Below are 72089 nucleotides of genomic sequence, written 5' to 3'. Positions count from 1 at the left end.
GGCGAGGTACGTGACGTGTGCAGGTCTGAACGGTCAGCTCATAATATAGGCTCGCTAACAAAACAGCAGATGGTGGGTTTCCTGTGATGTCGGCTTCAGAGTTGTTCATAGCAAAACAGAAAGTGATAGACTAGCGCGCCCCCGCACACACACACACACACACACACACACACACACACGCACACCAAATCACAAACAAAACCACAAGGGCTGAAAACACTTAAGCATTTTTACAGAGCAGCTTTAAACGTTCCCCAACTGTGAAAAAGAACCTTTTAGCCTTCACAGCAATAAATTGCATTTTTGGCCCCATTTCATATGAGTGGTGGTGGGCCCATGCTCTCTCTGGGGGACTGTTGGCTGCCTTCAGTGATGCGTATCATGGGGTCACTGAAGTGGCATCAGTCAGTCAGTAGCACGGATTTAAACATCTGCGCACTCGTCCAGCAGCATCCGGTCGTGAGGCCCCGCACAGGACAAGGCGTGTGCGGCCGAGATTCCCGTGGCCCCTGGGGGACTTGGTGGAAGCACGGGGGGAATTCCCAGCGGGGGAAGGAGACGCACTCACGCACACGCCTCTCTCTCTCTCTCTCTGAGCGCAACAAAGCACTTATTTTGGACCAATGTTATTTGTAGTGACTCAGTAAAAGGGCGTTGCAATACAAGGCTATGTCTGAATTACAGGCCGTCTAGGGCCACTAAAAAAAAAGGACCGCTCGACAGATGTTTACAACCGCTTAGAGCGCTTTTCAAGTGGGGCTCACCTCTCTGCCGGAGTGCCGCTCAATGGCCTTCTTGACTTTGCCATAGGTCCCTCTCCCGAGCGTCTCCAGCAGCTCGTAGCGGTGTTTCAGGTTGTGTTTGTGGTGGTGTTTCTTCACGCCCGAGTTTCTCCTTCCATCACTGCTTGTCTCTGCCGGTGGTGAGCCGCCGGCAGGTAAGGGTGGAGGAGGCGTGGAGGAGAGGTCACCCCCCATCGGTCTGCCCGCTGAGGTTTGGCCCGGCTGCAGGGCCTGGGGGCGGGATGGCCCCCGGTGGGGTGATGATAGACAAGCGGTTTCCATCCTCACTATAGGGAAGTATTCAAACTAACTTCCCACTGTTAAATATTTCAAAACTAGCTACTTATAACAAATTGATAATATAATACTTAATATGCCTAATAATAGTGTTAATAAATAAATAAATTACAAGGAATAACGCGTACTAGTTATATTATTACATGTGGAAATTAACATTTCCAGATTGTCTTGGTTGATCACTTTGCTTTGATCATGTTTAAGTGACCAGAGATCCCTCCCTCCCTCCTCCTACCTATTCATGTTATTATCGCTGTTATAATTAGTCTGCCAGATTAAACACGCAACAAAGCCTACCAAAAGGACATCATCGGTGTATCAGATACATAATCCTATATCACTGGATATCTATTCATTCTAGGGTTATAATGTAGACTAATATGTAGGCTATTCAGATTTCGACTGCGGGCTGCATGTCGGAAGCTGAATCCACTTTCGATTTAAAGAGGATTATAGAGACAATATGCGCGATCTCTGTCCCAATAAAAGAAAATTGCCAAAAAAAATAAAAGCCTGAGAAATCAAATGCATCGGACCGATCTTCTCCTCACTCCTTAGCGGACTGGCATGATCTGGCGTAGTCTGCGGCTGAATCTGGGTCGTTCACATTATCTGTCGTCCTAAATGCTGCCAACATCACCGACTCACATCTAAAAGGCGAGAAAGCAGCGACGAAACCGGCGTTTTGGATGAAGATGACCCTCATTTTGTCCGCACACGGCCCAGGTATCTCCTCCTCATTCATCTGGACTCTGTCTATTGTGCGACTGGCCGCATGGCTTGGTCGACGGTAGTAGAGGTGCGCATAGATCGGACACTATCTCAAGCTGAGACGTTTTGGATGTTGCCATGGTCGTTTTGCTGCTCCCCTTCTTCTTCTTCGTCTTCGTCTTTATTCTGCTTCTTCTTCTTGCGCTGCTTGTTTCTCTCTCTCTGCTCCAGCAGCGTGAGGGGCTGTGAAGAAGGAATGTGAGATGATCCGAATCCGGAGGCGGAGTTTCACACAGACCTCCTTCCTTCCCTGTCCTTCTCTTCCCCTCTCTCTCTCTTTTGTTCCTCTGTTCTCATCTCTCTCTGTCTGCAGGGGCGTAGCTAGCAAAAGTATGGGCTCAATGTGCACTGGAGACGACGCTTTAAAGCCCCCTTCACTTTCCTCTCATCCCCACCACAGCCCATCATTGTCCCCCACCAAAGGCATACATATAACATTGGGCTGTGAAAAAGAGGGAGATTTTGTCGAATGACCTACCCTCAACGCCCCCCCCCCCTCCCCATATAAAAACCCTAGACCACAAATTAATAGAATAAATACAAGGATGTAAAGTAAATCACTTCTAAATCAGTCTTCTTAAATTCATAGCTCACATTAAAATTATACAATTAAATTAAACAAACATAATGTACAAAGACGTGATCAAATGTCAGCATGTAAAATTTACATCACAAAAAAAATGAAATTTTGAAATGTCCATAAATTAGAAACTCTCCCCTATATACTGTATATAACTTCTTGAATGACTGCGATAGCTTTCTCAGATCAAAAGTTATGAGCATTATGTGTCTAAAAGTAAAACGTGATAAAACATTCCACAACATTGTATTTTCTACAGTGGCATTCCACCAAAACCATAAAAATAAATATTTTCTAATTTGTTTTATGGAAATAACTATTCACCGTGATTATGGAGATGAAAGCAACCAAATCACTCAAAATAGCTGCAAAACTAAACCTTCTTTGGCTCATTGCCAACAATGTGCAGCAGCAACATGGGTTTCTGCAGGTCACCACACACACGCGCACGCCTGCCGGTGAGTTTCACCGGCAGGACCTAGAGCGTGGGAGGATCACGTTGTTCCCCCCAGTTCCCCTCCCCCTGAACAGGCACGACCAGAGGAGGCGCTAGTGCAGCGACCATGACACATACCCCACCAGCTTCCCATCCGCAGACACGGCCAATTGTGTCTGTAGGAAGGTTGGCCAAGCCAGAAGTACCGCTGCCAGGACTTGAACCCAGGTCTTTGCGGTGGTAGCACTGACCTAAATAATATGGACAGAGCTATCTCACGATCTTGGTCTCCCATTTGGAGTTGAAACGTTGGCCGTCGCCATCTTGATTTTTCTTCAGCAGAGTGGGAGGGAATGGGTTGAGTCCTTGCGCTGCTCACGTGAGTATGGGGTCCCAGAGCCGCAGCTCCGCCCGCTATTGGCCCAGTGATCGGCAAGCTGCGCGATCACTGGACAGGCGATCTGTCAATCACCCCCTTTTCTATCATCTATTTTACTCCAAAGGGGCGAGTTATATAAAAAATGACCCTCCTACAGTTGTTATGAAAAGGTGAAATTAGCTATATAGACCAAAACCGTGTTTTGCCCCTGCTTGGAAAGATGTTTAATCCTGTTACAAAGTCGAGCATTTTAACATGGGGGGGAATGCCTACTGCCTCCGACGCCTAGTGGCCATTCGAGAAACTACAGCTTTTCAATTCACTTCCGCCTCATCAGAGGGAAGCCGGGGGGGGTTGGGTGGTAGGCGAGTGCTTCTATACCTCTACACTACCCATACGCCCCCTGGTGGTAGGCGAGTGCCTCTACCTCTACATCTACACTACCCATACGCCCCCTGGTGGTAGGCGAGTGCTTCTACCTCTACACTACCCATACGCCCCCACTAACTCACTACTGAGCAACACAGACACATTATAAGTGCCCATAACAATATTATCGTTATTTTTTCGGCTCCCTCTCTCTCCTCTCTCTTATTACGGACTGCTGACTATATGCTTTAGCCCTACAAATAGCACTGGCAAGCTCCAGTCACTCGCAAGGGCAAGCCCTCTTCAAACAAGAGAATATGATTCACAATATTGCACTAGTAGGCTTTTCATTGTAGAAAATGTCCAGTCACACAAAAGCATTGTTATGAATACCAGTCTGAGGCAAAGATGAATCATTTCCAGATTCCCGGCGGCTGTGTTTCTCAGTTGTGTGTGGAAACAAAAGGAATTGCTCAACATACGATATTGTCGATGAGGAAAATCAATGTATGAAGCTTGTGAAAAAACACGAGAGAAAAACATGCGATGCAAAGCAATATACAGTGTATTGTGAAACCGTTCTGATGTGATGGATAACAGATACCGGGTCCACCAAAAACATTGCAAATGTTCCTAGACTTCCCCAGGGTAACCTCAGTGTTTCATATGCATTCATCACACCAGACTTCCCCCAGGGTAACCTCCGTGTTTCATATACATTCATCACGCCAAATCAATTCATATTTGCATCTGGTTCCCATAATAAAAAGGAATGCAGAGGAATCTCAGAAGGGATAATGTAATTAATCCCATTTTTGCTATGGGCTGCAGTGTATACACTACCGGCCATTGTTAGCTAATGCCTGACGTTACTCCTCTCTGGTTTTCACTGTTTAGGTGGAATGATCCTTTATGGATGATATTGTTTTCACCTTGTGAGTCTGTGTGTGTGTGTGTGTGTGTGTGTCATCATGGCAAAATCCTGGAGACTATTATAGTGGGAACTAGCGTCACAACCATGCAAGATGCAGTCACGATTGAAACCTTACAGGTGTGCAGTTGAGATCACAGTGAAGGCGAGAAGCTGAGTTTGAAGATGGGTGTGGTTTGAGCCATGGGTCCGGAGGTAGAGGGGTTAGGAAGCAGGGTAGGAGCCGCTGGCACCCACTTAGCGACCCTGCCCATAGAGACACTGCGTAACGCGTCATCATTCAGAAACCACGCCCAAGACGGGGGAAAACAGAAATCCCCCCTCCAATCCTGGCGTTCTCCTATGTCACGTGCATGGTTGCATGTTGCACAAAAAGATCGTATATACAGAAGATGAACACTCCAACTTACTTCCTTGACAGCTAGATCCACATTTTTCTTCTCGCCAATTCTCAATGGCTTCCTTGTTTTGCTCAGGAGTACAAAAAAACGTTAACTGGCGATTGTTTACATTTGTTGTCTGCGCAGCACACCACACAACAGCTTTTAGCTATGTTTAATTCAAGGAAAATGACGCTGGTGTGTGGAAATGAACGGAGCTTTTCCCCCGTGATGGGCGTGGCCTATTTCGTGCAGTGTCTCTATATTGGTTTGAAGTTGTGGATCACTGTAAATCTGGTACAGTTCACCACCTGTTTCACCAAACTATCTTCCCTCGTGTGATGTGTTCCATTAACCCGACTCTGCCAGACGGGGGCGCTATTGTCTGGCAGACAGTGGCGGACTGCATAATCGGGCACGTCGGGCAAATGCCCGGTGGCCTGGCCTGGCCTGGCCTGCCAAAAAAAAAAAAAATTTTTTTTTTTTTTGCAGGCCAGGCCAGGCCACTCACTGAACAGCAGGCCAGGCGCCGCCTACTGGTTTACTAGTGTTTTTATTACTTTATTCAGGTTTAAAGTGGGTGCATCTCATTGTAAAATTGGACTTGGCCCAAATTGGGCTTCAAACGGCCCAAATTGGGCTTCAAACGGCCCAAATCTGGCTTTAAACGACCCAAATCTGGCTTCAAACGGCCCAAATTGGGCTTCAAACGGCCCAAATTGAGCTTCAAACGCCCCAAATTTTTCCGCCACGCGCGTCGGCCCGTATCGGCCTGGCCTGCTTGGTATCTAATGCCCGGCACTGAATTATGATCCCAGTCCACCCCTGCTGGCAGAGTCAGCAGGTTAGTGTTCCATTGCACCATACATAATGACTTGGCGTTGTGTGATCCCATCGCAAGATGCTCTCTAGTTGTTTATTCTTTATTATAAGGATCACGCTAGCTAATGCAATAGCAATCAGCTTGTCTTCCTGGGGTTCAAAATAAAATCTGAAGTCTAATTCACATTAAAATATGTTCATAATGAACAATCATACGTAAATAATCAATAATAATATCATTATGGAAAGCAACAAAAACATGAACACACATACCAACAACTGGTCAGTGGATAGACGATCATCTGCATCTCAAAATCCCCTTAGGGTCCATGAACCTACTGTCTATGGTCCTCATAGTGAGTAAAAGTGGCCATAATGGTATTTCATCTTTTATGGTATGAATATAGCATGCCTGTAGGGACTTTTTATATTATTATTATTATTATTATTATTATTATTATTATTATTATTACTACTACGACTATTATTATTACTACCATTATTATTATAAGGAATACATCAAAATACAATATATGTAAGTGATATTCTTTAAAGAAGATTTTTGAAACTGACTAGAAATACATTTTCTTACTGTTGTACTCTTTTGGGTACTCAAAGCATGCATTTTGAATAGATATCATACATGTGCAAAGACATTTTTTGGGCCAGATTTTGCACATTTGTAAAAAACACATTTGAAACATATTCTGAATTATGTGAGATTCATAGCCTCCTTACGCATCTCAACATTCCAATATCTGAACTTCTTTCCAGTAGGGGCTGGGAAACCTCTGTCAGTCACCTCTTCTTTAAATGCTTCCAGGCCCACTGAAAAGATGACCTAGTGCAGCCCAACTCCGGGTTCTACAATCAGATTGTCTTGGCTGTACTGTTGCTTGTTGCCTGTGTAGCGTAGCCTAGCCGCTAATTACAGAGAGGAAGTTTAGGGCCATGTCAAACAGTATGTGATTAAGGTTGGGGTCTGTTTTTCCCTATGGTCCGCACAATAACTGGCATGAATTCTGACCATCTGTGGCATTTGTTTTCATTAAACAAGGTCAGTAGAGTCTCCAGTTATAGCAACACAGTCTCTGAGATGAATATCTGATCTGATCCCTAACTTGGCCTTATTTGCACTCCCTTGCAAATACTGTGGCTGTCCTGTGTAGAAATAATGCCTCCACCGCCCCCTTGTGGGGACAGGAGAGTCAACCAGGACAAAGTATTTACACAACCAACCCAAAAGGTCATCATAGTCTTGACAGAGAGGCAATCCATAGGCAAAAATTACAAGCCTCCTTAAAAAACACATAACAGGGTCAACCAGCTCTCAGTTTGATTTACGATTGACTGGATCAACTGTTCTCATCCAGAACTCAAAGAGCAAACCATGACTGCCAGATTTGTTCACGAAACTGTGAGTCTGGGCAGCACCTGTGGAAACAAATTGAATGCCTCATATAGAAAATAGCGATGTTAATGTATTTCCATTTACCATAATCTCCTAAAGGCACACACTTATAAAGTGACTGGATGAGGATATGCTCTGGTTGTAAATCAACACAATGGAACAGAAACTTAACATATAGTTTGAAATGACAGTGACAGATGTCAGTGTGGGTCAATGTCCTAACACCACAGCCTAGGCATGACAGGAGTCTATATGTTTATATAATTGCATATCACTGCGTTCAATTATAGCAAGGCTATGAAACTCAATACAGGCGCACTTGCCCAGGAGCAAATGTCAATGCCCCTAGTGTTTATCCAAACAAGTTATAAAAAGAACATACGTACGTTATAAAAGATCTTACATCACATCCACAGAAAAGGAAAATATGAAAAGTTCTTCATGTGTCACGTCATGTTGCACTCTTGGCACCACTGCCTGAAATACATCTCCAAAGTCTGGGGTTACAGTCTCTGAAATGCTCCATCCAGCTCTTCAGAAGAACGCCTCAGGACATTAGCCTCAGTCACACGCAGCAGCACCTCCAAGTTGGACAACCTTGTCGGGGGGCACACACTGGGCATCCAAAATGGAATATGTTAGTAACAGTGTTGGGGGTAACTCATTACAAAAGTAACATATTACATGTAATATATTACTTTTAGCAGTAACTCAGTAATATAACTTATTACTTATAGGATTTCAGTAATATTATACCAGTTACTTTGTCATGTAACTCAAGTTACAAATTGAGTTACATTTTATTAAATCAAAGCACATATTTAAAAAACATACAATCATTTCCGAATCAAACTGTGTGTTTTTATGCAAATAACCACTATAGATGACAATAACAAAGGAAAAGAATAACATTTAGAATTTTGGATTGTTTACACTGACTTCAAGGCGGTTGAAAAGAATGATTAGTTACTGGGCAAGGCTGATTGATGGCAAGGAGAACAAACTTAGCCGTATTATGTACAACTGCCTGCTTGACTTGCACAACTCTGGCGTCTATGCCTCGCCGTGGGTCGTGCGGGTCAAACAGATTTTGGATGACTGTGGCTTGTCTTACCTCTGGCTTACACAGCAGTGCAACAACATTGACTGGTTGAAGCTAACTGTTGAGCAAAGTCTTAAGGACCAGTTTATGCAGAAATGGCAAAGTGAGCTCAAAAGTATGACATCATGTGACTTGTACGTAGAATTCAAAAAAGAACTTAAACTGGAAAATTATTTGCTGTATGTAAACCAGAGGCATAGACATGCAATTTGTAACTTCAGGGTTAATAACACCAGAATCCCCAAGGTTGTTGGCAGATATAAAGGACTGCATAGAAGTATGAGGATCTGTAATCTCTGTAGTGACAACTGTGTGGGAGACGAGTATCATGTTTTGTTTGAATGCAAGAATGTAATTATTTTGAATTTCAGACAGTTATATTTACCCAGATATTATTTAACTCGTCCATCTATGTTTAAACTGATTTTGCTACTACAATCAGACAGACAAAAAGTCATGTGTAAATTAGGTGCCTTTTTGAAGAATGTCCTGCCTTTGTTCAAATGACATGCACTAGCCATGCCGTGTGCCATTGTATATTGTTTTTGTATGTTTTGTTTGTGCTCCATACCATGTGATCATGGTCAATGAGTCACATTAAATAAATAAATGAATGAATGAATGAAATTATTTTTCGGGATGGTTCCGGGGCGGCGATGTCATTCTGCTGCTGCTGTTGTTTTGGTAAAAGTAATGTAAAAAGTAACAAGTTACTCTACACAGAAAGTAATATTGTAAAGTAACTTATTACTTTCAAATTAAACTAACTGGTAATATGTAGTATATTACATTTTGAAAGTAACTTGCCCAACACTGCACGCAGCAGCACCTCCAAGTTGGACAACCTTGTCGGGGGGCACACAGTGGGGATCCAAAATGGAATATGTTACTAATATTGACGTACTGTCAGAGAGGGGGGGGGGGGGGGGCTGCATGCAGGCAGCAAGCTTGGCAACAACAACACTGTCATATTTCAAAGATGCAGCCAGGCTCAGCCAAGGCTTGATCTTACACTGAAATAGCAAAGAGTGCCACAGAAAGAGCGAGGCCAAAGTTTTGTCTTGTGTGACTTTGATGGTGGTGGTGTGTGTGTTAAAGGACAGGGATGTGATGGAAGGGACATGGGGACATTTCACACTATGTCATCATCATCACAGCAGGTCACATTAACAGACTGATGAGTTGACTCACCAATGCTGTTTGTCCTCAAATGAGTGGAGCAGCAATAGACAGTTTGTCCCAGACAGCTCCCGGGTGTGTGGATGCTGCTGTGAAACTGTGAGTGAAGCCGGCTGAAAAAGAGCAGAATACATTTTCTTTGGGTATCAAGGTAAAAAAAAAAAAAAAGGTTGTGAATATTACACCTTCTTCTCTCTGACAGGGAAAGAGCCACTAACTTCCAGAAAGGGGGAAGATACTAAGAGGAGAGAGAGCGAACGACGACAACAACAGAGTTGGTTAAACCAGAAGCTGGTTAACTACGGGCACAAATTGACTCGTGTATATTAATTTGTGTATGCAAACCACCTGTAATCACTGCTCTATCATAACTCAGCAGGAGTTTGTTGATAAAGATATTCATAAAAATAAACACTTTATCAACTGTAATTCTATTTATGTGGTCTATCGCCTGACCTGTAAATGCTTTTACATAGGGCGTACTAAGAGGCATTTGAAAGATACAGTAGAGTGGCTGAACACAAATATGCCCTAAGAACCAGCAATCATGATTACCCTATGGCACGCCACTTTCACACTTGTGGCAATGATAATGATAGCCTGCTGAAAGTAGAAGGTATTGAGTTTGTGGAGCAGTCAAATAGGGGTGGTGACCATCTTAACAAATTACTACAGAGAGAGACCTACTGGATTTTCAAACTCTGAGGAAATAGACTAGACTTTTTCTATAACGAGTTATGTTCTATTTATGTTATTTTCTTGCCTGTGGGTTATATGATTGATAGTCTCGCTGGCCAGCCTCCTCTCCCTTCCGTCCGAGGAGTCTGGCGCCGCAGGTCTCCATAACTGGGATAAACCCTCCCCTGCTCTACTCTGCTCTCCCATTGGAGCGACTGTTTCAGTCGCTGCCGGATGTCCCCTCCCGGCTTATTACAAGCTCTGTCATTGGCTCCGACCGTGTCAATCAGAGCGGCTTCCGCTCCCTCCTCCCTGTGTGTCGCTGTAAATAGTGCCCTGCCGCCGCAGTGAAAACAACGCTAAATAGCTAGCAAGCTAACGGCAGAAACCTACACGCTAGCTCGTTGCTACACGCTGAAAACGGCAAGTTGGATTGTTTGAAACTATTTTCCAAGGGCACTGCTGCTAAGCGCCGCCCATCGCAATCCCACTGTGGAGACCTGCGGCGCCAGAGTCCTCGGACGGAAGGGAGAGGAGGCTGGCCAGCGAGACTATATAATTGATAACTTTCTATTTGTGATATATTGTGAATTATGCCAATGTAATCTTGGTTCACCTGTTTTCACCTGGCCACTAATTGGCTAATTGCTTATATAGGAAATCACTGCATTCCACTCGTGATCTTTCCTTACACGCCCTGAAGAAGACCCTTCGTGGTCGAAACCGGTCGGCGTTGACAATTTAAATTTGTGATATGCCCTAGTAAAATAAAGGGCTTTTTACCTTTAAATCCTCAAGTATGTGTGAGAGTGCCTGAAGAAAGCTGCTGCTTTTCGTCTGGAACAAATTGATTCATATTGCCTCCAGAAAAAAGTATAGTCCTAAAACACTGCTACTCTTCTGCTATTATATATGGCAAATGATCTAATTCAGTTACGCAACTGATGCAATTATGGTTAATCAGAGGTCAGGACCAATTCCTAATGCATGTATCATGAGGCTAGATCACATTGATGATAACACAGATAGATTGAAATTGTGGTTGACTGGAGTGAATTTATTAGAATAACTGTAATTTTACAAGAGACAATAAAGTACATGATTGCAATGTTTGTGTTAGAGAATGGAATTTCACCATTCCTCATCCGCATTATAATGATTCAAACAGCTTATATAAACCAAATGAATGAAACCAAGAGCCAGAAAGATGTCTTATGAAAGTATATTTAAAACCATACCTTCTCTGTCAATATGTATTGTCAGAGGACTGAATCTCAATGTACACATTCTGATACGTTATACAGAGTCAAATATTCAGTGGCGATGTCACAATTTGACATACGCTTTATAGGCAAAGGAAGGCAGAGAGAAACAAAGAGAGGAGGGGGGGTTAAATGTGTGTGCGCTGCTCCAGTCTGACTGAGAGAGTTATCAGTTGTTATGGAACACGACGCACTGACCAAGGTCTCAGCAAAAGGAGAGAAGTCCTCATGTCATGGTAACTCATAGCATTAATTATGTGTATGCAAATATAGCTTATTGATTAGGAAATGCCAATGGAACTTATATTTTTCTCCAACAGTTAGTTTAAAAGGAAAGTCACTGCAGTGCAGCCTAATTAACCTTGTTAGCATGTTAGCATGAACTAACTTGAATAAAGCCTGGCTTTAAAAAGCTTTTCTGCACACGCGGGTGTCTTCAAGTTAAAAGGACTTTTTAAGACCGTTTTCACTTCAGTACAGGGCCTGAATATAAGTTAGGTCTACATAACTGGGCTGATTTGAAATTTTAAATGCTATATTTAAATGAATTCAAGACATTGTAAGGCTTTGAGTTCAGACAATGATTTACGGTCTTGAGCCTAACCAGGGCAGCAGAGGATGTTGGGTCATTAAGCAGGTTGACTGAAGTCAGGCCTGGTTGTCTCATAATGCTGTCTTCCACAGATGAATGCTGGCACCGTCTACTCGCTAACTCCTCCCCTGAAACGTGGAAAGATAAACGTGTCCGAACTTGGCCGCTATTTACAAAGCTGCTCCCAGACAAATAAAGGCAGCATTCAAAAATATATATATATATATATATATATTTAAAAAAATGCATGGACACTCAATATAATCACTACCAGCTGAGCAAAATCAAATAGCCTACCAAGCAGCTGTCTCCTCACACTGTTTCCTTTCAGATGAGTTTCTGAACAACTGCAACAGGGAAATGTTCAGCTAGCAGCCAAGCTAAAAACCATTAATCTCACGACATGTCTTACAGACAAGCTACTCAAGTGTATCCTTATGCACCATGTTGAACTGCAGATGTGTAGCATATATCTTTGTCAAACTGATTGAAAATTAGTCCATTGAAATGGGTGAAACGGCGTAATGGTGTGTGTATAGTTTATGCAGGTGTGTGAAAAGTATACACATTATGTAATACGTATGTGTATTTTTTTATGCATAGATACATTGGGGTCATGTGTGCATACATGTGCAGCATTTAATCTGGTTTGGATTCATAGGTGAGGCCTCCTGAGCTTAACTGGTACTGCATGTGTATAGCGTGAACATTATGTTGGTAATATGCCTGTGTATATGTGCATATATTCCGCTTGTGCGTATGTGTAACTAGTGTAGCTAGTGGGTAGTGCTGTGCAGTGAGTAAACCTCAGTCCCCGGCACCTCAAGAGACGTTCTAACGACAGTTGCTAGAGCCTGTGGGTTTGATGGCCGATACTCACCACAACAACACATGTCGTTTGAAGTCGCCCTGCCCCGCTGGTCGCTTGCTGCAGCTTGATTGGCTGTCTTGCTGTCTTTCCGTTTGAAATTTTGAATTTGGCCCCTCCTATCTCGTCGCTGTCGTAGTGTTGCCAGCTATCCCAACATGCTTTGGGAGGCGATGACAGACGCATCCGATATACATTGATGTTTTACCTTGGATTTTGGCACAAGGGATAGTAACATCTTGTCCTGTTCTGGTGAATGCTGAATGGGCGACTGCAACTTCAATGACTTACTAAGAGCGTCCGCATCCCATGTCGGTTGTTAGTTTGATACTTTGATTCCCAGCTGCGGGGGACTACACGACATTACACTATTGTCTTGCTATCTTTCCATCATTCTCAGCATTGGTAACATGTCCCACATTGTCCCACACACATACTCTTTATCCCACATTTGACTCAATGAGAGGAGGGGCCAATTTGAAATCGACCAATTGAAGACGGAAATAGCCTACAGCAAGACAGCCAATCAAGCTGCAACGATTATTATTATACACAGTCTATTGCTGCAACCACCAAGCGACCAACACACAACAGCAGGCGTCTACACGCGAAAAACGCCACTGCAGTGTGGCCGGGGCGTGAGGCAGCAGCGCCTCCCAGCGTCTACGCTATGCTAGCAGAGCTTTAGTAATCAGCATTCCATGCCGGAGGTTCGGAGCTCGATTCCCAGCTGTCGGGGACCAGTGACCACACAAAACATGGATGTAGTGTTTAGTCATGTAAAATTTGATAACCAAAGCCTGTGGGTGGCTAAGGGTGACATAATGTCCCGTTTTGTTGCATGTGATTTAGAAAAGAAATTAAATAAATGGCAAAAAGCAGATTGACACAATCTCAGCTGTTTCTTAAAATTAAGATTAAAAGGGACAATCGCAATGGCCAAGGGCAACGTGCCGGTACAACACTACCTCCCCTAAGAGCATTAGAAGATCACCTCCCTATAAGAGCATTGTGTGTATGGGGGAATCGAACCCACGTCCCATAGCCCTTCCAACCCAGAGCCGAACGCGCTAACCAGTCGGCCAAGGCGACAATCCGTCAGCGGACGTGTTGAAAGTGAATTTTCCGTTGACACATTCCCGGAAGTACACAGCGGCCAGTCAACACAACAGATTTCCCCCTGATCGAACCAGTGGCACACATCGTTGGCTATTGATTGGTATGTCTTCTTGGTAACGCTATAGTTTGTGTGTGGTAGTTTTAATTGTTGTCTGAAATCCAAAATCAATGTGGTAATAATGATGACTTACTGATCAAGCGGGAGGGGTTTATCAAGTTTATGGCGCCGCCCTTCAACAACAGCGTTGTCAGCAGGGCTCGTGCTGCTCACGCACGCGCACTGCACGTGAACTAGTTAGCATCTCGCAGTCTCGCGCACACACAATACGATATCCTGGTTGATCCTGCTGTACCACACGTGATTTGCTGCACATTCGGGTTTTTGTGAAGAACGGTAATTTGCAACTCACATTTTAAAATGTCCTGTTTGATATTTCAGTGAAATTATTTGCAAGCATTTTGCACCCACGTTTCTATCGCTGCTAGCTAAGGTGCAGTGACGTTTAACATTGGGCTTTTCTGTCAATCGGTAGCTAGCTAGCGTGTTATGATAATTGACGTTAGCGCGTTAGCTAGGAAAGTCATTGTTTTTCATTTTGCTAATTCAACGGTTTCAAGTTTCTTTATGTGTCAGGGCAGCAAGGTAATGGTTTGTTATGACTCGCTTAACGTTAAATAGCTGGCAGTTGCTTGCATTGCAATATGAAAGTGTTTCCTTCTCTCTCGGTTAACATTAGCCAGTTTGCAGACATGCTCGCGGCTGTGCGGTGCATGCTGTCCAAACTGTTCAGTCCACTGTGGAGCACGATAGAAGTGGACGAACAAGACATGCTCTCCTGTGCTGCGGGTAAGTTCAATGTGACTTCTCTACTAGGCTACTGTTGACAGATGCATTTCATCGCCCTAGTGATGCTAGGCCTGCCTACCTACACACCAGAGATGCTCACAAGTCATTTTTTGCTAGTCTAAAGTCAAGTCTCAAGTCTTTGAGCTCAAGTCCAAGTCAAGTCTCAAGTCTCATATGCGGATGAGCGTTCTATCATCTGCTACATGCCATCCAGTCTGCTTAGAACACTGCATAGCTAAAACCAAGGAATTCAAAGCATGTACTGTATTATCCTCACTCCTTTATCTATTAGAATACAGTATCAGCATTGATTGGATGACATCAGTAGAGATTTCCTTAATGTTAATGCACCAAAAAAATTAAATAAAAAATAAAGATTGTTCACAAGTCCCAAAACTCAAGTCTCAAGTCTTTGAGGACAAGTCTCAAGTCAAGTCTCAAGTCACTGTGAGTGAGACTTTAAGTGCGACTCAAGTCCAAGTCCCAAGTCCAAGTCCCCATCTCTGCTACACACACACACACACACACACACACACACACACACACACACACACTATTGCAGCAATGCAGTGAGTTACTAATGTTGTGCCCTTTTTGTCTTTGGTCCATGTTTCTTCCTTTTGCTTGTCAGCCAACGAGGAGATTCGCCACCTGCGGGGCAGTGTGGTGACCCAGCTGTGCCTTGACTACGGCATGATAGACGATGCTGTCTACTTCACCAGTGGAGAGGTGTTGGGCGGGCTCCGACTGCAGGAGGGGGACATAGTGAACTGCATAGCTGTGCGAGATGGTGCTCAAGGGGGATGGAAAGCACTGAGGGTGAGAAACGTGTGCTTGGTGGTTCTCATTACATACACTTGCAAATGGTAGATTCATCATCACTTCAGTGAAATTATGTAGGTCAGGGTTTGGTAAAACAGCACTTTCAGACAATACAGTAATTCAGGAATCTACTCTCATAGATGTCACCCACACACCCATCAATGCATGCCTAAGCACACGCGCACACACACAACCTTATCCCTGACGCATGCTATTCGGTAGGGATGGGCGCGAGTACTCGGGTACTCGAGCACTCGTTCATAACGTCAGTATTCGAGTAATGTTTCTGCTGTTCGGGTACTCGCCCCACTCCCCACCCCTTTAAAAATGGTATAGAAGATCTACGCACGCATCGTCATGTGGATCTGGCAGCAACCAGCAGCAACTGCACGGCCGGGCGTCAAGTCAGCCAGAATGTACAAGTACGTCATCCGCTTTGTTGCTTTCAAAATAAAACGCTTATTGTAACCTTATTTATTTTGAGTAATGCGTTACAGCCACAGTTTCATGCCATATAACATCACAACGAGTATTTTGATACAAGGATGCTGCTTCCTTCGTTGAAATACCTTTTCTCCTCCAACGTGCATCAATAAGCTATTTACTTTTGTTTAAGTAACATTATTTTGAAAGTTTTAACCGGAAGTTTTCCAGCTCTTCCCGAAAATGGTGCCTGGAGATATTCTCCCGAATGAGAAGGACGCTTCTTCATAGCGCACGCCTGATAAAACTCATTCAAAACGTTGCACTAGTCAGGGCTCGACATTAACGGCTGCCCGGTTGCCCCGGGCAACCAAAAAAAACATGGGGCAACCATTTCTCGGTCTTTGGTTGCCCCAGGGGCAACCACGATTTAACATGCAACAAAATATGTACAGCAGCAAACAGCAAAATATACACCAAATAAATGTTTTAATACTTGTTGTGAGTGACATATATGTGACATTTTATTGCTGTTACAATCGAAACGATGTTACTAATTACCAGTCGGAACCTACGTGATGCATGCTGCACGTGCGGTATGTTTAACGAGTACTGACTGGGACAGGTGGGGCTGCTCGCACACAATCACAGCGGCTGCAAGACGCAAGAAGAACCTCGTCCGCCCGCAGCCCCGCACAGAAACAAAGGACGAGGAAATTGTCATTGAGGTGAAATACCCGTGCGTCTTTGAACGGGACGTAAAACGAATGCTATACTGCAAAGCATGTAGCCTACAACAAGCGCTTAGGTATCATATGCTTCCCGCATCGGCGAGTGTCCACACGGAAAAGTGAGTTAAATCAGCAGACGCGCCCCTCCACAAGGCTGCTGTGCAGACGGTTTTCGCCTGGCTGTGCACACCCCGAATTGTGTAACTACGTGGACGCGGCTGGGCGGACAAAGTGGAGTTTTCAAGACTCCAGCTCACTTCCGCGAGCAGAAACCCACACACAGTGTATAAACGCTCCACACGTTTCCTCGTCAAGATTCAGTGTCTCTCATTTCCGTGCGACAGCCCAAACTTCAAGCATAATTCCAGCATAACGCTATACTGCAAAGCATGTAGCCTACAACAAGCCTACAACATACACCTCGATCAGGACATCCTTCAAAAACGTTTTACCACCGCGTATATGTGCTGAGAAATGATTTGCATCCCTGGCCTGTCAGCCTCTCATACGGGGTGAGAGAGAGAGGGATTGCAGGGCCGCTTCTGGGCCTTTTGGGGTCCTATGCAACATCAGAGTGGGGGCCCCAAACCACTGTCATCATAGTATCCCTGAATGAACATGAGGAGGGCAGGCCCGGCGTTAGGGGCGGGCCTGACCGGGCCGGGCCCCCCCATTTAACAAACTGCCCCCCCCATTAATTTTTTTTTTTTTTTTTTTTTTTTTTTTTTTTTTTGCTAAAAACGTTTTTCCGTTTTTCTGTTTTAAAGTTTAACATGGAATCTGGCTGTCATTAGGCATTGATTAACTCAATGCTATTGCTAACTGTTACTTTGAACATCCATTTGCAATGATTCTGGCTGGATATTAACTATTGTAAATTTGTCACAATGAATGCAATTTGTGCACAATGTGTAAATACACTTAATATTGATTGTTTAGGCCTAATTATTTGTAAAGTCACAACACATTAGAGATGTGTGTAGTTCTTCACAGATTTAGCCTCTTCATTTTGCTCTCAAATGCACCAGGTTGACGAATTTTACTTTAAAATGTACAAAATCTTCTTCCGGGGGAGAATCCCCCCGGATGCCCCTTGGGTAGCTTGGCCCCCCCAAGCTAGGGGCAGGCCCCCTCTGTAACTTGGGTCTGGAGCCGGGCCTGGAGGAGGGTAGGCTACTTAATTATCAATAACGCTTTTAATTAATAAATTAAGCACAATATGAACAATAACTGTTGAAAAATATATGAAAATGAAAGTTCACAAATATTAGTTAAATCATTTGAGTGCAAATGCATTATAAAAACAAAAAATAAGATTTGTTTAGAAAACGAAATGACACAAATTTATTATTATTATTATTATCATTATTACTACTACTACACCCGGTGCGCACACTGAATAGGCCTATTATACTATACTATAGATTATTATACTTACTTTTCTGTCACATCGTCATTATTAAGCCGGCTTATGACTGCATAGTATCTTAATTACTCAAAATATAAAGCGACTAAAATTGGGCAACCATATTTTTATTCGGGCAACCAAAAGCTCTTGCCAGGTTGCCCCTCCGGCAACCACTTTTAAAAGTTAACGTCGAGCCCTGCTAGTTTACTGACTACACTGTCGTTTCCCATAACCTTAGTCACAAGAAATGTGGAGAAAGAATCACTTTTTGGGAGACAATCGCATCATGGTGATCACTATTCAGCAACACTGGACATGTATTGGAAATCAAATGCCTTCGCTTGTTTCACAACTTGTCTGCTCCAAAGCGCTAATCCAACCATCGGAGATACTGTCTAAAGGTAGGCTTAGTTTAGATGTTATTTTAGCGTCACCTAATATCACAGTCAGTCCCTCTCCTGACAAAAAATGCTCCAGGTAGCGCTTTTTCCATGCAAAAATGCAAACGTTATGTGTGAACAGCCCCATACACAGCAGATTACCCCTGCTCAGTCATTACCATAGTAATCACACAGCCCGCGCCCCCCGCGCGAGTACTCGAGCACTCGTTCATAATAGAAGGAGAGTACTCGACTATTTAAATTGCTTAAAATGCCCATCCCTACTATTCGGTGTCTCGATTGACGTTTCGATCTTATGATCTACATCAGCGTTTCTCAACTGGTGGGTCGCGGGGCCGTTTTGATTGGGTCGCTCGCGGACATTGGGCAAAAAAAAAAAAAAAAAAAACATATTTCATTTGAGTTAAATTCAGATTATTGAAACTGGATTAGCCTGACCAGTTTTACTTGTTTAACAAGCTGAAGCATATGCTCTGCCTGTAATTCAAGAGAAGTCTGCCTTTTCATTTCATATTTAATTTTAGTTCAATTCAGATGATTGAAACTGGATTAGCATGGCCCCAGTTTAATTAAAAGTTATGACCAGTTTAACTAAAAAGCATATAGCCATTCAAGAAAAGTCTGCCTTTTTATTTCATATTAGTTAAATTCAGACTATTGAAACTGGATTAGCATGACCAGGTTAACTTGTTTTATTATTATTATTATTAACTTGTTTAAAAACATATAGGCATGTAATTCAAGATAAGTCTGCCTTTTATTTCATATTTCATACAGTTCAAATAAGACTTTCTGAGCATGACCAGTTTGACTTGTTTAAATTTAAAAACATATAGGCCTGTAATTCAAGTCTGCCTTATTTCAATTGGTTTTTAGCCCTAGTTGCACCTCTGTTGCACTGTTTTGTTCATTTGAGGTTTATAACAGTGCATGAAGGCATTGTGTATTAAATTAATGCGCTATTTGTTGTGCAATAAATTTGAGTGGTTTAAAAAAAAATCTGAAATTTGGGTCGCGACTTCATGACAAGGAAAATAGTGGGTCCTGAGGCTACACCAGTTGAGAACCACTGATCTACATTCTTATGAAGATCGCAAGCTCAAGATGTCAATAAACTGACCGGGAGCTTATCATCAGTGTGCAGACTTTATTTCATTTCTCAAGTTCATTGTTGATGTGTCCTGCACCTGACCTACTGAGCTGATGTGCACGCTCTACTTCCTCCTTCATTTAACTTATGAAATTGATCCATGCTGCCCACTGTCACCCCATTCATATATTTTGTTGGAAGATTATAAGCACACATGGTAAAGGTTGAAATGTGATAGACATATGTGCTGCTTTGGTGGATTAGATGTATTGCAAATTTATCAGTGGACCCTAGCAATTTCAAAAGGTTCTTAAGTCATTTTCAATCATGAGAGACTCGTAGGCGTATGGCTCCATGATATGATGACGCTCCTCTTGAGATGAGATAGGGGGGGCGTCAGTGACGTATAGGATAGATAATCCCCCCATAGGGATTTCTACAGGAGCCATGACGTTGGTGGTGATTAGGGGAGGGGGTGAGACAACTGCTCCAGTGATGATGAACAGCAGCTGAGGATGATGGCACAAATGTGAGTAATGACGTAGTAGCAAGGGCTCTATATACCACCACCACCGCTTAGGTGATTGGCTCAGCAGATCAGGAGAGACAGATGTCCTTAGCTGATTGGATATTGGGAAATGGAGAAGGGGCAGTTGTGATGTCACTAGTGATGTCACTCGAGCAATTGTGATGTCACCAGTGATGTCACTCGAGCAATTGTGATGTCACTCAAGCAATTGTGATCTCATCAGTGATGTCACTAAAGGTGCGTTCGCACCGAGATATTTATTTTTCACTCTGTCGCTCAAGTCAACCCTTTGGAATCGCTCTGTCGCTCTGTTTAAATCGCTCATCAACAGGCACACGAAATGACGGACATGTGGGGGATATAACGTTACGCAATGTCATGCTGTTTGTCCACTACGAGCCACCGTCATTGTTTACAAGCTAAGCCTATCAGCGTGCTCCTAATGCGAGCTGCATACCGGTAGTACAGACTTCACTTCATGTCAGCTGTCAGCCTGTCAATGCGGTTTGTTGCCACACAATAAACCAGCAGTTTGTTCCAAGCCAGAGTGATCCTTGACTCGCTCTCACACGGCAGCCAATCAGCGTTGAACAGCGAGCGACTGATGCCAGCGTATTTTCGCTCGAGTTGGAATATTTCATCTTGAGCGACGAGCGTATTTTCTCCCTATCGCTCTGTCTCTGCCGCTCGGACGCCCAGCGATTATTCTCCCAGGCGAATATACGCATAATCGCTCGTTTGCATTGACTTTGTATGTAAACTCGACGCCAGCGACAAACTTTAATAGGTCGGTGTGAACGCAGCTTAAGGAGTTACACACCCTGAATGACAAGGGGCATGTACGCATGGGGTGCTCTAAACTATGCTGTAGAGGTTAGTCTTCCATGATTGAAATTCAGTCAAAGACCACACTTCTGCTAGGTATGTTTATGTACTGGTGATAACCAAGACCACCAAATATTGCCAAGACTAACACCTCATCACGTAAAGCAAGATTATAAGCAAACATAACAAGAAACTCATTGTGAAACAGATGATTGGAAACAGAATTTGGACCTGATAACTAACTGAGAAACCAAATATTGTACGTTTTGTGAGGTCTTTGGACAAGACTCTTAATGAAATGAATCTGGATGATGAAATGAATCTGGACTGTTAATCAGGTGATTGATCCCTTTATGTTAATTCCACCTCATACTTCATCTTCCCTCTATTTAGAAATGCACCATTTAACTCTGTGTTTTAGGTGGAGAAGAGTGCAGATGCTTGGGAGGTTGGAGGAAGAACATCCCTAGAAGCCGACAGTATGCAACTGCGCCCTCTCATCGGCACAGTCTCATCATTTGATGCAGATGGCGGCTTCATCAATCAGACCACCTTTTTCCCACTCAGCAGTCTCTCTGAAGGTACCGCTACTCCACCTACTTCACACACTCACTCAGCAGTCTCTCTGAAGGTACCGCTACTCCACCTACTTCACACACTCACTCAGCAGTCTCTCTGAAGGTACCGCTACTCCACCTACTTCACACACTCACTCAGCAGTCTCTCTGAAGGTACCGCTACTCCACCTACTTCACACACTCACTCAGCAGTCTCTCTGAAGGTACCGCTACTCCACCTACTTCACACACTCACTCAGCAGTCTCTCTGAAGGTACCGCTACTCCACCTACTTCACACACTCACTCAGCAGTCTCTCTGAAGGTACCGCTACTCCACCTACTTCACACACTCACTCAGCAGTCTCTCTGAAGGTACCGCTACTCCACCTACTTCACACACTCACTCAGCAGTCTCTCTGAAGGTACCGCTACTCCACCTACTTCACACACTCACTCAGCAGTCTCTCTGAAGGTACCTCTACTCCACCTACTTCACACACTCACTCAGCAGTCTCTCTGAAGGTACCGCTACTCCACCTACTTCACACACTCACTCAGCAGTCTCTCTGAAGGTACCGCTACTCCACCTACTTCACACACTCACTCAGCAGTCTCTCTGAAGGTACCGCTACTCCACCTACTTCACACACTCACTCAGCAGTCTCTCTGAAGGTACCGCTACTCCACCTACTTCACACACTCAAGGGGCCGGCCGTATGCTTGCTGCATTTTTTTAATTTAATTTCCTCCCCCAAGATAGGTTATTGGAAAAAGGTCACGATTGTGGACAAACAAGAGTGCTGCATCGGCTTACACATGACTGGTTGTTTTGCTTTGAGGAAAATCTTCTCCTTTCCTCTTCTGCTTCTGCTTCATTGTCATTGTAAGGAAGTTTGTGTGCTTGCCTTGTGTGAAGTGTGAAGTTTGCTGGATCTTAGGTAAGGGCTCACGGGCAGTGATCGATTAGAACCACAGAGATGTCTTTCAAGCTTTAATGAAATATCAGGCAGATAGGAGCAAGGCAGAAGCAACATACAGAGCTTAAAGATTGCAGAAAGGGGAATAGGACCATAGCTATCATAACAGAACAACACCTTTATATCCCCCACATTCGAGGTATGACATCATTGGTGATGTCACAACGTCCGGGGAGGTATGACATCATCGATGACCTCACAAAGTCACGTCTGCCATCACAGTCAGCCTAGACCATCTGACATCGCTGATGACCTCACAGGGGAAACTCTGACATCACCGATGACCTCACAAGGTGAACTCTGACATCATCATCGATCATCATCATTGCGTCGTTGGCGCCTTGGTTGGTGGGCGTCAATTGCCCCAAGAACAGGCCTGATGGTGGGCCATTATGGAGCATTTTCTACAGTCATTGTCTTTTTACAGCACTAGATGGGGTACATTCTCAGGTTCCTTCAGCCGTCTGTCTTTCACCACAGTCGTGGTGGTCATCTATATTTTGGTCACTGCTATTTCTGGTTTCCCTAGGTTACGGTTGCCTCTTTAATCTTCATGTGCCCCACAGCTGACATGGAGTGTAAATAAACTAGCAAAACAAACAGAGTTGTAGTGGGTAATATACACATTGTATGCAGTGCAGCATTCCACTGTTTCTATTTGGGTCAGGTTTGACCTTGTGTGTACGCGGCTGCCTTAAAGCTGCGAGGCATTTGACCTCTCATGCTGCTTTACATACAGGGCTCGAAGCTGACTTATTTATTATTGTCTACAGGCCACAGTGGCTGCCAACACCCACAATGCACCAGCCACTTTGACTACTTTAAATACTAATACCAAGACTTCTCCAGAGCAGTACGGTCTTCAACAGTGGTCTTCCGCAGAGGTACTGCAGGGGGTCCGCCAATTTTTGTCAAAGTATGTGAACAATAAAAAAAAATATTTGAGACAAAACATAATATGGAGTAAACTGCAAGCATTAGAATTGAATAAGCTACTTTGGACAAAAATGATTTACAAAGCGAATCTGATGAAGCAATATGCGAAACGCGTTGTTCACTCACTTGCTTTTCAATGTAATCTATTCATAAAAAGAAGTGTCAATCCTGATATCCTGGTGTGCTCTGGATTATAAATGTTATTATAGGCCACACTTAAAATTAGGGGTGGGGGAAAAAATCGATTCACCTAAGTATCGCGATTTTTAATGTCACGATTTTTTGGATCGATCTTTTATTCCAGAATCGATAATCGCAAATTAAAAAAAAAAAATTTTTTTTTTTTTTTTTTTTTTTTGGGTGCTTGCAGTCAGGCCACTCACTGAACAGCAGGCTAGGCGCCGCCTACTGGTTTACTAGTGGTTTTATTACTTTATTAGTTAGTCTGAAGTAATAATTACACTTCAGGGTTAAAGTGGGTGCATCTCATTGTAAAATTGGACTTCAAACGGCCCAAATCTGGCTTCAAACGGCCCAAATTTCACGCGCGTTGGCCCATATCGGCCTGGCCTGCTTGGTATCTAATGCCCGGCCTGAATTATGATCCCAGTCCGCCCCTGTTTTTAACTATATCGCCCAGCCCTACTCATGATATATAATATACAGTCTCTAGTGTATGATTCAACTTTTCCCATGTTCTAATCTAGTGTAAAAAAGCAAACAAACTGAAAAAATAAAAGAAAAAAATAAACAAAAATCGCAATAAATCGTAATATCGAATCGCAATAATCGTAGAATCGCAATACTTAAGAATCGCAATATAAATCGAATCGGCACCCAAGAATCGTGATAGTATCGAATCGGGAGATAAGTGAATCGCCACAGCCCTACTTAAAATGCACCACTATTTTATTTTAAATCGTAGCAGTTCCCTGTTCTGTTTAAACCAAGGCGTCCTTGGGCTAAAGCCCTGCCCTAGGGAATAGACAAACTTAAAGTCGAGCTGAAATGACATTCCAGGTGATGTCGTATGTCTTATCGTGAGGTATTTCTGAGTGAAACAGTGTAGAGGGCGGGACATAGTGTGTGGAGGAGTTTGATTTGACTGCTGAAGAGAGTGGGCGTGTCTGGGATGAGGGACTGGAGTGAACTGACTGAAGTGAGGGGCCTTTGCGAGCCGAGTGCTCTGTGCCTCGGAGCAGAGCGAGATAGCAGCAGCTGTCCGCAAAATAATGTATCTTACTGGACAAATCTGAGACCTACCGGTCATGTTTCAATAACACTCTATGTACAAACACAATATCATGTAAATGCAGCCCCGTGCACTCATGCTCGCTGGCTGGCTCACTGCACCCAGCCCCAGAGCAGAGGACTGATGGTTGGCTCCCCCCGGGGGGGATAGCCTTTCTTCTCCCCGAGGCAGAGTGCTGGCTGCTCGCCTTGAAGCGTGCAACAAGCCGCGGTAAATAGCAATATTCCTGGAATGTGAGTGTAGAAAATGGTCCATAATGGCCCACCATCAGGCCTGTTCTTGGGGCAATTGACGCCCACGAACCAAGGCGCCAACGACGTAATGATGATGACACCGCCGTGACATCATCGACGATGATGTCAGAGTTCACCTGTGAGGTCATCAGCGATGTCAGACGGTCTAGGCTGACTGCGATGGCAGACGTGACTTTATGAGGTCACCGATGATGTCATACCTCCCCGGACGTTGTGACATCACCAACGATGTCATACATCGAATGTGGGGGGGGGGTATAAAAGGTTCACACAAGGCAAGCACACAAACTTCCCTACAAACTGATCCTTCGAGCGGATCCGAGGACTTACGAAGCTCCGAGATGTCACGGGAGTCAGGTGAGCCCGCTCTGGATCCGACACCCCACCAACCAGAGGAGCAATTCAAGCCAATTACATGTCCTTTGCATTCTACATGAAAGACATTAACGTTAATTTTACTTTGTATGTTACATACTTATTGGCTAATTAACATTTATGGGCTAGAAAAGTCTGCCCATGTAGGCAGCCATGTTGCCTGCTTGGAATTTTCTCCTAGCCATGAAGATTGACATTATGATTATTGATAGATTATTATGATAGTACGAGCTGACGTAAGCACACTGTAGATATTGTTATGAATGAAGACAACATGGTTGACTCTTGATGGGGAAAACGAAAGATTTTTTGTGCGTGCATACATTGTTAAATAGGTGCACTCTATGAACAGGGATGTGATCTAAAGTAGTGAAAGTCATTTTTCATTTCAGCTCGATTTTAAAGCCGCAGCCAAAATGGACTGTCAGCTGAGGGCTGCTGGTAACTTCCCTGCCTGTTGGCACATATTTTGTGTTGTGTCTCTTGTCTGTTAGGTTATAAGCCAATGAAGGGGGACTGGGTCCAAGCCAAATATTTCATCAATCCCACCCAATGGACCACCCAGGCTCAATCTGTGGCGCCCTTGCGTTATTCCCGCATGGACAAGGTAATAAATAGCCTCATTTGAAGGTCTAGGCCAGCCATTCCTAACCTGTGGGCCGCCAAGATATTGCATGTGGGCCACCAAATCATTTGCAACACATTACGATTTTCATGGGGGGGGGGAAATATTATTTATAATTATGTATGAGAAAATGCATTTCTCAATTGTTTAATGATGCTGTTATTTTATTTCAAATCTGGGAACCCAACATAAACAAAATAAAATAAATCTGTCCGTAAGGCTGTTTGTGTTTGCTGATTTAAAAAACTAAAGCGGTAAGAACGTCTTGTATTTGCTAAACGGAAGGTGATGAATCTGTCGGTCCAGAAAAAGTTGAACTGGGTTGAATTTTCTGAACTTTCCTTTTCAAAACGGATGGACATTGTGGCCGTGGCCTTAGCCTTTGAAGCCCAGTTTACACCAGTGATTCACAACGAGACGAAACCATTTAAAAAACGCTGCAGGGAAAAGTAGCAGCAGTCAAGTCACGGGCTAGTAGTTGGACGTTTCAACTTGTCGTGGATCTTTGATCTAAACTGGGTTTTACTCACAGCAGCGAGCTAATAAAGATGTCTTGATCAAATGTAGCACCTTGTTTATATATAAATCTGATTACGCTCACGCCTCTCCTTCCTCAATTCAATTCAATTCAACAAACTTTATTAGTCCCGCAAGGGGCAATTTAAGGCATGAATACAAAGACAAAACAAGAAACAAGGACAATATGACACATGACACTGATAAAGCAAGGATCCCTGATTACAATGTATCCAACACACAGAAGAATACAGGAGTCAAGTCAATATAAATTCAGTCAATGCAATCTATAAGTGCATATTAGACTTGTTCAAAAGGTTAAAAACAAATGTCAAAAGTGCATATAGTTAGTCTATATTAACTGACCATTTCTTGTCCTGTGGCTGTTCACCAGTCAAATGGCCTCTGGAACAAAACCAAACTTCCTTCTGTTTGTTTTGCAGGCAGGCTGTCTAAAGCACTTTCCTGATGGCATTAAGTCAAAACAGACATGAAGGACGTGTGGAGTCATTGATTATCTTGTGCGCTTTCTTCAGCACTTGTGCACTATTAAACTGTACTAGGGATCTTTGTGTTTTGCCTATAATTTTAGAGCTAAGTTTGACAACACCTTGCAGTCTGTTCTTGTCTTTTTGACAGAGGGATGAGAACCAGCAGATAAATGAAAATGTTAAAATACTTTCAATAAAAGAAGAATAAAACTTGGCCAGAATTCTCTGGTCTGAATCTCAGTTTGTCATCAAACACAGTTCCCAAATATTTATACTTCTGGACAATTTCCACATCAGCTCCGTGGATGGTTGTTGGAGCGATGTCTATGTGTTGTGGTGAGATTACCATTTCTTTGGTTTTGGACACATTTAAATCTAGAAGAGAGCGATCACACCAGTCTACAAAGTCTTGTATTATGGGTCCATGTGATTGGTCTGACTGACTGAGAAGAGATAAGATAACACTGTCGTCAGCAAATTTTTTAATATGGTGATTTTTGTATTTGCCAAGACAGTCGTTTGTGTATAAAATAAAAAGAAAGGAAGAAAGAAAGAAAGAAAACAGCCCTGCCGTGACCCAGTGGAAATTAAAATCGATTTGGAGCTTTTACCATTTTCTACCATCTGCACTCTCCTCTGTCTCCAGGTGCGTGTGTCCAGTGTGTTCGGTAGAAATGGGGTGGTGGAGGACGATGTGTTCTTCAGCTTGGACTCTCTGCTGCTGCCTGCCCACTACCAGCCTCTAACGGGAGACTTGGTCAACCTGGTAATAGTGGAGAGCAACCAGTCCATCTATTCCTGGAGGGCCCTGTGCATGGCACCCTTCCAACAGACGTAATAACCACAGCATTTGAACTCAGTTGTTTATAGTCAGAACTGCATTAGTCTGTTCCATATGGGACCAGGGAACAGAATTACCACCAGCCAAATGCTGGTAAAATATGCAAGTGGCTGGTAGCTTTGCTTCACTCTGAGCCAAAAAACAACAACCCAAATGCTAATCTATTAGATTGACTGGTAAAATCTGAACATTCACTTGCCATTTGGCCGGTCGATATTTTTTTTATTTTATTTTGCACCCTATATGAGACCATATTGATATACAGTAGATGATGATAACTCAGATCAACCTATAGAAACAGCTTTGTGGTTATTCTCTTTGCAGTAAGAATTAGGGCTGTGAATCTTTACTGGCCTCACGATTCGATTACGATTCAGAGGGCTACGATTCGATTCGATAACGATTATCGATGCATCTCGATGCATCTTAAATCGATGCATGACTTTTTTTCCCGAAGACATTTTATTCTCACTTTCTTTTTTCTCACTGTGTGGCTACTTTTAAAATAAAAGTGCATTTAGAATTGCATTGTATTATGATCCATAATTAAAATAAACAACTGCATGTACTTCCATTATATTTTATTTGATTATATATATATATATATATAATAATCGATTTTTGACATTTGTGAATCGATGCAGAATCGTGCTGGTCCGCATCGCGATGCATCTTATAATCGATTATTTTTGACACCCCTAGTAAGAATGCTGCAGCACCTGTCCCAGAGGCTCAGATCGAGAGCCTCCTGGAGAACAAAGGTGGTCTGGTTGTCTCAGAATATGGCCAGTTTGGGGCTCTGCTGATGGGGGAGAGACAAGAGCTGGTGATCTGGATACAGTGAGTGAATCATGAAAAAAATAATTGTTACAAGGTTGTTTTTCTGAAATCTAGCATCCACCTTTTTTTGTTTATGTCTATTACTGAGCATTTCTCAAATTATTTTCTCATATGAATCGTAACTGTAAGATTGTATAATCCCCCCTTTTCTCTCTTTATAAACAGGAATAAGGGTTCCAAGACCCACAGGCTCAAGTGCTGTGAGTTTGCCGGCTGGGACTCCGAAGAACAGTTCACCTTGTGCACAGGCAAAGAACTACCAAGACAGAAACAACAACGCGCATTGCAACAAGCAGTCTGCTCGATGTCCGGCTCTGCTCTCGGGCCTCCAGAAGATCAAGTCTGTGATGCGAAAGAAGGGGACAGAGTAAATCATCAGGCTCGGCAGGAGACCCATTTCCCCGCTGCCAGGACAGAGGAAAGAGAGGTGGATATTGCACCAGCGGAGAGGCTGTCTGTTGTAGTGAGCTGCCAAGCAAAGTAAGTTTTCTTTTCTTTTTCTAAATCTTGTAATGGGAATAGTAGAAACAACAGCAGCAGTCGTAGGAGTAATGGATCAAAAAGATTAATTTACTTAATAGAAACCTGTTGGGTCAGCATGATAGCACTTACTGTAAGGCCTTGTGCGAGTGGTGTTGAAATCCATGTGTGGGACTTTCCACTTGGCTCAGGAGCCTGGGGAGCTGTGCCGAGCTGCTGCTGCTGCGCTTCTGCTCTTTCACCATCGGGAGGCGCCTCGAGGTCACGGTAGGCAGTAAAGAGGAGCTACTGCTGCAGCCCTGTGTGCCCTACACTCCCTACTATCCCCATGATACCCGGCCGGCCCCTACGATGCCCACCCACGTGATCTCGGTCTCCGCTCCAAAGGACCCTCCTAGGTATCGCAACGTTCATATTCAATGTTCAATAACAAACGCTGCTTTTATGTCATCCTCGTTTGATCTGCTCCTGTGGTTGTCTCTCTCTCTCTCTCTCTCTCTCTCTCTCTCTCTCTCTCTCTCTCTCTCTCTCTCTCTCTCTCTCTCTCTAAAACAAAGACTGTTATTCATAGTCAATTTAATTATTTGTCTAACCTCGTGTTAAGTTTTGAGACTCACTTTCCCTCCCCCAGGCTCCTTAAGCGGCGGCTGCCAAACTTCATGGGTAACTACCCGGTGCCCCAGGCCGTGAGAGACTGTGTGGAAACTCAGAGTGATGTGCTGGTTGTTCAGCCCTGCCTAGGAGAGGTGAGGGTTACCTGCAAAAATGTAGAGGTTTAAGTCAGTGGGTGGAATATTGCACTAACAATGACAAGAGTAAGGGGGTTGGACTTCCAGTCGGCTCCACCTAGGCTTGGGCTGATTTGTGATCATATTGAATATTGCAATGCGATATTTGCCGCCATATGCGATATTTTTCACAATTTCGAATATCGTCGTGTTTCGTGTGTGTTTTGTTTTCTCTCTAAATTTTGTGCACAGTCTGCCCTGCTGCTGACCCTCATTTGTGTACATTATTAGTACTAAGAGTGTTGCTGCAAAGGGAGAGGTAACAAAAGGAAGTGAACAGCATATTAACCTCTGTCCTTTATTTATTCATACTACCGGTATGTAATGTACTGTATGTCCCTGAAACATAAAATACAATAAAATATAATAACAATTAAAGAAATAAAAAACTTTAAATGTAACTGTAAATGAAAAGACCGTACTTGCATGTGAGGAAACGGACAAAAGCTCGAGGGTGGCTGTTTGGTGTCTGAAAACTACCCTCTGATTTCCTTGTAGACGGGGGCAAAAACACATAGAATTTGCGTATGGTGATAAAGTGTCGCATTATCATTCTCCCGTTTCTTTATGCTCAGGTCCTGTCATCGTCCAACATGCGTGCACGTTTCTCAGCCCTGCTGTGGCTGGAGGAGCTCCATGCAGAGAACGAACTGAAAGGGTTGACCATCACTGGAGCCCTCCTCAAGAAAGGATCCGTCTACCTGCACCTTGAAGTCCTCGGCCTGGCCGAGGGCAGACCTAATGTCAATATAGGTGAGGAGGCCTTAAAGGAACCCTCCGCCCATTTTCAACCAGCTTTGTATCATTAGAACATCAGTAGTGTATCAGAAAACTGTAAACGGTTTTGAAGTCTGTCATTTAATTTGACAGTTATTGAGTGTTAAAGTGTGGACCAGTGACATCACTGGTCCACACTAACTCAAATTAATAACTCATTAATTCAAATCAACTCTCAATAACTGTCAAACTATTCATCATTCATCTAGTTTGACAGTTATTGAGAGTTGATTTGAGTTAATGAGTTATTAATTTGAGTTAGTGTGGACCAGTGATGTCACTGGTCCACACTTTAACACTCAATAACTGTCAAATTTAATGACAGACTTCAAAACAGTTTACAGTTTTCTGATATACTACTGATGTTCTAATGATACAAAGCTGGTTGAAAATGGGCAGAGTGTTCCTTTAAGGCCTAAACAGACTCGTCCGTCCGCCTCGAATTGGAGCCGTCTCGCCGTCTGCCAGCGCCAGCGAGCCCTACACGCTAGGACGCCACTACACCCTCCCTCCTCCCACCCTCCCTCCTCCTGTGGGAGCTCCGTGGGAAAATGGCGGCGATTGAGTGCAAGGCAGTCTGAATGAAATTGAATGTAACGTTCCCAATTCTATGTATTAAATTCTCAAAAACGACCCTCAACATTTGGGAAGGCTAAGCCACACAACTAGTTCGTTATAATCTAATGTCATGCTTTGAAGGCGACTTACGACGATGAGCCAAGGCAACGGCCAGTCACAACTCTCATGCAGCTGATGTCACGCACGTATCGTCGCCGCTGAGTTACATTTTGGAGCAGCCGACGGCGCCGCCTCCGCGTAGGACGGCGCTCCGGAGGGCGGGGCGAGGCTCTGACGGACGAGTCTGTTTAGGCCTTTAGGAACCTGTGCAGCACAGCCAATCGAGCTGAACAGTCACGTGACATATCTTGCCCCGGAAGTGAGTTTCCCATTCATCTTCTCCATGGACATTTAGAAAAATACGTATACAACAAGTTTTCAGGCTGGATCCAAGCCACCCCGCGTGACCATCTGAATCGTGAGTGACCATAAAACATTTCAGTTGGAGCACATTCGATTTTTCGAATTTCGATTGGTCACGGGGCGGCTTGGTTCTAGCCTTAAAACTCGTTATATAAGGTTTCTTGAAATGTCTCTCGAGAAAATAAATGGGGAAACTCACTTCCGGGGCAAGAAATGTCACGTGACTTTTCAGCTCTATTTGTTCATGTTTTATTCTGCTAGCTTTTTTTGCAGTGCAATAAGAGACTAATCACGCCTGTTCTACAGGTGACAGAATTGCACTGAAGAAGCCTCAGAGTGGTGACGTGGTAATGGAGTACATTGGCTATGTCACAGAGGTAGAGATTTTTGATATTTTTGAAACGTTGCTTAAAAGCCAGCAATGTTTTTTTTAATATATATAAATTCTATATTTTTCAAGCATCTCTTAATGTTTTTTAATCTAGATTTCATCTAACAATGTGTTTTTACCCTCAGATCAATGATGAGGATGTCAGTTTGAGAGTCAACTCAGAGTTTCAGCACAACTACCTAGGAGAGCCTCTTGATGTTGAATTCACATACAACAGGTGAAAAAGGGGAAGGTCTTATTTCATATTTGGTTGCATTTACAGTACGCACTAATTAAATGTACATCAGTTGGCCCAATACACATGACCTCTGTTAATTATAAGCACGTTGATTATGTTTACATTACCAGGTTGACCATGAGGCGGTGTCACAATGCACTTGACAACGCAAAGCATTTTAGGAATGGTAAGTGGAGGTTTCATTTAGATTGTTGTAGGGAGTCAACACGTTACCTGCATGTGTCTGAACACATTGGAGACAATCTGGAGGACATGTGGTGCATTCTACTATGCTAAACAAGAAGTCATTAACATCTATATCTATATAAAAATATGGAGGTAAGTAACCATAACATGATTTATCTTGATCTTCTCATTATCGTAATTACACTGGTGGGCTAGATGTTTACAACTTTAACTGTTTACAATTTTTGTTTACATTTTGCTGCAAAGTTTCACACTCATTCCTATCCCATGATCGTCAATGTCAACAGTGGCCCACGCAGACCCTGACTTACATTTTTAATCTTCACCCTGCTGTCCAGTCCTGTTCCCCACCAAAGTTATTGTCCAGGCCCGGCAGTGGAAAGGAAAGTGGGCAGAGAAGCCAGACAAAAACAAAACCATGGCGGACAGTGAGGTGACGATCAAAATGGGGGGGGGGGGGAAGACATGGTTTCATGAAGCATCGTTTTTGACTGAGTGTGATTGTTTCTCAACACCAGGTGCCAACCATGGAAAATGGGGAGAAGATGTCAAACGTTTCCGTCGACATGAAGTCAAAGGGCACACAGACGAAAGGTATTTGATTTTGGATTTGGTGCAAACATTCCCTGTAATGAGCAGATAATATTAAGATCACTGTGCGGCACAGTGGCTCAGTGGTTAGCACCGCCACCTCACAGCAAAGAAGGTTGTGGGTTTGAATCTCCACCCCGGTCCTTTCTGCAATGTTCTCCGTGTGTCTGCTCCGGTTTCCTCCCACAGTCTAAAGATACGCTGTGTTTGTGTAGTATCGTAATGTAATGTTTGTGGATGTACTATAGACGGTTTTCACCAGAGCGCAACCCCACAGCACTTCCTTTTTCTCAGCATTCGGCAAACTGCAGAAATATTCACTCGACATCGTTACTTTTGTTTTCGCTGCTCAGCTGTATAGACGGTTTTCACGGAATGGTCAGTCCTGCACTTGAATGTTTTTTTTCCTTTTATGTCCATAGCAAACACTGCAACAGGAAGTGAGCGGGGGTTCAATTTAGAATGTTTTTGTTGTCAAGTTAAAACCGTCTATACTGTGATGATGCTACAGTACAGTATGCAAAGCCCTTTGAGAGAGTTCTAGTGATAAGCGTCTATAAACATAACTGAATTTAACGCTGACAAATGAGTTGTTTGCTTCTAGATGGTACACGGCGATTGAAACCCATCCCCAGCGAAGGGCACTTCTTCAATCCCCAGCTCAACCCCCCTCAGAGAGAGGCAGTGAGGAGGATCCTGGAAGGGGAGTGCCGGCCCACCCCCTATGTGCTGTTTGGACCCCCAGGCACTGGCAAGACGATCACACTTATAGAGGCTATACTGCAGGTAGACACACACACATACAGTAGTATGTATGTAGTCAAGTCACTATATCTCGAGTCTGAGTCGTGTCGAGTCCCCAGTGTTCGAGTCGAGTGCGAGTCATCAAAGTTGGGTCTGCAGGCTTGGAATTTTGTCATTTTAGGGCAATTGGGGACAAAGCCAATTGGCCTTTGTTGTCACATTTTTTAGGGCACATAGGCCATTGAGTGAAATAGGATTTGGAGCCTACAAATGAATAACTTGACTTTACAATAAGAAGAAAAGAAAAAAAATACTGACTTATTCACTTTCTTAACAAACATTTGAAGCGGTCATATACCTCCCTGTATGATACGCTGATTGATGATGGCATTGGCTGTCCAGCCTATACATATTTATTAGCTGTGTCTAAACTTTTACAGTCTGTCTAAAGGGATGCAGAGAGACGAGCAGGCACACACACAGCACACACATACAGTACAGAGAGAGAGAGAGAGAGACTTACAGATACGTGCATAACGTATCTGTATCTTCCTGCCAGCCTGATGTCTAACGTTATACCAGTGGAGTAAATATGTTTCCATATTGTCACCGTAATGTGGGAAATGGAATAGTGACGCGAACATCAGATCATAAATCAGACCTGTGTCAACAGTCAGGCCATAAATCTGACCTGTGTCAACAGTCAGGTCAGTAGTGATGCCATGCGTAATGTAACTTACAGTACAGTTACTGGAATTATTGAATGGCCATAGAAACATTACGTTCATATGAGAGAGAGAGACCCCTACATTGAAAACCAGCATAGAAATTCACTGTTTTGTTGCGACGGCAAGCACAGAATGGAGCATGCCAGAGCGTTCTCAGTCTCCACATTAGCATAAGGACAATGATTTAGTGCCTAGTTCCTCATTGCACGGCTCGCGAGATGCTGGTGGCTCTCGAAGCTTTAGTTGGCGGCTCTAAGAAATTGAAATTATTTTTTTCTTTTTCTTTTTTTAAAGTTTTTTTCCCCCTGCTCTCCCCAAAATGTCAATAAACCTTTATGGTATATTATTACAATACAACAATACTGGTGTTGACAGTAATAGAAGGTGCCAAATCATTCAAAACAATAACCATTTTGCTTTTAGGAGTACCGTAAATTCCGGACTATAAGCCGCGGCTTTTTTCCCGTTTTTTGGCCCCTGCGGCTTATATAACGGTGCGTCTTATCTATGGATTTTTTCAGAAAAAAAATTTCAAATACAAATAAAATCTCTCTTTTTTAGCACTCTTTCTACCTATAAATCCACTTCTGTTTTAATTTCCTCTGTTGCCCTCTTTTCACCACACCGCGGACACTGTGTGCACTGTCGAAATAAACAAAGGTGTTGTGTTATGTTGTTTTGTTGAAATGTTACGGTAATACGGTAAATGGGAGCTTCCTCAAACAGCCAACAATCCCCTCTGTGCGTGAACCCTTACATATGGTAATTACGGTAAGCAAAGTTCATCAGCCCGGAATCACAACAAGACGAGCAGTCTCTCTCTCACTTACCATGGGGAAGGTACGCAGAAAGTCACACGACGCAGCTTTCAAGCTGAAAGCAGTCGAACTCGCACTAAAAGAAACAAACAGAGCAGCAGCGCGTACCCTGGGCATCGATGAGTCAATGGTGAGACGTTGGAAGCAGCAGCAGGAGGAACTGTCTCAGTGTAATAAGACAAAAAAGTCCTTCAGAGGCCACAAAAGCAGATGGCCGGAACTTGAAGATTCCCTTGAGGACTGGGTGTTGACCCAGAGAGGAGACGGCCGAGGCGTTTCCACGGTGCAGATCCGACTGAAGGCCAAAACAATCGCCACCGAGATGAAAATTGAACATTTCAGAGGTGGGCCATCTTGGTGCTACCGATTCATGAGACGAAAGGGACTGTCCGTCCGGGGGAGAACTACTGAACAACTCCCTCCCGACTACCAGGAGAAAATCACAAACTTCGGCGAATTCACACAAAGGAAGATCACGGAATATTATAGGAGTGTGAAAACATCCACAATCACCAACGGGTTCCAAAACGCTGGACTGCTGCGGGATGAAAAGGATGACGCCGCCACAGCTGGCGCTGAGGGCCGTCAGAGGCTTCAGAGGCTGTTCGATGCCGACAGTGATGAAGAGGAGTTCGTTGGTTTTGAGTGACAATGAAGGAGAGAGGAGAGTGGTTGACGAAGCCACCCTGAACCTGTTCGTTTCCGACACTGAAGATGAGGACTTTGGTGGTTTCAGTACGCAGGAAGAAGAGGAAGACGAGGATTAGTGACTTGACTTCTCTGGTTACAGGTTTGCTGCACATATACGGTAGCCTATTGTTGTGTGATTTTGTCTGGGGATTAGTGACCTGACTTTTGTTTTGTTTTGTTGAAATGTTAATAAATGGGAGCTTCCCCAAACAGCGATCTCTTTCCCGACATTCCTCTCTGTGCACGAACCCTTTCATATGGTAATTAAACATCAAAACACCCGCGGCTTATAGTCCGGTGCGGCTTATAGAAGAAAAAAATAGTCAATTTTGGTGCTGCGGCTTATAGACCGGTGCGTCTTATAGTCCGGAATTTACGGTATTGTGCCAGCGTGCAGCGCTGTTCCAAAACGTGTCAACGTGTGTCGTTGCCTGGGAAACGCACATCCCATAATACAACTGTTCGCATCGCATCCCATAATCCTCCAGGCCTGAAAGATTTTCTAGGGGAAACTTGTGTGTGTAAAAAACAATAAAACACAAAAAAATGGTAGGCAGATGTGCTTGGTTGGGGTGGCTTTTGGTGTTTTGCGGTAAAAGTGGCTCTCCTATTGACTTTGTCCTGCCAGTGCGGCTCTCATCGAAGAAATAGTGAGGATCACTGATTTAGTGGTTGGACATTCATTCACACAGACAGGAAACAGTGGAGAAACAGTCAAATAATCTCAGGAAAAGTCCGTTCAATCTTGCAGCGGTGATGTGAGGCGAACATCAGCTCTCTGCCGCTCACTCCCGTAACGCTTACCGGTAATTGCCCCGGTGTGGAGAAGTCCACCTAACCAAGCAGGGACTTTATTACAAAAACAAAACAAAACAAAAAAGCTGTCTTTATCAAGTCCGAGTGCTTGTCTCCAACTTCCAAGTCCGAATGCATGAACACTCAAGTCCAAGTCTGAGTCATCAGTGCCTCAAGTCCAAGTCTGAGTCACAAGTCCAGAACATTGGACTCGAGTCCGAGTCCTACAACACTGACACACACTAACTCTCTCGTAACGGACAAGCCCGTCTTTTATTGTCACACGAACACCACAATACATGCATGCGGCCACAACACACTCATGCTGACGGTGGCCGGTGAAAAGTGTCCTCTGCATTTAACCCATCCAGGCATGTCCTTTCCTCCAAGGGGCAGGCCAGGAGCAGTGGTCGCTTTCTCGTACAGCGCCCGGGGACCAACTTCGGATGTTGTCGTCACTGGTCGGATGACGATGACGATCTGATCTTCTGCATGTTTTTAGTGGGGGGGTTATATACGGAGGAACCCCCTGGGGGAGCACGGGGAGAACATGCAAACTCCACACAGAGAGAAAGGCCCTTATGACGAGATAACCCACCTGGGCAGTAGGCACTGAACATATGGGGGAGAACACAACCACAGTGCCCACAGTGTCCCAGGCGAGAATCGAACCCAGGACCTTCTGACTGTGAGGCGACAGCACTACCGACTGCGCCACCTGTCGTAATCTAACAAAAAAATATTCAGCTTTCCATACGAAAAAGTCTTGTCAAATGGGGGTCCATGCCCCTAATGTGGACTAAATTAGGAGTCCTTGAATGAAAAAGGTTGAAAATCACTGCACTGTGTAACTCATCAGGTCTTAACTTCAACATGTGTGTTCTTAAGTACACAATACAAGAACTTCCCGCGACAGCAGGGGCTCTATGGATGGTGTTTTAATCGCTCTGTCTCCTCACCACTTTATGGGTGACAAGACCGGAGTTCAATTACCGGTCGAGACACTTCCACAGAATTCTTTGTTGCATGCCTGTTATGACTCAGTCTTGTTACTCTCTTATTTTGAAAGGTACTTATGCTGCCAGTATTTCCTCTATGTGATGTGTAACTCCCATTCTGTAACTTCCATTCTAGTCTCTTGCTTGACTGAATCATTCTGTCTTCTCACCTCCCAGGTGTACCATTTTTTGCCCAGTAGCCGGGTCCTGGTATGCACCCCGTCCAACAGTGCTGCTGACCTCATCTGCATCCGTCTACACGACAGTGGCTTCCTGGATGCTGCGAGTTTGGCCCGCGTCAATGCCTCCTCCAGGCAGAACGAGGTATTGCAGAGCATCAAGGAAATGCAATTCACTGTGCTGTGCCTTTTGGTTACATGCATGTATGGTCAAAGGGAAAATCAAGATTTGCCAACATATGCTATTTGGATGCTATTTCCAGACTGCTTCATAGTAAGGATAAAACTGTTCATTTCCCAGTTGGAGTTAAAGCTCATAGCCTGTAGTATTACTGCCATGCTCTGTCATATTGATTGTATACAAGAGCATTTCTCAAGCCATGCTCTATCCACTGAACTATGCAGGATAATCATCAGCATAAAAGGGAGTAAGTGGGTTCTGTTTGTTTCTCTGTTTAAATTTGTGTCCCACATTGGATGATGTCATCAGCAACTGTGATGTCACTGATCATTTCACAATGTATGACATGCGAAGTGAGCAATTATGCCATGAGTCATGTCACTCGAGCACTCCATGATGTGATCAGTGATCGTCACTCGAACAATTGTGATGTCATCAGTGAGTGATGTCATCAGTGATGCGAAGTTGAGCAATTGTACGCCGAGTGACGTCACTCGAGCTCTCCATGATGTGATGGTGATGGCACCAGTGATGTGAAGTTGGGCAATTAGATAGAGCAGGTGAGGCCACGCAGCAGCCGAGCTGCTACGCAAGCCCGCGCAGCCGGCGATAGCGAGGCCTAGGAATCGACACGCGTGAGATTTCCATTTGCTAAAATCGCAGTGGTCAAGATCTTGAAGTAATAATGATTGTTTCATTTATATTTTTTGTCGTTATTTTTCCCTAGTTCATCCCAGAAATACTGATGCAGTACTCAAAGGCAGGAGAGGACATCCGCCATGCCTCCTTCCACAGGATTGTTGTCAGCACCTGTTCCAGCGCTGGCATGTTCTCCAACGTTGGACTGCAGTAAGGCCCGGCTCGTAGCCGAGATAGGGCTCAACAATGAACTCTCCCCTTCCCCCTCATCTACACTCAGCTTGCTAACTGTGGGTTTGTCTTTCTCCTCAGAGTGGGTCATTTCACCCACGTGTTCCTGGATGAAGCCGGCCAGGCGACTGAGCCCGAGTCCATGATCCCCATGAGCCTTGTATCCGAGAGAGACGGACAGGTCTGAACAACAGACACACACACACACACACACACACACACTGACTACATTGATACCATGTCACCGCTACATACTTAACTTTAACCTTGGCTTTAATGTAAACCGAATCCATATTTCTAACCGTAAACCCAATCCCCAAGGGAAGAACTTGATGGCACACCATACTACTCTGATTGATTGATTTTAGAATGACCTCTTGTTTATCCACCCCCTATGTAGATAGTGTTGGCTGGAGACCCCTGTCAGCTGGGTCCAGTGGTGAAATCCAAGGTGGCGTCTGCCTTTGGCCTGGGAGTGTCCTTGCTGGAGAGGCTGATGGCCAACCCCCTGTACTCCAGGGAAGAGTGGGGATACAACCCTATGCTGGTTGGTGCACCACATACAAAGCATATTGTTTTTACAGCCATCACATGGTGTTACATGCAGCATGTTTAACGTTAGGGCCTGTGTCCACCTAGCGTCTTTTTCCGACGTTAAACGCTGGAAGTACGCTGGGAAACGCTGATCTCGGCGCACAATATAACAAGGAAGCAGTCTGAAACTAACGTTAGCTCAGTGCGGTAGTAGCTTGATAGCTGACAGCTAACATTAGCAAACAACACACATACAGTGATTTAGCTCAACACTCACCAGAAATATTAAGTGTCTAGCCAATCTGCTCCCACAATTGAGCCTTTCTGTCTCTGTTGCGATAGTTTTTTCATATGATTAGTTGCCAGAAAAGGAGCACCCGACACCAGCGTCTTTCTGAAAAGTTAAAATATTTTCAGCTGGGAGCGCTGGGAGTCGGGCGCACAAAAACACCAGAGCGCTGTGAAAATAGACGCTGGACGCAGCGCACTTTCTCTAGATGTCTGTGTGCGCCCGCATACGCTCCCCCCCATTGGAAACAATTGAAAATAGACGCCGGAGCTGATGAAAAGACGCTAGGTGAACACAGGCCCTTACCCAGCCTTATATCGGGGTTTTTTTTATTCTAAATTGAATCTCTTTACTACCACAGGTGACCAAGCTCCTCTACAACTACCGTTCCCACGAGGCCCTGCTGGTGCTGCCCTCCAGGCTGTTCTACCAGGGGGAGCTGGGCGTCAGAGCTCCACGGGCCATAGTGGACTCCCTCTGCCAGTGGAAACGCCTGCCCAAAAAGGGCTTCCCACTCCTCTTCCATGGTGTCAGGGTGAGGGCTCTTAACCCATTGATACCTGATGCAGCATTTGTGTGTGTATCCCTTTAAGACCGCGAACCGCGTTAACGCGGTTCGCGGTCTTAAAGGGATACGCACACAAATGAGGGATATACACACAAATGCTGCATCAGGTATCAATGGGTTAACTTGCAAATATGGCTGCACTCCTAAATAAATGCCTGGTTTTTGTCAAGAGTTACAAGTAGGGATGCACGATATGGATTTTTTTCAGCCGATACGTTAAACCGATAAATATCTGCTTCTCCTGGCCGATAACCGATACAATAACCCATAATTATTTCACATTTTTGTATTTAAAGAAATAAGTTCTTAACCTGTATTTTATGCTCACCTGGGGTAAAAAAAATTAAATAAAAAAGGGGCAGATGTAGTGAGCAAAGATGGATGATTTAATATTCCATAGCTCTGACCTAACCAAATCTAACTGACATCACAATTGTGAACACAAAACAAAGAACGCTTCCGATATGATAGGATTGTTTTAGTAAAGTGTATCACTCAGTAGGCAATACAAAAAATAAATAAATGCTTTTATAGAACCGGAAGCCTATAGCTACTATCTAGTCTGCAGATAAAACACAATGACAAAAGGCATAGTAATTTAGACTCTTATTGTGATGTTACTGGCAACTAAATGGGCTGTCCGAATTTTGCATTGGGGCCAGCCGGTTCTGTTGAAGTGAATGGGGCAGGCATGGAAACTCCCACCATAAGAAGCCATCATATCTGTCGTTTCACTTTTTACTGAAAAATGCTTAAACCAGATTAAAGAAAAGACACTAGTATGTGATGGTGACTGGTGTTTTTTTTTTTTTATGCTAGCTACATTAGCTTCCGGTTAGCGGGTTGCTTTTGGAGTTAAAGACACAAACCCTGGACGTTTCATTTCGGGTAAAGCATGAGGTTTTCTATATGGTTTACGCCAATTCTGGGAGTATGAAGTGCTTTGAATGCTGGGATGTTTGGTCACAACAAGCGGTCCACTTGCTGACCACTTGGGGAGTGCTACAACCGCAGCCTGCTGGACCGGGCCATGGCCAGCTAGCTAACGTTAGCCACAACAGTCAGCTAACGTTGCTATTCACAATGTCAATAGTTCTCCTTGGTCTGCATTTCAAGACGGGTCGCAGACCCCTGCAGCCTTGAGTGGCACTGAGGACTATGGAGCAGTCGCGCTGGGCCGACTGTCCTCCCGGGCCGCTTCTCGGCTCCCTGCTCTGGGAGCAAGCACTCAGTCCACGGAACCCGGGAAACAGGGCAATGACCTCTGTAACCTAAATGGACATTATATTTGCATTTTGTAACATCACGAATCACGATAATCTCACTCCCAGCCCCTGACGTACTTTGAAACGAGTTTTCCTGGCCCAAGAGCCTTGAGATAACTCGATTTATGAGTTGGCGCTATATAAATTGGATTGATTCTTTGGCTGACGAAACCAGAAGAATTGGTTCGAGATTAGGCACAGGCTCCGAACCGGCCCTTGAACTCCCTTGGTCAAAAAGGGGTCTCTTCTCTGTCTACTTTATCCTAACCAGTGTTGGGGGTAACTCATTACAAAAGTAACATATTACATATAATATATTACTTTTAGCATTAACTCAGTAATATAACTTATTACTTATAGGATTTCAGTAATATTATACCAGTTACTTTGTCAAGTAACTCAAGTTACAAATTGAGTTACATTTTTATTAAATCAAAGCACATATTTAAAAAAGATACAATCATTTCCTAATCAAACTGTGTGTTTTTATGCAAATAACCACTATAGATGACAATAACAAAGGAAAAGAATAACATTTAGAATTTTGGATTGTTTACACTGACTTCAAGGCGGTTGACATTATTTTATCGGGATGGTTCTGGGGCGGCGATGTCATTCTGCTGCTGCTGCTGTTTTGGTAAAAGTAATGCAAAAGTAGTGAAATAAGTAACGAGTTACTCTACACAGAAAGTAATATTGTAAATTAACTTATTACTTTCAAATGAAAGTAACTAGTAATATGTAGTATATTACATTTTGAAAGTAACTTGCCCAACACTGATCCTAACTACTACCTCACTCTCTATCCTAACTACTACCTCACTCTCTATCCTAACTACTACCTCACTCTCTATCCTAACTACTACCTCACTCTCTATCCTAACTACTACCTCACTCTCTATCCTAACTACTACCTCACTCTCTATCCTAACTACTACCTCACTCTCTATCCTAACTACTACCTCACTCTCAACTCCCACTGCGTTTCTTTCTATTTAATCTAGAGATTACCCCCAGCTCCATTCACTTGGGTATTCAACCCCCCCCCCCCCTAATGCCAATTAATTTTCTCCTCCCCTAGGGCACAGAAATGAGGGAGGGTAACAACCCGTCATGGTTCAACCCAGGAGAGGCTGTGCAGGTCATGCTATACTGCTGCCAGCTGGCCAAGAGGCTCTACAACCCTGTGGGCGCCTCTGACATAGGCATCATCGCTCCTTACAAGAAACAGGTAAGCCTGGGAGCATTAAGGTGCCTTTTGGTGTCAGTTCTACTATAGAGTACTACTGCAGGGATGATGTATTCTTGTAGGCGGAAGGCGGAACTCCCGGACATGTTGGATCTTCTGGGGGAAAGTGAATGGGCTTTTAGAAGGGGATTTTGCTTAAAGGTCCCAATTCGTGCAACTGTAACCTCCTTAAAAACGTGTGTCTCTCTGGTCCATAAAACATGATTCTGGATTAATTTGTCGAAAATATAGCAACCCCGTTCGTTCTGACGGAGTTCTCACTTCCTCATCTCGTCGCTTCCCAGGAATGGTCTGTTTCCATAATATATTCAGAACTAACAGTTCCCATTGGCCGCTGGGGGAGAGCCCGCCCCAGGCTCCCAGCGGCCAATCGGATTAGCGTCCGTGGACCAGCACATTAGGTTGTGTCCACAACTAACGTTAGCAACGAGCTATCGCTAACTTAACGGTTGCTACGCTAAACAGGACATCTCAAAATGCCTAGACTTACCGAATGCACCTCCACCTCCACAGTTGGCGTCGCTCCAGCTAGAAGTGTTAACTTTGTGGCTAAACCTTGATTGTACTGCCCCAGATTGTTGAAACATTCTGGGCTGAAATGGTTAGCACAGACCAACAGGTCATGATGAATCTCACGCTGAAACAGCTTTTGCTATGGGAAACAATAGACAAAATGGCGCAGATAGCTTGTGTGAGAGAGACCGCGCACAGTATGCTAAAGTCGCGTTGTGACGTAACACCTACCCCTCTGGGAGAACAGAGTGTAAGGGGGCGTGGCTTGAAGGAGACCGCAGGAGAGAGCTGGATAGGGAGAAATCCAACTCTGACAGTTCTGAGCACTCATTACAGGGAGGGATGACAACAGCATAGGCATATATGCATTTAGAAGTAAAAACAGCTTTTGCACGGAATGGGACCTTTAAATGCAAGGTCTGTGGTTAATAAAGGTTTATGGGAGTGGCAATCTGCGAACCCAGATTCTATTTCAGCACGGAAATTGACTCTGGGACACCCGGACCTTTTTTTGAGTCTTCCGCCCGGGACTTCCACTTCCGCGCAGCGATGCCTTTTAAAAACATGCATTGCGTCACTTTTATTTTGAAGGCTAAACATCAAATTCTTATATATTAACTAGCTAAAAAAAAAATGGTCCGGCTGTCCCAGAGTCTATTTCCGTGCCGAAATAGACTCTGGGTTCCCAGAATGTGAGGGTGGTAATTTGTGTTCAGCAGGATAATCTTCACAAACATGAATCACTTGTATTACTTTTGAAGCGTTTTCTGAAAATCGGGTTTCAAAAGTCATAAAAGTGATTCATGTTTGTGAAGATTATCCTGCTGAACACATTACCACTCCCATAAACTTTTGTTAACCACAGACCTTATTTATGCTTCAAGTGAAATCCCCATCCTAAAACCCATTCACTTTTCCCCTGAAGCTCCAACATGCTACTTCCGGACTCATTCCTGCTGTGCTGTATTAAAGCTATAGAGGAAATATGTTGACACTGCAGTGGGATCTCTCACTCATGATGTCTCATACTATCCCCTAAGCCGGCTTCAATGACTGCTCAAACGGTTGTTGGTCAGTCTGTTCAAACAGTATACTGGTCTCTGCCTAATCTCTTTTTGCTCTCCAGTCGGAGAAGATCCGTGTGCTGCTGGGCAGAGTGGGCCTGTCCGACATCAAGGTGGGCTCGGTGGAGGAGTTCCAGGGACAAGAGTTCCTGGTCATCATCATGTCCACGGTAAGTGAAACCAGAATATGGGTCATGTGATATGGGTAATGAACATTGTTCCAAAACGAGATATCCACCATTTACTGTGTAGCCCTACAGCACATTTGTGTTGATATCCACCACTTAAGAAGTACAGGTCCTGTGTATCCCTACAGCACATTTGTGTTGACTAGGGATCTTGCGTGCTACGCTCGCTTGTTTCCTAGGCTCGCCCGCTGTGCGGCCTCGCCCGCCCTGCAGCTCGCATACACAGCTCGGCCGCTGCGTGGCCTCGCCAACAGCTCGGCTGCTGCTCTATTGGCGTGTGTGTGATGCTCACAAAATGTTATTGCCCTTAAGTTTACATGCGCGCGTGTGTATGTGCCCCTTAAGTTTACATCCATCAGTCTTATTACATCACTGATGACATCATCAGTGTCTTATGACATCAGTGTCTTATGACATCATCAGTGATGTCACTGCACAATTACTCAAGTGACATCACTGATGACATCACTTATGACATCATCAGTGATTTATGACATCATCGGGACAAAAATTTAAACCAAGACCACTTCAGAAGTACAGGTCCTGTGTAGCGCTACAGCACATTGTGTTGATATCCACCACTTAAGAAATACAGGTCCTGTATAGCCAGCCCTACAGCACATTTGTGGTGATGAGGTATACTTTATTTCTTTCAAAGGTGAGAATGCGTCTTTTGATTAGATCCTGCTCAGCAGAAAGCAGGTATGCTTTGTAGAAAATTATTTTCTGAAGTGTTCATCTATTCTAAACCATGACAAATTTGACAGTGAAGTGTCTCTGAAGTGTGACCCTGAATTTGCACCCAAGGAGGAAATTATATAATAAAATACAAAACACTGAATAAACTGCATGTAGATCTTTTCCCCCCCAGATTTTTTTTTTTTTTTGGTGCACAACGTTTGATATATTTTAATTACCAAGTATAAGCAATATTGGTCAATTGTCTTTTCTCACACATCACAAAGTGAACAGGCCCTCAAACACAGTGCAAATTGTATGAATAACTAGTTATGTGGTATAATGTATCATTATTTGTCTGTATTATTTGTACAAGGGGTAGAGACTGCTGTCATATCTCTGGCTCCTCCTGGTGGACTTAAAGGGGTACTTCACCCCAAAACAATGCTGATCTCACACATCTGAAAACTATAAAAGGTTTTGCAGGCATTCATTTAGTTTAACAGTTATTGAGAGTTGATTTGACTTAAGTTTATGCCAGTGATGTCATCGGAAGGCACTGAATCATTGGGTTGTAGTCTTCTGATGACCTCACTGGCATTGATGTAACTCAAATCTACTCTCAATAACTTAAACTAATTGAATGCCTGCAAAACTGTTTTTTTTTTTTCTCGATGTGTGAGATAATGTGCAAAATAAATCAGCATTATTTTTCAGTGAAGTTCCTATTTAAGTAAATTAAGACACATGCAAACTGTTCTTATGTTTAACCTGTTAGCACTACAGGTTTGGCAAATAATTTAATCTATTGTATGATGACCTGTTTGTAAAGTTCTGCTTTATACAGCAGAATTGAAATGTGGGGTTTTGACATGGCATTTGAAGCTGATTTGCCACATTCATATGATCGACAATCAGGCAAGTAAAGTTTGGGAAACCAAACTTTTTTCCCGTCCAGTCGCAACATCTGCTAAATCCCAAAGTTCAGCAACCATTTTCACTTTACCAGCCAACAAGATTTTTAGGAGACAATCTTGAAACGATGACGGGCATAGGTTAGGGCACTTTACCGACATTGTGCTGGTGTGCCAGCAGGTCTTGGTACTTTGCATGGTACGTTGCTTAGAACAGAAAGTTTTGGATGGTCAATGAGTGTAAGAATCGTCCATAATTTCCCCCCTGCTTACCTATATGGCAGTTTCCCTTGATTTGTTCCATTGTGTTATTGTCATGATGTAGGTGCGTTCCAACGAATCGGTACAGAGCGATGATTTGCAGAGCGCGCTTGGCTTTCTGGTCAACCCCAAACGCTTCAATGTGGCTGTCACTAGGCCCAAAGCCCTGCTGATAATCGTTGGAAACCCCCACGTTCTCATTCTGGTAAGTGACAAAACCCTTCACTAGTTCCTACATTTCACAAAATATGTTTCAAGTGTTGCTAGAGAGTAGGGATGTTCATCAATTATCGAAAATCGATAATTGATCGTTAAGGAATTGAATCGATCATGTGGAATTTTTATCGATTATTGTTATTATTATTATTTTTTTTTTTATTATTACCGGTATTAATTTTTTCTTTTGTGGACTAGGTTTGGGTGGAATTCGTTCCTCCTCGCCCCACTCCATTGCACAGCCGACTAACGTGAGGTGGAGCTTCATATAGTCTCTAGTTTTCTGGCTGGGCACGGGCCTTTGTGCCAACAAAACTGTTTTAAACATGGGGAATTCACACCGGCATGCGCCGGGGACAGCAGAGTGTTGGAGAGGAGACACATTGAAATAAAGAGTTCATTGAGGAGAACACGTTGTCTTTCGTATTTTCTGCCATAGGCATTCATTTTGTAAAAAAAAAATATATATATATACCGTATATATATATATTATTATTATTAATATGATCGATAATTGATCGTTCATTTTCCCGATTTTCGATTATGGAAATTTTTCAAAATGAACATCCCTACTAGAGAGCCAATGCAGAGTCTACTTTGAATATCTGTTTCTTCTTCTTCCAGGACCCATGCTTCAGGGCTCTTCTACAGTACTGCTTCGACAATGGGGCGTTGTTGGGCTGTGACCCGCCTCCTTCCCTGAGAGCCTCTCTCATGTACAGTACACTGATCGCCCATCATCCACTCTTTATTCTTTGTTGAGATTAATTACAGTCATGATAGGGCCTGTGTCCACCTAGCGTCTTTTTCCAACGTTAAACGCTGGAAGTGCGCTGGGAAGCGCTGATCTCGGCGCACAATATAACAAGGAAGCAGTCTGAAACTAATGTTAGTTCAGTGCGGTAGTAGCTTGATAGCTGACAGCTAACATTAGCAAACAACACACATACAGTGATTTAGCTCAACACTCACCAGAAATATTAAGTGTCTAGCCGATCTGCACCCACAATGAGCCTTTCTGTCTCTGTTGCGATAGTTTCTCCATATGATTATTTGCCAGAAAAGGAGCACCCGACACCAGCGTCTTTCTGAAAAGTTAAAATATTTTCAGCTGGGAGCGCTGGGAGTCGGGCGCACAAAAATGCCACAGCGCTGTGAAAATAGACGCTGGACGCAGCGCACTTTCTCTAGACGTCTGTGTGCGCCCGCATACGCTCTCCCCCCATTGGAAACAACTGAAAATAGACGCCGGAGCTGATGAAAAGACGCTAGGTGGACACAGGCCCATAGGCTGTAGAGCTCACCTTTTCTCAGCCCACCTTTTCTCACTTCCCGTTCCATCATTTCTCCATACGTAGGTAGATGTTTAGAAAAATCCTTATAGAAAGAGTTTTAAGCCTGGAACTAAGCCAACCAGCCAGCTACTGAATCGTGAGTGTTCATATAACATTTCACTTGAAGCAAAAATTAAAAATAAATATTTCCCCCGCATTTCCCCCCTCACTTTTTATTTTTTGAATTTGCTCCAAGTGAGCTGTTTTATGGTCAGTCATGATTCAGTAGGTGGCTGGTTGGCTTGGTTCCAGGCTTAAAACTCCAAGGATTTTTCTAAACATCTATGGAGAAAATGAATGGGGAATTAATATTAATTAATAATAATTCATTTATTTTATATAGCGCTTTTCAATGACCCAAATGAAGGTTTCCACCTTACAGTAAGAGTGCACAGAAAACAATAAAAATAGAAACGAGCAACGGATACAAATAACAATAGCAAAAGTAATGAACAAGCAACAGGCAACAGATACAAATAACAATTAAGATGTCTAATCAGCATCTCAGCATTACTGCCAAGCCAAAGTTTTGTAGGAACTAGACGTGGCTGTCAGTTTAGTACTGTATAGTCCAGGTAAACTGCATTGAAAACTTCATAAATTAGTCAATCAGACGGAACACTGAGTCTGTGTGAACACCCACTTTAAGTACCGTATACTTTTGTTCAAGTAAATTCTTCTGCATGCCAGAAGTTGGTATGGTTTCATGGGAAGTATGGAATTTCCAATTTACTTGTTCTATGTTTTCTCCTGCCTTGAGTTGAGATTCAGATGGGTGGGCTTGCCACTTTTTGCAAAACAGAAAGTTGCGATGAAAATCATTTAGCATACTTTTATGAGTGACAATTTATTTGACATAAAACCTCTGTTGATTGTTAGATGTGGTGAACCCCACTCATCTGGTACTCCAAGCAGGGTAAAACCAAACCAACACTAAGGATATTTGCATCTGCTGTTATACCGGTTAATGACTCCAGGTCTTTTCTACTCTTACAGATCTGCAGATGAGCAGAAGACATCATGAGTGGACGATCTACCTCCACTTCTCAGGACTTGCCCATGTTATTGTGCTCTACTGAAAAGTTATTTTCTTTCTTCACTTTTCCATGACTTGGCTTTCTAATGACTGTTCCCACAGTGAGCTGTGTTTTAATCAGCCAGTGGGTTTACATGCACACAATAAACAGAACACTGAGAAGAAACAGGTAACTGGCAACATTCAGATTTCCGCGTTTACGTGCGCTATTGCACTTAGTAAATAGGGCAACTCACTCAAAGTTTGTGAGTGGACACTGATTGCAATGAATAAACCTGATGATACATTATTGTCATGGTCATTTTTAATTTTGGATAAAAATATTTGATAAAAAAAATATGACGACGATTCAGCAGAAACCCAGCTGTGTTAACCGAAAACCTTTAACCGGTAAAGGATGCCGTTTATATGACCACTTGATAATCAGGTAACTAGAAATCTGATGATAATCGTTTATTAGTGTGCATGTAAACGCACTCGGTGTCACCTAAATTGGTTTACAATGTTCTTGTTTCTGTACAGTATGAGCCACTGGGTGATAGAAATAAAGACTTACCGTATATGCACATTGCACAGTTTCTTTCTTTATCTTGTGATATTAAGCTGATGTGCTTGACTATGCGTATGATTTTCAATTACGCTGTCCCAGATTTAGAGTAAATTACTGCATTATGTCATAGCAGTTCTGCGCTCTTCATTTGCAAACTGTATGATAATGAAATTATTTGGCTTTAAAGGGGGACTCACATCCCTGATATTGGTAAAGGCAAGTTCCCAGTGCTTCAGTGTACAGGCAAGCTGCAGTACATTTTAGTTCCCAGTGCTTTAGTGTACAGGCAAGCTGCAATACATTTTAGTTCCCTGTGCTTTAGTGTACAGGCAAGCTGCAATACATTTTAGTTCCCAGTGCTTTAGTGTACAGGCAAGCTGCAATACATTTGAGTTCCCAGTGCTTTAGTGTATAGGCAAGCTGCAATACATTTTAGTTCCCAGTGCTTCAGTGTACAGATAAGCTGCAATACATTTGAGTTCCCAGTGATTTAGTGTACAGGCAAGCTGCAATACATTTTAGTTCCCAGTGATTTAGTGTACAGATAAGCTGCAATACATTTGAGTTCCCAGTGATTTAGTGTACAGGCAAGCTGCAATACATTTGTGTTCACAGTGCTTTAGTGTACAGGCAAGCTGCAATACATTTGAGTTCCCAGTGATTTAGCGTACAGGCAAGCTGCAATACATTTGAGTTCCCAGTGCTTTAGTGTACAGGCAAACTGCAATACATTTAAGTTCCCAGTGCTTTAGTGTACAGGCAAGCTGCAATACATTTAAGTTCCCAGTGCTTTAGTGTACAGGCAAGCTGCAATACATTTGAGTTCCCAGTGATTTAGTGTACAGGCAAGCTGCAATACATTTGAGTTCCCAGTGCTTTAGTGTACAGGTAAGCTGCAATACATTTGTGTTCACAGTGCTTTAGTGTACAGGCAAGCTGCAATACATTTGAGTTCCCAGTGATTTAGCGTACAGGCAAGCTGCAATACATTTGAGTTCCCAGTGCTTTAGTGTACAGGCAAACTGCAATACATTTAAGTTCCCAGTGCTTTAGTGTACAGGCAAACTGCAATACATTTAAGTTCCCAGTGCTTTAGTGTACAGGCAAGCTGCAATACATTTGAGTTCCCAGTGCTTTAGTGTACAGGCAAACTGCAATACATTTAAGTTCCCAGTGCTTTAGTGTACAGGCAAGCTGCAATACATTTGAGTTCCCAGTGCTTTAGTGTACAGGCAAACTGCAATACATTTAAGTTCCCAGTGCTTTAGTGTACAGGCAAGCTGCAATACATTTGAGTTCCCAGTGCTTTAGTGTACAGGCAAGCTGCAATACATTTGAGTTCCCAGTGCTTTAGTGTACAGGCAAGCTGCAATACATTTGAGTTCCCAGTGCTTTAGTGTACAGGCAAGCTGCAATACATTTAGTATTCATATTCAGCCCCTTGGTGCGAAAGAAAATAATTTGCTTTAACACAGCAGTGTAACTTGAAGTATATTGACTGTCTACAGATGTCTGCGTGAGCTGTCTGCACACCTCGGCGTGGCAGCGTCTGCCCACAAGGCCCGGAGACTGGATGTGACAATTGAGTGCTAGTGACTCACTGTGTGCTGGAGCCCAGCAGGATGGAGGGAGGGGTGGAGGGGGACAGAAAAGAGGCAAATGGGTGCTAAATCTAATCTCTAATGTGCAGGGAGGAGACAGCTTTTATCTGAGTGTACTAGCTACAAGGGAGCCCATCTTCAGACACCCAACCCCCATCCCCACCGCCCCTATACCCAAACACACCTCTGCCTTTGATGTAGGTCTCAGGTGTTTGTTTGGCTGTGCCGTTCTGGAACGGAGACACTCTTTAAAGCACAGGCTCCAGTAGTGCAGGATTGTGAAATAGATCCTGGCAGCACAGAATTGGAATACATTTGTGGCCGGCGCAAAGCGGGCCCTATATCTGGCTTTGTCCCAGTCCAATTTGAGTGTCGATGCTCGTGAACGGTTTATCGCGCTGGCCATATGCTAGGTTTCCGACCTAGCCTTGTTTACAAGTATATTATTGGCATTTTTAGTTTTTGGAATACTTTTTTTTTTTGCATTTTATTTATAGAGTTTTTGCATACATAAGATCAGACGGACAAGACGTCAGTACTTAAAACCGGTTGGACAGGTGCAATGTCTAAAGAATAAATAAATGAATAATAGTAACGGTGCACATTGCTAAGAAACAAATAAGTGATAAAAGAAAAAGAGGGCAACATTTCAATAAGTTATTTTAACTTTTCCACTGCACGTCTATAGAGGGTACAAGGGCACGTTCTAAAGGGAGTTCTGTTGGTCCTTGATGTGCTCTAACACCGGGTTCCTTATACTGCAGTTCGTGTATCAGTCTTTCTATTTAAAATGCTCACCAATTCGCTTAACCAGGTCTCAAATTTAGGAGCAGAGTCAGATTTCCATAGTTTCCAAATGCATCTCTTGGCAATTATCATGCCATATACCAAGGCTTTGGAATTTCAATTGCAAAGTACAACAATAAATACACAGCAGTATATCTTGCTGACATGCGTGCAGAACAAATTGCCGTATAGCTTAGTGGGTTCTAGTACATTTTGACACTTGGAAACACTTGGCACAAGGACAATAGGACCTTGCATATAGTATATAGAGGGACAGTGGAATACATAACGTGGACAGTAGAGCAGTTGAGCAGCTTGGCATACAGTAGCAAAGCAACAAATTCCTAAATGTGTGTAATATAGCGACAGAATATGTTTGCAGGTGCATAGGGAAGCATAGTATCAAAAGTTGGTCCACTATACAATGAAGTAGTTATGTTTAAAGGATCATAATTTGGATAGTCTTTTTTTAAGGAGTTTGGGCAGTCCAGTTGACCAGTGTTTAATAAAGCGGAGGAGGAGAGATTTCTGGTGCGGATGTGTGGGTCTATCTCAACAGACAATTCCAATGGATGCAGACAAAGTAGTCCTGACAATATTCTTTGTCAAGCCACATGGAAATATGAAATGCAAGACCAAACTGTCTTGTCTTGTCTGTCTGAGGTTTATTTGACAGTCATAAGTGAGGCTGGGGCCTCACATTACCAAGACAAACACAGTGTATACAGTACAGGGCAGCCATTAGGCCCGACAACAGCCTCCCGCTGGGCGACTGGCAGGGGAGCTTGTATAACGTGTGGGCCCATTGTTCTCCCAAATTGGTCTGCGACTCTAATTGCCAAGTGTTAGTCCCCTCGTGCTGGCTGTACTCGTCTGCTCCAGCCAGACCCAGAGCCAGACCCAGCCTCCAACTCATCAGATCAGGCTGTAAAGGCTTGTTTGGCTGGGGCCGATGGAGGCCGGGCCCTGGCTGGCTACAGGGCTGGAGATGATGGAGGCGGAGGGGCCAGTCAGACTGGTTCTTTAGCTCGGTACGTCTGAAGCCACAGCGACTGTCCCAGGCTGGCTGGCTGGCTGGCTGGGAATGGATAGGGACCCCCGATTCATTAGACACATGGTCTTTCAGAAAAGGCCCACAGGCACAAGCAGCAGATACACATCTAAACCTGCAGACAGACGACGACATCATCCAAACAAATACAATGATTATACTGTAATGCACTGACTGCTGCGGACGCATGGAGAGACCTGAGTACACGAGAGAGACGGAGAAAATGAGACAGTGTAATTAGTACTAATTATAATTAATTAGTAGCCTGCTTGTGTCTGTACCACTGGTCTGCATCTCAGTGCTGAATCTCTGCTCTCTAGTTGGGGATGTTTGCATTATATGCTGTGTGTGTGTGTGTGTGTGTGTGTGTGTGTGTGTGTGTGTCTGCCTGATTAGGGATGTCACAATATATCGTCCCACAATATATCGCGATATCAAAACGTGACAATATGTATCGTTGAGATGAAATCTCATATCGTGAGAAAAAGAAGCTGAACATGGTGGCACTGATCTGCATCTGATTGCATGCTCGCTCTCCTTTTCATTGCTTTGTTTGAACAGACGAGGGACGTTACAGACAAATGGTGAAATTACTCAAATTAGGGTGGAGGATGCCCCCTCAACTTACAAATCAATCGCAAAAAAATATTGTTAAAATATCGTATCGTTATCGTGAACCCAATATCGTGTATCGTATCGTGAACTGAGTGTATCGTGACACCCCTATGCCTGATACATATTTGTAAATGGCTTTGCTTATGAATGGGGGGGGGGGGCGGGTCATACCATATATTCTTACATATTGGGTAACAAAATATTGCATTTTAATAGCACAAAGGTCTGCTACTCATAAGATCGAGCCTGATATCAGACTGAATTGTCAAACTCAACTCTGTGGAGTGGGCGGATTCGAAGGTCTGGACCCAGGCAGCATCAGATCCTGTCTAATAGAAAATCGGTGTCCTTGTTAAAACGGGGATTACCAGCACGACAATTTTTTTTTATGTCTGTGCCATTTGGCTCATGATGCTGAGGTGTATATGCTACTGCTGCTGCATCTGACAGATAAACCAGCCATAGAGCTGAGCTGGGCTAATAGCATTTAGCATGTGGATCTCTGAGCTTGTGTTCTTGGCAGATCAAAGCCAGGTGAGAGCCACGAGACTTTGCTAATGAGAGCTACAGGCTCTGCTGAGGAAACCCTCCAATTAGGAAGCAGGGACACATGAAAGAGACGAGCAATGTGCAGGAGACCGTCTGTCTACAGAAATATGCTTTATTCATTACTGAACTTTTCAAAAGATGCATTTTGCAATCTCCAGCTCCCTGTGCCTCGGCTCAGAGATCCATTTGTTTCAGCTCACATTAATCCCGGCCATAGAAAGCAAAGTGGCTGTTATTTTATTTTTCACTTATTGTGCTTGAAGCTGATGTTATCTGAAGGCATAATAATACAGTTGGCTGCTGCAGTCTCTCATGACTGGGCCACACTGGCATTCAGTGAAAGCTGTCTATTGACCCCCTCCGCCCCCCCCCCCCCCCCTCCACACACACACACACACACACACACACACACCCACCCTCCATCTACTTACTGCCCCCTCTCTGTCTGCGCTCATCACAAAACAAAGCCGTTGTCTCCAAACACATCGTCTCGGCGTCTTTGATAGGTAGTTGATAACAGACTGATGGGGCTGGCCTGGCTCTATATAAGGGGCAGCACACAGCCAGCAGAGAAGCATCTGACAGCAGCCACCTCACCGGAAGTGACCCACCCATCGACTTCACAGGATCTCTGGACCTTGACTAACTCCTCACCATGGCTGTGTTCTTCACCGCTGCTCTCCTGGCCATGGCATCATGTCCTTCAACGGCGTTTGACCTGGGCCAGTCCACCCGCTGCGTGCCCATCCCCAACCAGATGAAGGTGTGCCAAGACGTGGGCTACTCTGAGATGCGCTTGCCCAACTTCTTGGGCCACAGCAACCTGGAGCTGGAGGTGGTCCCACGCTCCGAGGACTGGAGGCCCCTGCTGCAGACGGGCTGCCACCCCCAAGCTCAGGCGTTCCTCTGCTCCCTCATCGCCCCCGTCTGCCTCGACACGTAAGGAGATTTAGCATTTCTTGTTTCTATTCCATTTTTGTATTCTCTTTGGATTGCTTTGTCCTCTACAACTCTAACGCAAAACATATTTCTGAGTTAAACATTGTCTAAATTTTTCTCTCTAATTTCATTACGGCAGTACAGTTTGTGTCTCCCTCGTCCTGTGTCTCACTGTGCCTCTTCTCTTCCAGGTTTATCCAGCCGTGTCATAGCCTGTGTGTGGCAGTCAGGGACAGCTGTGCCCCGGTGCTCGCCTGCCAGGGTCATGCCTGGCCCGAGGCCCTGGACTGCGACCGCTTCCCGGCCCAGGAGGACATGTGCCTGTCTCCCCACCCCAAATTCAGCCACTTTACCAAAGGTATGCATGTGCACCACACAGACTGATCATTTGAGTGCTACAGTATCTTTCTTGAATTTAAATGAGTTGTCTTTCCATCAGAGGAATTATACCAACATGCTCGATTTAGATTGTTAATCAGTTCTTTTCTTCTTCTTTCATCTCTGTTAGACTTACCCAAACCTGCCTGTCAAAACTGCCCTTCTGTGGAAGAGTCTCCTGCATTGAAAACCGTTCTGGATGCCTTCTGCCAGCATGATTTTGGTAAGCAGTAGGATTATAAAAAGCTCTGCCATAATTGGATGTATTGTACTGTTTCCAAACCAGATGATTCACACATTTTTCTCTCCCTCCTCAGCTGTGACTGCCAAACTCCATCGCCGCCGCCTGCCCATGGGAGAACCAGAATTCGAGGTCGAGGGTCGGGTTGAGTTCATCCGCCAGGGACCCCTTCTCCCTTACGACACCCGGCATCTCCTCCAGCAGTGGCTCCTCATCAACCTGCGTTGCGCCCACGTCCTGGTTCGCCCCGGACGGGCACAGCTCTACCTGCTGACCGGCGCCGTGCAGCGTGACGGCACGCTGGCCCTCACCCGCCTCTTCCCCTGGCACAAGAAGGACGCCAACATCGCAGTGGCCACGCGCAAGTGGAAGCACCATAGATGTTGAGTTGACTCGTACTGAGATGTGAAACTGGATCACGGCTTTGGGTATTAATGATAATTGGTCTACTATAATTGGGTCAGTTGATCTAAAGGAAAGACGGGTATGGGAACAGAGCTGGACTCCGACATCAATACCCTCTGCCCTCACCGGCTCACTTACTGTAGCTCTGCTTTGATAGCACACATCCTAGAATGCACTCAAAACTGTACATAGTAATAATAAATGTAAATTGTTTTTTAAAATTATTTTCTGTATGGATATTGCTGTATTTATGAGTGTCATCGGTTTGATGTGGATGGGGAAAGATGGCAATAAAATATTTGCTCTATGTGAAATGATTCCTATGCAGTTCTTGGATATATTTGTTGACTATTCCGCAGAAGTCATGACTCGGTACGATCTTTCCAAGTTGACCAGGCAGTGAAATTGTTTATAGCAGTGGTTCTCAACGTGGGGTCTGAGGACCGCCACGGGCCCTTGAGGGGGTTCCAGGGGGTCCCCAGCAAATTGATAAATTGTTGAACTTCAACATTATTTCATTTATAACATTGAGTTAACAAAATTAGTGAATGTAAAAGAATGGCTGGCCATAGATTCACTCTTATCTCTGCCTACATTACAGATTGTCAAGGAATTCTAGAGAAAATCATATCTAACGTTAGAAATATTCTCCCATTTGGGTCTGCTAGAAAAAATAGAATCAAATTTGTGGCCCTAATGTGGATTAAATTAAGAGGCCTTGATATGAAACAGATTGAGGTTGGTTTATTATAGCAAAGGCCCATGGTCAGATCTAGCTCTTCTGTCATTGATTTGACCACAAGGGGGCACTCTAATGGAATAGCTAACTTTACTGCAGTAATGCCATGCTGCGCTCAATCTTGCCATTTTCAGTCTAAGCAGTGAGCTTCTCGATGCATTATAGAATATTAAGAAAATCATGGGTGTCATTGGGAAAATCTACCTGCCCTTCCAGAGTTTTGCCTTAGTTTAGTTTGAAGATGAGGTTTTGTTGAGTACTGATAAACTGCTAAAAGGATCATGTGTAATGCAGACAGTGGCCCTCCTCGATCAGGAAGAATTGTGTCAAATTGTTCATAATGACGCATGGCTATCTTTACAGCAGCCTGTGGCATGGCCTTTGCTATATAGAGCTAATGAGAAGATAATTTGCTCAGTTTACAGTTGAATAGCCTTGTTTTCACCACCAAGCTGTGCAGACTCTGCTAGGAATTACTCGAGAGCTACTGACCATTATTTTTATTATTATTATTATTATTTATTATTATATTATTACAATTATCATATTGCCAACAGAGATGATGAGCTGGGTTATAATTTAAAATACTACGTATAGTGCTTTCAAGTGATTATTTATATTTGGCCCAAACATGCCCCATAGTCAGCTCTGATGTGGAAAAGTAAATTAGGTTTGGTTTATGGCAGGGGAGTAGTATTGTCCTTTTTGGGATAGTTGAGTAGCAATGAAGTGATGGCATGATTATGCCATAATGAAGTCTTAAAAAATGTCATCTCTAATGTTTTATTAGAGAGTATGAGTAATATTGTTATCAGAGGCGATGATAGATTTCAAAGTCTATGATTTCCTGACGTAGGAGAAGCTAATTGGGGCTAAGTTCCTCGCGTGACAATTTTTAAAAGTTGAATGCTCACTAATGTGCATTGCCTTGAATGGAGACATTGCTCAGGCCCTTTACGCCTGGTTTAGTCTGTCTGCTCTGGGGTGAGTGCATACTTAAGTAAGGGAAGCATATGACGTAGAAAGACAAAAGCACGTTTTCCTCATCTCTACAATCCCATTTGTTGAATCAGCAACGTCGTCATAGTGTGGGTTTGTCTTCCAAAGAGTATCTTTAGTGGCAAAAGCGCTGCTGAGCTGATGTTCTCCACCACAACGAAGGAAACATGAAAAAGGGTAAGAGGGAGAAATTCAAAATCAAATCTCAAATTTACATTTATATGGCGTGCTACTATTGGTGGTGACCAAAATGTACTTTTTTCCACAGTTTGGTTGGCTGTCCTTGCCCTGGTGTACCTGGACCTGCCCATCCGGGTTGGCACTGCCCCAATCTGTGCCCATGGACAGGCCGAGTGCCATATCTCTTCCTTGGGAGATCTCTTTGACAGGGTCATACAACAGTCTTCCAGGATGCATGGCATTTCCAGTGATCTGCACTCTTACTTTGTGAGTCCTTTTCCTCATCTCTCACATCCATCACCCCTCTTTGAAATAGATATCTCTTTTGTGCGCTCAGTGTATCCTCTGATGTCACATGTATTTTATATACAGGAACAATATTTCTCCCCCAGCAAGAACCACATAGGAAAACGGAAGTGCCACACGTATCGCATACGAACACCAGGCGACAAAGAGAATGCACAAAGACTAGGAGTGAGCATTCACATTGTTCATGTTGTGTGTTGGCATGTAGGTGTTTGACTGCATGATCAAAAGTTTCACTGCATCTTGTCATGGATTATATCCTAAGACAGTTTTCACACGGCTCCACCTGTTCCTCCACATGCACATCCAGAGAGCAGAGCTGACAGAGGTGGTCGTGCGGCTGCTGGGGGCCTGGGGCGACCCGCTGTCGCAGCTCCACCGGAGCCTGTCTCAGAGTCAGAACCAGAACCAGGACTTCGACCACTACAGCTCTAACAAGGCTCTGGAGATGAGCCACATGGTGCAGGAGCTGAGGAGCGGAGTGGCAAAGGTGGCCGAGAAAGTAAGAAAGCTCCACTTTAGTTCTGACTGCTCAGCTTGTGGATGCTTTGTGTAGTCATGTAACAAGCGTGACAATAATCCTATTTACTATTATAAACGGGCTCTATTAATTTATTGAATACATGTAGATACCTGATATTTCAGTTGGAGTTTGAAATACAAAATCTTTTGCATAAAAGAAGTTTATAAAGCGGCAAAAGTAGAATTATGGTAGATCTTTATTTCTGTACCACAAACTATAAAACTATATACGTTGTATTCTTCTGATTCTCCACCTCAGATGAAGCTACTGGGAGTGCTTGGTAACACTCTGGGTTACGTCTCCTCCCCTGAGAGTCTAGTCCGCTCTTCTGCTTCTTCCTCCAATGAAAGAGGAGAGCTCAACTCTATTGACCACCATGCTCTGCTCTACTGCTTCAGCAGAGACTCCAACAAGGTGAAGAATTACCTGCAGATCCTCAAATGCAGCACTCTTCCTGAACTGGACTGTTAGTATCTAAGTGCTAGCAGAGCAACCTAGAAAGCATTATCTGTATGTTATTTACTTGAAGCTATATATATATATATATATATATATATATATATATATATATATATATATATATATATATATATATATATATATACTGTATATATATATATATATATATATATATATATGTGTGTGTGTGTGTGTGTGTGTGTGTGTGTGTGTGTGTGTGTGTGTGTGTACTGTGTATATATCTGTATGTGTATATATATATATACATACATATACACACATATATATATATATGTGTATGTGTATATACAGTATGTGCATATATATATATGTGTGTGTGTGTGTGTGTGTGTGTGTGTGTGTGTGTGTGTGTGTGTGTGTGTGTGTGTACTGTATATATATATATATGTGTGTATGTGTATGTATATGTATATATATATATATATATATATATATATATATATATATATATATATATATATATATATATATATATACATGTATATGTGCTGCTGTTATCCTTTGAAATGCATTTCATGGTCCATTGTACCCTGATGATTGCTTGTGCCATTTGTGATGTCGATGTTATAATATAGACAATTCAACTATTTTGCTTTTGAGCACTGAGGACAAAACGGTCTAAAAAGAAAGATGAAATAAAGCTTAATTAAAATGTTTGGGTGATTGTTCCATCTCTTCATTACATTTATAAAAAATTGTGCTAGAGTTAAATACTCTACTATTAACTTGTAAATGGTTTTGCTCTGACACAATAAGAATAAGCAATATGGAAACTGAATGAACGGTTTTATTTACATTTGACCCGGGTAAAAAATATATATTTACAAAATATACTCACTAAAACATGAAAGACAAGGAAAAAAGATTTGATAATGCAAAAAAAAATGAAGTGATACTGTACATTTGTCTTTGAGCTGTTTTCCAATTACAATCGAGGAGCGAGAATGATTCCTCGAAAGTCTTGTCAGTGTAATAATATAACCATGAAATTACTTAGTGAAGCGAAGTGAATTGAAATGAGATGATTGACCGAGCAGTTGACCTTGTATATGTGATGCAACAAAACAGTGTGACGCACTGAAAAAGTGATTATTATGAAGGTTAGTCTTTACAGGTAGCGTATGCCATCCACCAGGCGCGGACTGCATAATCAGGCACGTCGGGCAAATGCCCGGTGGCCTGGCCTGAAAAAAAAAAAAAAAAAAAAATTTGGTGCCCGTAGTCAGGCCACTCACTGAACAGCAGGCCAGGCGCCGCCTACTGGTTTACTAGTGGTTTTATTACTTTATTCAGGGTTAAAGTGGGTGCATCTCATTGTAAAATTGGACTTGGCCCAAATTGGCCTTCAAACGGCCCAAATTGTGCTTCAAACGGTCCAAATCTGGCTACAAACGACCCAAATTGGGCTTCAAACGGCCCAAATCTGGCTTCAAATGGCCCAAATTGGGCTTCAAACGGCCCAAACTTTTCGCCGCCGCCCTTCGGACGCCGGCACGCGCGTCGGCCCGTATCACACTGGCCTGCTTGGTATCTAATGCCCGGCCTGAATTATGATCCCAGTCCGCCCCTGCCATCCACAAATTGTAGACTCCCTCTCAGTCTTTTAGCCCCTTCACAGATTAAGGAATTAGAGGGGACTTTGTGGATGTTAGAAAGTTACGGGTTCCTTCATGACTCCTCCTGTGTCCCTGCTGCTCTTCTGTGACGGTAATCTATCTGATGCTGCTGCCTTGGTGAGATTTGCCGATGGTACTTGCTCGTCCTGCGAGAGACCCTGGGCCATGAGCTCGTCCATCGGGGAGCGAGTGTTGTGAACCTCCTTCTCCTTGCAGTTCCTCCACTTCATTCGGCGGTTCTGGAACCAGATCTTCACCTAGCAGCAGGATAGTGGATAGATGTTGGGATTCAATCTCATGATGTTAGTCTGACCGTTGCCTTTTTAACCAATATTTAGGTAGGTGAGGGTTTTGCTGAGTATTTGTCAAGTTCCTGCCCCTTCACATTTCTTCCCTGCTTCACAGTTGTTGAGGCAAGGGAGACTGTGACAATATACATAAAATACAAATTCTAGTCTAGTCTTGTTTATTTATTATTTATTTATTCCTAGGCTCGCCCGCTGCATGGGCTCACCCATCCTGCAGCTCGCATACACAAGTCGGCCGCCGCGCGGCCTCGCATACAGCTTGGCTGCTGCGTTGCCTTGAATAGCTGTAGCGTTTTGCTGCGGCTAATGGGGATCCTAATAAACTAAACTAAATCTCTCCATTTCCTCTAGTCTCTCTCCCTCTCCCTCAGTCTCTCTCCCTCTCATCTTTCTCCCTCTCCCTCAGTCCCTCTCATGAGCCTCAGACTGATGACATCATCACTAATGACATCACTGATGACATCATCACTGAACTATTCATAGTATTCCGATGATGTCACAAGCCTTTTTCCTACCAATATGGCGCTACAATACACACAGCCCATTGGCTGTAAGTGTCACTTGATTGTTATCACCTGTTAATTGATCACAATCACCTGTTGTTTTCCTACCAAAATGGCCGTGTGGTGACGTAACAGAATACTATCAATAGCCTCAGCCTTAGGGCAATTCATCTTCCCTAATTAAAAAATCCAGCTCCATCAGGTCACCCGCACGAATGCGCTTTACACCCCCTGAAAGTTTCAGCTCGATCGCACGTAAAACGGCATTGCTGTGGCCGGACAAAATTCTTGAAATAGGCTGGACAAACATTGCCAAATTTATGTAGATAGATAGGCCTTAAAACAGTCATGTCTCAAAGGGCTTTACAAACCATCTTATACATACTACGGTACACGTACTGTATGCTTCCTATAGGTGATATACATACTTCATATTCATTGTTTACTGCACCATATACATACTACTACAAATAGTACGTTGTATACATCATATACCACACAAACACGTTCATACAATATAGACAATGGCTTTACTCCAGTGTATCAACCTGTATATTAACTTATGGAAACATAATGTAAGAACACAATGTTACTGCGTAGGTACTACACAATAGTAGGATGTAAATCTCCCAAATACAATCATGTACAATCGTGTAACGGCACCATTGGAAGAGTGTGTTTCACCATAAGTGATATTGTGTTCTTACAGTACTTTTCCATAGCGGTGAACACACTGGAATAAGTAAGTATTATCCTAACGCACACTGGATTACCTGTGACTCCTTCAGACTGAGATCAGCTGCCAGTTTGTTCCTGTCTGTCTTGCTGATGTACTTCTGTCTCCGAAACGTTCTCTCCAGCTCCTTCCGCTGCTCCTCGGAGAACACGGCCCTCCTCAGGATCCCTCTGCGGGATTTAGGACTTGTATCCGCAGACCACATTGGAATATTTGTTCCCTCTGAGTGGAGAAAAAGGGGCAATGTTTTACCTTAGCTAACATGTCAACATCTTGAGTGCATCTAAGAATGATTGATTTTAATTGTCCGAGAGTACATGAAGCAAGCAGGAGAGTCCATGTGGTGTGTGTGTGTATCCAGGGGCGGACTGGGATTATAATTCAGGCCGGGCATTAGATACCAAGCAGGCCAGGCTGATACAAGGCAACGCGCGTGCCGGCGTCTGAAGGGCGGCGGCGAAAAATTTGGGCCGTTTGAAGGCCAATTTGGGCCATTTGAGGCCCAATTTGGGTCGTTTGAAGCCAGATTTGGGCCGTTTGAAGCCCAATTTAGGCCGTTTGAAGCCCAATTTGGGCCGAGTCCAATTTTACAATGAGATGCACCCACTTTAACCCTGAATAAAGTAATAAAACCACTAGTAAACCAGTAGGCGGCGCCTGGCCTGCTGTTCAGTGTGGCCTGACTGGGGGCACATTTTCTTTTCTTTTTTTCTTTTTTTTGCAGGCCAGGCCACCGGGCATTTGCCCGACGTGCCCGATTATGCAGTCCGCGCCTGTGTGTATCGCATTGAGATGAAAAAGCTCATTAATGGCTAAGGTATTGTCAGGCTGGATCAAGTTTTCAAAGGGTTTATTTAGGATTTAAGACTTTTTCACATGAAAGCAAAAAAATAGGCTCGTGTCCACAATCAAAATGCACACTTTTCCAACCATACCAAATCTACCTTTTCATTCCTACATGATGACTGTTTTTTTCTCTTCACACTCACTTTATCACTCACTTTCCATTTGTGTTTTTTTTTTCTTTCTATCTGTCCAATTGAACAAACTGGGGGTGACTAAAGAGAGAATAGAAGCCATTTCATCTCAGGGCAAAAGGGATTTGGTGAACTGTGAGGGCCAATCCCACGCTGCCTCACTCACAGGTGCACGCACAACAAAAGTCAAGTGGAACAATTTATCCAGTCTATTCAGCGTTGCCTTTTTAATCTGTAACGACAAATCTGCACATAGACCACCTCTGGGGAGCGCGTAACAGGTTTGGACATGCTCCTCACCCCTCTATTGGGACTCAATGGCCTCCACTTAAACGGCCGATTACCAGGTCACTCCCGGGCATCGTGTGTGTCGACGCACTAGCGGGCCGACTATAGAACCCTGTGGAACCCCGACAATAGGGGCCGGTCAATGGAAATGCCACTACTCATGGTGCTCGGTGCTCCCAACACTAAATCTTTTCACTCGCAGGTATGGAGCCAGTCTGTATGTGAAGATGAGCTCGAATAAGTCTATAAAAGTCACTTTCATTCAATGCTTTATGTCCCCAGTCAAGGGGTCTCCAATGGGCAGGGCTGAGAGTTGAGGGACAGGAGAAAAGAGAGGGGTGGGGGGGTCGGTGAACCAGGCTCTTTAGCCACACAATAGCCAGGGGGTTGTTCCTGGTCCTGCCCTCTTCTGCTGAGGAATGGGTGGGGTTTTTTGTGCTCGGCGGAGTTCATTGCTGCGGTGAAAAATTGCAGCGGGGTCGCGTGTGGATGGTGGAGTGAAAGTGCCGATTGGTCACGGCCACGATTTGGCATTGTTGCGTTGCCGGGCGCTGTGGGAAAGTGTCAGCCCACTAAGAGGGCTCAAGGGACCGAGCGGGGATGATCGGGGCTTTCTGATGCGTGCTATTTTCCACCACACTTGACAGGCATCAGCGGATGCATCAACTAACTACCTCTAATAGCCCTGATAGAAAAGCCCAAGATAAAACATTGATATATAGTCTTAATTTGCAGTGTTCTCAGCACTAAAATTATATTTCATATCCTATTACGACTTTTTTTTTTTTTGATTTAATCCAACCTGAAATTCAAACTAAAAATCTGTTGGGATTTGGAGCCACACTTTTTTTCACGTGCTGAGGGAGTGCTGAGCTTCGAAACAATCTTCCCTTGGTTCAGCACAAGGAATCCACACCTGTTAATTATGATCTTATACTCTTGACAGAAGACACAATGTTATATTAGCTCTGCATATTTGTGCCAGTGAAAGTGTGCATCTGCAAGTACAAAATAGAGGGGCCCCAGGAGGCTCATAAAAGCCCCACTACCCACCCCTCTTCTTCCCCGTCCTAAACAGCCGTGAATGGTCATGAATAGTGCCGTGCAGAGTTGAGCGGAGAATTAGCTCTTTGGCATAGCTTCGGTAATTAGCTGTAGAGAGACGTGGGGGACCCTGCTGCTAATGCTTTAGAGAGGAGCTGAGGCATTGCTGATGAGGCATATAACACTCACTGGAGAAGACGGGAGGGGGGCTGGACCCACCGCAGCATGCCAGCAGATACTGAGGGCCCTGCAGGAAAACACTGCTCAACACACCTGCAGACACAGATAGAAAGAGATCGAGGCAAGACTGTCAGACATGCTAACGTGCTAACCAGGTGCAGAAGGTGAAATCCACAGGGGGCTTATACTGGATTACTGCCAACTTCTGAGGACATTTTGAATGCCATCTTGTCTCAGTCATTTTTCACGGGGTTTCTTTTATGTGTGTGTGTGTTCTTTTCACAATGATGTTCAGTTTTAAATAGTGACGCATAGAGACATAATGTTGCAGCACATTTTTGATGTTTAATTTTAGATGTCCAAAATGAACGTGACAAGACATTTTCACCATGTTTTCTTCTTAACAACCCATCTAGAGATGCAAACAATTTAGTAATTCACATTGAGAATAATTGACTTGATTAGAATTGAAGTTGTGAGCATGCTAGACATTTCATGCATTTGTAGAATTTAATAGTATTAATTTATATGGTGTTTTCTTCTCGAAGTGGATATTGTACAATTTCAATGCAAATGGAGTTATCACTTACCAAGTTTGAAATGTATTATTCAATTATAAAGATGATACATTTATAAAATAATGTTTCTTCTTTGTGCCAATTAAATAAATGCACCAATAATAACAATATACAATATAAAATTGTACAGACATAGTCATTCACTGTTCAATTTAAATATACAGATCGTTTATGTTATAAAATAGACATTTAGTTTTGTTGTGCTTTGCTCTCTTAATATTTGAAAGCTGCAATTAATTGGAGAGTTTGCAAAGACAAAGATGAAGAGTTTCCAATGTTTATTAGTCATTATTGTTATCAATTATTGTCCTTTGTATCAAGGATTCAACCCAGTCTATAGCTAACTAGAACATCTACCAGTGTTACAAATAAGGATAGGTAGAAAGGACCTACAAATGATTTTCCACTTAAAAATTGTGTTTTAAAATTCAGTCATACAGCATTTATCATCGATATTTGTTGTTTGTTAAGATGCATTGTGAATTAAAATTAACTTTAGCTAATAGTTATTTTATGGTTTATGTAGGAAATAGTCTACCATCAAGTATTTGGTGCATTTATATTATATTACTTGGTACATTTCAAATCAGTTCAGACAGAAACTTAGATTCATAGTGGAAACACGCACTAAATGTTCAAAGTAAATTATAAGTTATGACATTTATTAAGCAGCCAACACAAAACAGCCCTCACACAAACGTTTAAACCAACATTTCATCTTTTTCCAGAGTGCGCTCGTGGCTCACGTCTAAAAACCCCCAACATGATCCTAGATCCATGACATTAGATGTATGTGTAAAAAGTCCACATATTCATTTTACCTGTGTGTGGCAGAAGGGGTCCTCCTAAGTCCTTCACCTGGTGAGAGTGTGGACCCTGGGCATGGCTGTGGTAGGCGGCACCATGCTGAGGGCCCCAGGTTCTCCTCGGGGGCCTCACATGTCCACCTGCAGAAGTCCGTGACTGCAGCAGATTGTCAATAAGGAAACTCTTCCCCGAGTTCCCGAAGCCTGGAGGTGCAGCAGGAGGAGACCCAGCCATATCCCTCTTCTTCATGCAGCTCTGAACTGAGACCATCCTGTTCACACACAGTGACCCGAACACTTCGACTCCCTCTCCAGCAGTCACAGCTTCAGGGACACTCAACTTGTCTTGAATCCCTCCTCGAGTGACCAGGCCAACTTCATTAAAGTCTGGAGAAAACAAAAGTGCTCTCCTCTTCCTCTTTTTGGGCCTGCACTTTGCTACAGGGGCTGCGTCGTGATTGGCCGAGAGGCTCTAATGTGCTTCTCAATTCAGATAAGGCCCGGGGTCCTTTCTGGAGTGGCAGAAGGTGGGTCCGGCTCATTCATTATGTCAACGAGCCTATTAAATGATAGACACCAGAGACAATGAACTGCTGGCCAAAGTTGAACATGCACCAAACAGTCTTCTCCAGTAGTAAATAGTTTTCTCTTTTCTCGAGGCTCCCTCAGAGCTCCTCCATTGTGCCTCAGGGAAAACCCCGGGCTATCAAATGCTTAGCAACTCATTTAGAGGCTACATTGTGCTTATTTCTGTTTCATTTCAGACACATTGCTCTGTGGGGGTTGTTTTGATTGCAAAATTATTCAAGAATAAATCAAGTTAGAATGTAAAACATCAGTTGGTAAAATTACTAAAGCCGGATGTGGCACTCTTTTTTTTATTAGAATATATGTGAGAAAAGACTTTTGATCTTTGTTTTAAAATAATGAGACACCTTACGCTGTCTTCCAACATGCCCTAAAATGTTTGTATTTTAAATTAGAATTTAGACCCCCCCCCCCCCCCGCCCCTTTATTTATGGACACTGCATTTTTCAAAGGTGCAAAAGTACAACTACTATCACAATAGTCATGTTAATCATCTTGGCTCAACAGTCTGTAATGACTATATTATCAAATACAATTAAATATACCCTTCTATAAATTCAAACATTTCTCTAGATGCAACTCACTAGTCAATCACACGTGTCTTGGTTAGTGAATGCACATGTGAAATGGAGTATGTGTCCTGGTTATGTCCTGTGTGTCCTGGTTATGTCCTGTGTGTCCTGGTTTTGTCACAGTTTTGTGTCAACAGAAAAGAGAATACAGCATGACAGGATCACTGTACATACACAATCATCACCATGTCAAAGACCCTAAGGTGCGTAGGCATAAACGTCAAAGATGTGCTCCTGTGGCTTGTGCACTTTTGGCATCCATTAGCCTTATTTTATGGCAGCCAGCCAGTCAAAACACGGACTGCATCTAAAGGCCAACTGCTATTATTTCACATTTAGACATTATATTTGTATACTTAAAAAATGAGAGTGGGCATTTAATTGACATTTGAGTTTTTATTTCAGTAGGAAAGAGAGAGGAGAGAAGGGAAGATGCACATAATGAAGTTTTGGTATAAACAAGTCCATCGAGAGGCTCCTGTAACCTTTGACCCCATCAGGATGTTGTCATCAAATGGCTTGGTGATTACCTTGGAAACAGGGAGCAATATGTTTGTATTAACGGTCATATTTCTAATAGAACCAAGTTATATTATGGGGTGCCCCAAGGTTCAATCCTTGGGCCTCTCTTGTTTCTAATTTTTATAAATGATTTTGCTTTGAAGTCTGAATCCGCTCCCTCTGTCCATCTTATTTGCTCAACCGCTGTGCGGGCTCACTTGCTCTTATGACATCACTGAAGATGTCACAAACTGATGATGTCACAACTTCACATCACTGATGACATCACAATTGCTCTTATGACATCACTGATGATGTCAAAATGCCTATAACATCATCAGTGATGTGACAATGCACAATTGCTCAAGTGACATCACTGATGACATCACTTCCGGGACCAAATTGAAACAGAGAACATTGCTCACATGCTCCCTTTTATAATACTGTAGATAGATTGTAACATTGTCTGGGCCAGTACATATCATTCTTCTCTTCAGAAAATCCTGTTAATCCAAAACAGATTCTTAAGACTACTTTGTTCAGGAAACTAAACCTGTTGTCAATTTTCGATATAAATGTAAATAAGACTTCTATTTTCATGTATAGATAGATGTATGGATCAAGAAGCCTCATCATTACCTACTGTCTTCCATAACTTCTTTGTATTGAATTCTAATGTCCACTCATATCCATTTTCCCGCACAACTTTAGGTCAATTTAACATAAAATAAAGAGGTCGATCCATATGGAATTCCAGCACCCCTCCTCAGTCAGAACCTGTCCATCATTGCCTGTTTTTAAATCAAGAATTAAAAAACCCTGTTAAATCAATAATATCTCTTCTCTGCATACAGTACATACATAACTCTGCATACATGTTTTGGTGAGGTTCTTTTTCCCCCCTTTGGCTTTTCTGTTTTTGCTTTTGCTTTTGTTTCTTTTCTCGTTTAAATTTTAATTATTTTGAGTATTTGTTGATTTTATTTCTACTTGTTATGTTGTTTTAGTTATTCATGAGTAGAATAAGAGACCCTTGTGGGTCTCTTTCCCCTACTCAGCACATCTTTTTTTGCTGAACTTATGTCAGTAGGCTATTTCTGTATGTTTTAATGTGTGCTAAAAATAAATAAGTGACTAAATAATGACTTCCAGCTAATCATCCCCCACATCATGATAGAAAGCCCAGCGAGAGGGGGGGGGGGGGAGAAGCCCCAGAAGTGAAGTACAACAGTAAACAGGCATGTCCACACTGGTGGGGAGCAGTGAGCTCTGGATTGGGGGGTCCAGATACCTCATGCTGAGCATGGAAATTGGCCCAGACAGCTCGGCCCATTGTGTGCCGGCCAGGGAGCCAAAGGTTGCTTGTAATCAAATTTGAGGTTTGTATTCCTCAGACTGGTGGAGAAGGCATGGCGCTGCGTTGCATGATAAGTGTTAGTAAGTCTGTGTGCTATCTTTGTGCACTGAATGCCTGTTTACATGCTCCACATAGACCGGTGGAAGTGATAGTGCCCCCAAGGCTTTTTGTCTGGAGGTAGACTCATTTGTTGCTGACACAAAGAGAACGTGAGGGGGAGCCAGTTACTATTTGTTGCTATTTTGATATTCATGGAGAAAATGGCTTAGGGCTCTGATGTTTTTTGTTGGTCTTATTCATACATTCGCCGTCTTTTTTTTCCTTGCATAAGTCCTTGAGGAGCTAACGCCTAGGGAAGTCAACAAGTATTATCGTATGGACACCTCAAAACCAGGGACATTAAAGGAACACTCCGCCCATTTTCAACCAGCTTTGTATCATTAGAACATCAGTAGTATATCAGAAAACTGTAAACGGTTTTGAAGTCTGTCATTTAATTTGACAGTTATTGAGAGTTGAGTTGAGTTAATGAGTTATTAATTTGAGTTAGTGTGGACCAGTGACATCACTGGTCCACACTTTAACACTCAATAACTGTCAAATTAAATGACAGACTTCAAAACCGTTTACAGTTTTCTGATATACTACTGATGTTCTAATGATACAAAGCTGGTTGAAAATGGGCGGAGTGTTCCTTTAATTATTGTGTTGTTTTTTGCGCATCTGGAAAAATAAGAAGAATTGGAATTGGGAGGAGTGTTCCTTTAAGAATTTCCGATTTCCCCTGCTAATGTTAAGCGTGTTCATTGAAGAGGTAGAACCGGGTTCTTGAACTCACAAGACTCGATGCACGTTTAAAAGCATCGCCGAGAGCGTATCATCGTTAAGATTCACCACGTCGTAATTAGCCGGATTCCAATAGAGGCTCTCCGGGAGAGGGAGGTATAATTAGGCTATTCTCATACGGAGAGTCTTGGAAACACGCTGAAAGCAAGTTCATGTGAATTTATTTGATGTCCCTCTTTTCTTTTTAGAAATGGAGGGAAAAAACAGGGCTCCCCTTCATTCAGAGTCCTCACAATGGCCCCCGTTGAGAACGAGCACTCTGCAGACCAGCTGAGACCCCCTTTCTCTCTCTCTCTCTCTCTCTCTCTCTTTACCCCCACACACCACCGAAGCTCTTCAAAAGACACCGGACCATTGCACACGCAATTGATATTCCGCCACTCGAACTTAATATCGTGAATGGAGGGCCAGACTCTATGAATCAGGAAGACAATGCGCTCTAGCTTTAGCTGCAAACTGGGCACTTTGTGTTCGGTGTCTGTGCGGCCCCAGTGGAGGAAGTTTCTAATGTGAGGGCTCACACATTGTGTGTCTATAGAGTTCTAATGAGCTTCTGTGTGCTGAGATGAATGGCCGGGGGCCCCATTCAACCACGAGGGCCCAATGAGGGCCAGCTCACCGCACACACTCACAATGGGCTCTAGGGTGGAGTGGGAGGAGTGGCCCTGTGCGGAGCCGCTGCACTGCACGGACTAGTCTATAAAACTCCACGGCAGAGTGAGAGATCAACGTGGAGGCCGAACCACGTTCCCATGAAGAAAACTAGTATGTCAGAAAGTATGGCATTTTGGACGCATCAGTGATCATGTGAGTTTTTGAGGAAACTAAGAGAGGTCAAACGATGCCAAATAGGTGGTGTTATTTAATGTTATAGGGGGAACAGTCTGAATATGGACTTATTGGACTATAGCAAAGGGGGAGTGAAATCTCACGATTTCAGACGGCAGCCCGTCTTTATTGTCACACGAACACATGCATGCGGCCACAACACACACTTCATGCTGACGGTGGCCGGTGAAATATGTCCTCTGCATTTGACCCATCCAGGCTTGTCCTTTCCTCCAGGGGGCAGGCCAGGAGCAGTGGTCGCTATTTCTTTCCAGCGCCCGGGGACCTTCATTGGACCATCATTGGACCAACTTCAGATGTTGTCGTCACTGGTCGGATGACGATCTTCTGCATGTTTTGTTTTTTTAGTGGGGGGTTATGTACGGAGGAACCCCCTGGGGGGTACGGGGAGAACATGCAAACTCCACACAGAAAGGCCCTTTCGACGAGATAGCCCACCTGGGCAGTAGGCACTGAAGATATGGGGGGGGGGTCACAACTCCAGCGCCCACAGTGTCCCAGGTGGGAATCGAACCCAGGACCTTCGAGCTGTGAGGCGACGGCGCTTACCACTGCACCACCGGTCCCACCGTACTCAGAGACGGGGGTAGGTGGACACTTGACAGGATAGTTGCTAAACTAAATCTCACCCCTCTCTCTCTGTGACACGGTCTCAATAGACTGTGCATTACGACCTTCACAAAGCTGGAAGTTATGGCTGCACTGCTATTGGAGCACAAAACCTGAGCATCTGAGCAATGGCAAACATAATGGT

General features: G+C 43.6%; 5 protein-coding genes across 5 annotated transcripts in view; 3 read left to right on the top strand and 2 right to left on the bottom strand.

The window, feature by feature from the left end:
• nuak1b (NUAK family, SNF1-like kinase, 1b) overlaps positions 1–1613 on the bottom strand; it is a 27725-nt gene extending 26112 nt beyond the window's left edge. Inside the window, exon 1 of the mRNA XM_083663144.1 lies at positions 765–1613. Coding sequence (XP_083519270.1) covers positions 765–1064 — 300 coding nt within the window. The 5' untranslated portion in view covers positions 1065–1613. The remainder of the gene's footprint in view (positions 1–764) is intronic.
• A 23740-nt stretch (positions 1614–25353) lies between these two features.
• Positions 25354–54461, top strand: mov10l1 (Mov10 like RNA helicase 1; the record flags this gene model as incomplete). The annotated part of the gene is made up of 24 exons (XM_083663005.1): positions 25354–25369; positions 25882–25994; positions 27666–27853; positions 28563–28700; positions 28866–28948; positions 29033–29180; positions 29372–29578; positions 29812–29926; positions 30544–30721; positions 32033–32103; positions 32243–32334; positions 32466–32521; positions 32880–32969; positions 33737–33918; positions 38083–38229; positions 38993–39114; positions 39217–39316; positions 39536–39682; positions 40320–40493; positions 42873–43022; positions 44680–44787; positions 46723–46863; positions 53064–53212; positions 54371–54461. The coding sequence occupies 24 exons, from the start codon at positions 25354–25356 to the stop codon at positions 54459–54461; spliced, it is 3006 nt and encodes a 1001-aa protein (XP_083519131.1).
• A 590-nt stretch (positions 54462–55051) lies between these two features.
• szl (sizzled) lies at positions 55052–56341 on the top strand (the record flags this gene model as incomplete). Its single annotated transcript, XM_083663154.1, has 4 exons — positions 55052–55335; positions 55527–55693; positions 55844–55936; positions 56031–56341. 4 exons carry the CDS (start codon positions 55052–55054, stop codon positions 56339–56341), a joined length of 855 nt encoding a protein of 284 aa, XP_083519280.1.
• A 1923-nt stretch (positions 56342–58264) lies between these two features.
• Positions 58265–59577, top strand: LOC310800405 (prolactin-like; the record flags this gene model as incomplete). The annotated part of the gene is made up of 5 exons (XM_083663004.1): positions 58265–58274; positions 58366–58544; positions 58650–58751; positions 58894–59085; positions 59365–59577. The coding sequence occupies 5 exons, from the start codon at positions 58265–58267 to the stop codon at positions 59575–59577; spliced, it is 696 nt and encodes a 231-aa protein (XP_083519130.1).
• A 1657-nt stretch (positions 59578–61234) lies between these two features.
• On the bottom strand, positions 61235–66893 carry dbx2 (developing brain homeobox 2; the record flags this gene model as incomplete). Its single annotated transcript, XM_083663003.1, has 4 exons — positions 61235–61459; positions 62787–62971; positions 65248–65331; positions 66638–66893. The coding sequence occupies 4 exons, from the start codon at positions 66891–66893 to the stop codon at positions 61235–61237; spliced, it is 750 nt and encodes a 249-aa protein (XP_083519129.1).
• Positions 66894–72089: the final 5196 nt, after the last annotated feature.

Source organism: Poromitra crassiceps (assembly GCF_964638095.1).
Source record: "Poromitra crassiceps genome assembly, chromosome: 30".
Classification (NCBI taxonomy): domain Eukaryota; kingdom Metazoa; phylum Chordata; class Actinopteri; order Beryciformes; family Melamphaidae; genus Poromitra; species Poromitra crassiceps.
Note: the sequence above shows the minus strand (reverse complement) of the source record. Positions and strands in the feature narration are given on the sequence as shown.